The 67783-nt window shown below is 42.5% G+C and overlaps 4 protein-coding genes across 4 annotated transcripts; all 4 read left to right on the top strand.

Annotated features, from left to right (window-relative positions):
- Positions 1 to 2573: 2573 nt before the first annotated feature.
- gab3 (GRB2 associated binding protein 3) lies at positions 2574 to 13493 on the top strand. Its single transcript, XM_080509543.1, has 10 exons — positions 2574 to 2687; positions 6172 to 6472; positions 9480 to 9636; positions 9744 to 10189; positions 10337 to 10386; positions 11287 to 11533; positions 11714 to 11804; positions 12171 to 12255; positions 12876 to 12995; positions 13192 to 13493. Exons 1-10 carry the CDS (start codon positions 2616 to 2618, stop codon positions 13309 to 13311), a joined length of 1689 nt encoding a protein of 562 aa, XP_080365669.1. The 5' UTR covers positions 2574 to 2615; the 3' UTR covers positions 13312 to 13493.
- Positions 13494 to 14887: 1394 nt separating this feature from the next.
- Positions 14888 to 19533, top strand: LOC308139063 (APC membrane recruitment protein 1-like). Its single transcript, XM_080508389.1, has 2 exons — positions 14888 to 15194; positions 16282 to 19533. The coding sequence occupies exon 2, from the start codon at positions 16392 to 16394 to the stop codon at positions 19443 to 19445; it is 3054 nt and encodes a 1017-aa protein (XP_080364515.1). The 5' UTR covers positions 14888 to 15194; positions 16282 to 16391; the 3' UTR covers positions 19446 to 19533.
- A 6425-nt stretch (positions 19534 to 25958) lies between these two features.
- zc3h12b (zinc finger CCCH-type containing 12B) lies at positions 25959 to 35453 on the top strand. Its single transcript, XM_080508270.1, has 5 exons — positions 25959 to 26724; positions 26831 to 26970; positions 27075 to 27309; positions 27577 to 27683; positions 27797 to 35453. Exons 1-5 carry the CDS (start codon positions 26096 to 26098, stop codon positions 29218 to 29220), a joined length of 2535 nt encoding a protein of 844 aa, XP_080364396.1. The 5' UTR covers positions 25959 to 26095; the 3' UTR covers positions 29221 to 35453.
- A 3604-nt stretch (positions 35454 to 39057) lies between these two features.
- msna (moesin a) lies at positions 39058 to 54322 on the top strand. Its single transcript, XM_080509347.1, has 13 exons — positions 39058 to 39311; positions 46778 to 46861; positions 46977 to 47072; positions 47183 to 47457; positions 47557 to 47640; positions 48034 to 48180; positions 48262 to 48358; positions 48454 to 48617; positions 48801 to 48931; positions 49021 to 49181; positions 49262 to 49354; positions 51007 to 51237; positions 51771 to 54322. Exons 1-13 carry the CDS (start codon positions 39300 to 39302, stop codon positions 51933 to 51935), a joined length of 1740 nt encoding a protein of 579 aa, XP_080365473.1. The 5' UTR covers positions 39058 to 39299; the 3' UTR covers positions 51936 to 54322.
- Positions 54323 to 67783: the final 13461 nt, after the last annotated feature.

The following is a 67783-nucleotide window of genomic DNA, read 5'->3' as shown; positions in this document are numbered from 1 at the left end:
GCTCAGTTAGCTTTGGAACAGCTTCATGAAGGTCGGAACAGTTTAAGTAAGTTGCTGCAGCCAGACTATATCCCGTCATGTTTTAACGACTTAGTAGAGTACTACCGGGTGAAACGAGCAACGTGTGTTTGGACCGCGGCCAGCAGTTACTGTTACCAGCCTCTTACCTGGTCTTCTCACATTGTACCGGCACACTGTGGAGGAGTTTCTAGCAAGAGGCGCAAGCTTCTTCCACACTGTCCTACATTTCAGCATTGTGGCTCAGCTCCGCGTCCAACGGCTCCCAGGTTTACAGGCCGACCCGTCGGGCAGAAACACCAGCGAGTTACCGTGAACGAAGAGCTACAACCGGCGGGCAGCGACAACCAGCAGCACAGCGGTACACGCCAAGGCCAGAGACAGGTCACACGTTGCAGGGGGATTGTGGGTAAACTGCCCGAGACTCTTTCAACGGCGAAGAGTGACCGAGGAAAGCAAGATGGCGTCTCGCTTTGGTCCAGTTACGGCAGCAAAAGAGACACACTTTTTTTTATTTTAAGTTTCATTTATTGAATAAAACAGCTGCACATAACGTATTCATAATGTAGTAGTAAGGTTTTCACCACCGGCCCTGCTGTGATTTAAAGCGTTAATCCCAGTGGTATCTGTTAATGCATCTTTTCTTGTGGCTCTTTGGCAGCTGTCGCTCTTGTTCTTGATATCTCTTTGTGAATTACACAAGTCAGGGCGCGCTGCTGCCCCCACTGGTTCTTTTATATGACATGTTTAAAAAAAAAATAAAAAAGGTTTTCCGGGATGTTTAATGAGGGAATATCAGAAGGCAACAGCGCACGTGGACAACAGCGAGGTATCGTTCATATTGTGGGGGTCACATGCATACAAAAAACAAATACAAATACAACAAAATGGCTTCAAATGGAAATCTATTTACGTAAATAGATTATATTTTACATTAAGTCATCATGTCATTAATATATCACACAATAGAAGTGTGCAGATGTTGACTTTTGTTGGCGTTATGAACTGCTGATTATTGACATTATTTCTAGAAATGTTTTCAAGATTTTTACTGAGTCATGATATGTTATTATGAAATCTTTTCCAGTGGAGAGCTACAAATAATAAAGTTATGTCGTCCCCTAGTGGTTTTCTTTTAAAACAACAGTGACTGCAATCAACAGCAAAGTCCTGATGTTGTAAGTACACAGTAAACATGTCCACAAAGCTGTCTTTAAAAACCTTGCATCGTGGAGCTAATGGATAGTCACATAGTTTGAGTTACTAAGTCAGACCCCTGTCTGGTGTTGCTGTTTCACTGAGCCGCCTTTTAAGAGTCTGTTTGGTTATTAAATCCACATTAAATGAGAGCCTCGGCTTTCTATACAAAATCTGAAGTCGCAGTTACACCTCATCTTCAGAGGCCTGATTGTATGCAGACGTTTCTTGTGACTAACCAGTTACACAGTAGCTTACTTGTGAAAAATGGAATGCATAAAACTATTTGCAGCATCAGATGGCAGAGAGACTCCACAGAGCTTAAAGATATATGACAGCTGCAACCTTTCCTTCCATGCTGCCAAGTATACACACAGCTTTTTATATAGATATCAGATAGTACACCTTTACACCTTTAACATCTGTATACAGATACGTGGATTTGAGAAGCATTGGGAGTGGAGAAGTAGAGACATGTGCAGTGACGGCTTCCTCCTTGTTAAAGTGACTTGGGATTGCTGTGCAGGTTGTTAATATTCAGTGTTTGCATGTTTGAGCAGTTCAGCAGTCTGGCTGCATCATTTGTGCTTTTTATTCTCAGCGCTTGGGAGTCAGATGAGATAAATGAATAACAACATAAAAGAAAACCGATTAAAAAACAAAACAATTGTGCAGCATGCCCAGTGTAAACCCGTATTTCCTTGGGTTGGGGGGGGGGGGGGGGGGGGGTGGTGGGCAATCAGAGATCAGAATTTAAATTTGCACATGTCAAGAACATAATAGACCTTGAAAACTGTCTATTGCTTTTATTTCTATTGAGGTCTCCTGCTTTTGTATGTGGGTGAGAGTGGGGGTGTGCACAAGTGTTTTGATGACTCACAGACTGAAGAGGGGGTCTGCAGCCCCTCTTCAAGGCAATCTGGTCGACTCCGGGTAGAAAAAATAAATAAATAAATAAAAAAGGTTGGGAACTCCTTTGCATGTGTAGTATTTCTCTCTTGGTTTACTCCCCCACACACCAACAGCTCCATCCAGTCAACACATAATTCTCTCTCTCTCTCTCTCTCTCTCTCTCTCTCTCTCTCTCTCTCTCTCTCTCTCTCTCTCTCTCTCTCTCTCTCTCTCTCTCTCTCTCTCTCTCTCTCTCTCTCTCTCTCTCTCTCTCTCTCTCTCTCTCTCTCTCTCTCACTCCCTCTCCCTCTCTGTCAGTGTGATCAATTTCTTGACTTCCTCCTTTTGGAGTGGCTGAGCTGAATACCAGAACACAGGATATGCCTCACAGTGCTCTCAGTTTCACAGCAGCAGCAGCAGAAGAGGCGGAGGTAGTAGTAGTGGTGGAGGAGGCGGCGGCAGCAGCAGCAGCAGCAGCAGCTGTGAGGACGACACACTCTGCAGTCAAGATGAGTGCCGGGGATGAGGTCTGCACCGGCTGGCTCATTAAATCCCCACCGGAGAAAAAACTGAAGAGATTTGTGAGTAGGAGTACACATCGGACACTTGTCTGTGTCCTCTGCCAGGAGGAGGAGGAGGAGGAGGAGGAGGATGGAGGAGTGCCGGGTTGTGCTGCTGAGCTCTGTGCTTATGTGTGTGTGAGTGTGTTCTGGTTCTGGTTCTGGTGTGCAGTGAGGATGTCAGATCAGCATGCTGATTTGTGTGTGCGCTTACAGTTGCGTGCCACATTTTCACATCTGGCGAGTCACTGTGTTTGACGCCTCGCCTCTGCGTGGCTGGCTGATGAAGTCGCCTGTCAGTGTGTCTTTAAGCGCAGGTTCACTTGAGACAGACGTGTGTACGACTTCGTGCAGCGACTGCTTACGCGAAGCGGCATCAAGCCGTCACTATTTCTGCAGTCGCTGGGGGGTCATGTGATGATGTTATTCTGGCCCCTCGCCGTGCTCTTGTTTGCGTGTTGTGAAACATGGGAAGTTGTGTCAGCAGCCCTCAGACGCTTCAGCGACAAGCAGAAATAGTCCAGCTCTGTGATGGCTGTTTGCACTTCCTCAGTACAAATGAAGGAGGGCTCATTTGTCAACAGCAGTGTGAGGAAAGGGCAGTGTGTGTTTCTGTGTGTTGTTGTTGTTGGGGGGGGGGGGGGGGGTGGGGGTGGGGGGGGGGGGGGGTCGAGGTGTGGGGGCTCAGAGCGGGAAATAGAAACTTCTGCATGCATGCAAATCCTGTTAATGGGTGCTTTTTTTTTTTTTTTTTATAAAGACTGGTGGAGCATCATTTACCACAATCAAAACATCTGCTGCGTGTTGGTACGACAAAGTAATGATGTTCTTTTTTTGCTGCTTTAGTGGTTGTGAAACCACTCCTGTCAACGTTTAATTTTCACTTTCTGCCACATTAAATGTGGACGCAACGGTTGCCGTGCAGTGTCCACTGCAGCGAGCAACGAGGGAGACCTCCACTCAGCAGAGAATACTATTCTGTTTATTGAAGTGCACGCGACGACAACTATTATTTGTTTAATAATTGACATGATGCGGGGAAGAGAACCTCAGGTCCTGTTATGTTTCTGTTGGTTATGCTTCATATTGCTGACATCTATAGGTAAAGGAAAAGACACATGTTGAACACAGATATTGTATTGTTTTCTATAATATTATTACCCAGCGTCTTTTGTACATTGCTTGGTTTAACTTGGGTGAAAGCCAGCGCACATCCTGGACAGGTTAGCAGCTCATTGAAGGGCCATATTATTCTAAATACTTTTTATTCTTTGTGATTATTAAAGCTATTATTTGTGGTACACCTTTTGTAAAAAAAATAAATAAAAAAAGACAATTATTAACAAAGACTGTCAAACGAAGCCAACAAACTATTTGTTAAATATATATATATATATATATATATATATATATATATATATATATATATATATATATATTATTGCATATTATATTGCAATCTGAATTAATTAAATATATAATGACATTTCCAAAAGAATACAATAACTTTGGAGAATATAAAAGAATATAATATGTAATCAAGTATTAACCATACAATTACTTTTTTAATGTTTGTTTTAATTTCACATATATATAGAAAAAGTTGAAAACAACAATGAGAACCCATGGGTTTAGAAATGAGTAAATATAGAGTAAAATAAACAATGTAAAACGACATGACGCCTTATCTAAAAGTATTCCTGTGCTTAGTTTTAACACGTGCATAAATCACCTCCTTGTATCTTTACAGCAGATTTTGTGACCTGCCACTGTCTATAAGTCCATAAGAATAATAGTAGTCGAATAAATAACACCACAAATCTGGATTTTCCTTGTTTTCTTTGGTGGGAGTATAAAATGGTGTAAGAACAAACTTCGGCTTGATATTCATTGGATCATACAAGCATATAAATAACACCATTAAAAATAGCTGAATTCCTTTTAACCACTTCAGCTTTCTCGGCCCTGGCTCACTGGGACACGATAGTGCTGTAAATATAAACCACGCAATTTGATTTGAGATCCATTTTGACCAATCCCCATCCGGGCCCATTAATAATACAGGTTAGAAATGGCTGCATTCCATATAGCTGCTTGGCTTTTCCAGGTCCTGATTTATGGGCCAGTGAAATGTTGTGAGTGTAAAACCCAGCTGGTGGTTTGTACTGTGATTTTAAAAAAAAAGAAAAGAAAAATTTTTACTGGCTTTTGGTTTGTTTTCTCCGGATTTTGTTTTAGTTGTCGCCACCGCTGACCACCTATCATGTGACCTGAGTTTCATACCAGGTCACATGATGGCAGATAAGGAAACTACATTTCATGCCAAAGACTTTGAGATGTAGTTTAAAGCTCGAGAGAAACATAATTTTCTCTTAATCTGGTGAAACTCTGCTCTGTATTTATTTAAAATGAAGGGTTCCCCCCCCCCCCCCCCCCATAAAACTAATATAACACAAACTGTTCTACATCTCATCTGCTTCCGTATCTTAAATATATAAGAAGATGTACATACATATTTTTTCATATTCAGAGCATCTATAGGATCAACTTGCCATCTGGCTAGTTAGGGTTTCCTCTTAAACTCTTAAACAGTGTTATTGGCTGTGAGTGTGGCGTGTTTTTCACGGTTTCCTGGTATGAACACACAAATCATCTCCTGACATCACCCACATGCACAGGAAAATAAACCCCCAAAAAACCCAGTCCTCACACACGAGAACCTCAATAGACGCTGCACCCCACCAACACACGCCGAGCCACAAAACCAAGTGTGAAACGATAACATCACACCCACCTCTATTCTCCACATTCCTCTCTCTCTTTTTATCAGGTTTATTTTTATTCACCGTGTCGACACCCTCACAAACAAGATGACGTTTCTATTCAGGTGTGACCTCTACTGAGTCGACGTCGGAGCTATAAATGCCAGTCTGTAGGGTTTCAACGGTGAAGTTTTCAGTAAAGAGATAATACCTCTTTCTTTGTGTTCGGCTCTTTTCAGTTAAATACAGTGAACTTCCTCTTCTCTGCACTTCTGGGAAATTGGAGTCGAGGTTCCGCTTACTGACCATAACAATGTCAACAAAAAAAAAAAAAACACCAACTGCGTATAAAGTTGCAAAGTTAGCTGTTGCGAGCAGGAGATGTGAGGAGACTCATGACTCGATGGTCATCATGACTAATAAGAGGGAGGTTGGGGGGGGGGGGGGGGGAGGTGATGCATGCTCGATTATAAAACACTGTCATTAAATATGATGTTAAAGTAATGCAACTGTAGTAGGGCTGCATGGTGCGGGGGATTGAATCTGAGTCGTGTGTAGGTGGGTCTGTACTTTAAATATGAATACAATCTGATCTTGAGTGCAGGTGAGCACTCCCATGTTTTGGGGAAATTCCCCATGCAGAGTTTGCATGTTCCCACTTGAGATGAATTTATGTCCCCGTTCGTGTCTGAAGGACAGTGTGTGAGCTGCAATGCCCTAAACGTCGCTCTTCTCTCCGGCAGGCGTGGCGGAAACGCTGGTTTGTGCTCCGAAGGGGCCGCATGTGCGGCAACCCCGACGTGCTGGAATACTACCAAAGCAAGAACTCCAAAAAACCAATCCGCACCATCGACTTGAAGGAGTGCGAGGTGGAAATGTTGAACGGGCAACTCCGGATCAAGCGCGACTTCCACGGGAAACACCTCTTCGTGGTGAAGACCTCGTCGCGCGTATTTTACCTGGTGGCCAAAACAGAGGAGGAGATGAACAGCTGGATCAGCAGCATCAGTCAGATCTGCCAGTTCGGGAACCTAGAAGATACCGGTAATTACACACACACATACACACATCTGGGAAAGTTGCATCACAACAAGTGTACATTTGTTCACTCAACCGGTCCAAAAGAAAGTGTCGCTGTTTGTCCCAAACACAGGATGTGGTGAAAACAAACTCGATGAGGTCAGAACAAACTGCTGTTTAAAGTGTTTTCTGGGTAGCAGCTTTAACAGAAATGTATAAAAGAAGTGATGTCAAGAAAGAGAAGAACGCCAGGTTAAATTGCCGTTTTCACAGGAAGGAGTTGCAAGATGTTTCAGCCGTATGTAAAATGAAGTAAAAAAAAAAAAAAAAAAGAGGAATCTGAAAGTCAAAGTTAGGGCTCAGAACAATAATACAAAGTGGAAGCACAGAATGTAGAGATACAGGTCACCTAAACACCTGCTGAGCGTTCAGCTGCTTTTCAAATGAGAAGAGTTCTCGCTTTATGTGCTCCGGCCTCCGAGGCTGAAACTGATTTCAGTTATCAGACCCAGCAGAAGACGAGCGTCAGCACTGAAAATGCACTGCAAAAGGGTTTTCGTTCACAAACGGCTGAGGAAGAGTGAGCCTAAAAACTCTTGGAGCGAACAACTCTCATTTCAGAGAGTTCAACCGCCAGCTGTTGAAAAACCTTCGAAGAAAAATCTCAAAATATACGTCGACTTAACATTTTCCTCATTGCCGCCACACGAGATAGCCACTGCAAGTATCTGCAGATCATGTATGTGGTCGAGCGCGACGATATCTCCAGCTTGTTATTGTATTAACTGGAAATGTGACAAAACTCAACTGAAGTGGAGGGAAATAAGTGACGTACAAAGAATTGCAGTCATATTGAAAACACACGCATTTGCGGACGGCGGCAACTAAACCGTGAAACACCCGTGATCTCGAAACTATTAGATATGTCTTTGTCTTAGAAAGAAAATGAATGTGTCAAGGAAGAAGTGGATTACAGATTTCACCAGTCTATCTTGAGTAGTTTTCAAAGTGTTTTTTGTTTTTTTTTAGTTGCTGTTGTTTTTTTTTTTACCTTGTTGCAGTGAATAATGAAGAAACCTAGTTGGCTGCGTGCAACAGGTTGAAAAAGACGCAGGGCTGTGGTCGTCTCATCTCAGGCACACAGACAGACACTTCTCTCTCTGAAGCCAGCCACATGCAGCGCCACACAATCAGCCTGCGGTTCAAAGCTATTACACACAAACTTTTGCTCGGTCCTCTTTCCACAGAAGCAAAGGCAAAGTAAGAATGCCAACATTAAACATATACGGATGTTTTGGCTACTTCAAGCAACTGGAATGGAGATAAAGACGGACACATTTTCATTATATGAGGTTGTTTTTTTTGTGGGGGGGGGTTTGGTTTTATTTTTTTTTGGTTTGTTTTTCTTTTTTGGTGGAAGACGAGATGTGACCTTCCAGCGTTCGACTATCAAATGTCAGGCAGTCGGACGTTGTTGCAGTATCAGCAGCAGATCAACAGAGAGACATGGCGATAACTTCACATCCAGATCAGCACAGAAATAACGACATATCTGTGTCATGTGTCTGATGTTGTCTTCCCCTTGAGTTATTTTTTTTGTTGTTGTCAATTCCTGCTCTCTGTGTTGAGTTTCGTATATTCACACTGAATTTTGTGCGACAAACTGAAATGGTTTGACTTGATGACAAAGGTCATTCGTAGCCGGTCGTGGTTCTTGGCTTTTGCTTTAATTTCATTATTGTTTAAATCGGGTGGCATGAAGTCAGACGTCACTCATTTATAGTGGAATTGAGGTAATCAGTCTCATATTTTTTAACAGCACTGAGTTCAATGCAGGATCCTGCTATATTCTTCACAAAATTGAAATCAAATGACAAAGAGAAGAACAAAAAAAATAAAAAACTACAACTGTTTTCATGCACTGCAAAAGTAACAAACTCTCTGAAACTTGCTTGGTATTTTCATAACCGCAATCAGTTACCAGCACGTCACTGCAAAAAGTCGTAGCTTTACACTTAATGTGGTATTTTATTCCCACCCACTGTTCACAGATTCCCTCCGGCGCTCGGCAGATTACTGTTACAGATTACTTGACGCTGCTCCCAATTTTGTTTCACAGTTGCTTTCGCTGAACGTGCAATGGGGGACGTTTTTGTGGAGACTTGACTGTTACGACGGTGTCATCTGCACCAGGGAGATAGAGCAACGGGCTCACGGTTACTGATATGCTGCCCAACGTGTTTTCTGCAAATCTCACACACACTCCGAAACACACACCAGCTGTCGGTAACAACGTGGATTCCTATTTAACACCAATAGACCGACGTTTGTCACTGCTTGTTTTCTCACACTTCAGGGTTTGCTTGTTTGGTTTGTTTCGGGGGGGGGGCTGTGTAGAAACCTCAGGTTTTAAGGTTTAAAAAAAGGAATATAAAGGTTTTTCTCTGTGCCCACATGATGAAAACGTAGATGTCTGTTTGGATTAGAAAATGTTTCGTGAGAACTCACAAAAACGCCAGTATTCTTTAAAAAAAAAATAATAAATTTCCGGCTCCGCTCACAACTCAGCGTGGACGGCCTTGACAAGGACGGCCCTGAGTCGAATGGAATGAGACGAATTTCTGAGCGAGCGCCAAGCTGACAAGAGGAGAGACGGAGAATGTCTAAACAAAAGAGGGAAACATGGCTCGCACGTGTCCTCTTTTCATATCACACCTGATCTGTTTACGATCCATGCAAAGTGAGCGCGGGTCAGGAGGAAGCAACATGCTAACACACATTTGTGATTGTTGCCGGCCGCATGGCTTCAACGTATCGTCACCCCCCCCCCCCCCCCCCCCCCCCCCCCCCAGTGAGGAGCTCGCTGCTGCTGATTCCCAACCTGAATGTGTTTGGGAGTAAAAGTTTTAGAGTCATGAGGATCACAAGACTGACTGTGGCGACCACGGATGGGAGTAGCCAAAACAAAACTCTGTCTTTTTCAGTGTTTTGGAAGCATTTAAAATATATTCTCTCCGCTTGTTCTCAGCAGAGAGCTCAGAGGACGGCTTCCCCCACACTCCCATCTCCCTCCAGCTGTCGCCCGACAGCTCCGACCGAGCGTCCGTAGCAAGTCAACCCGATTCGAGCCACCCACTGGACTACCTCTTCCTCTCACAGTGTGAGACGGGGAGTGTGAGCGCCATCAGGTGTGTACGGTCCCAAAACCCACAGACAGACATTGGAAGTAACCGCGGCGGCCCCCCGTTTAACACGTTGCGATGTTTTCATTCCCCCCCCCCCCCCTTCTCTGTAGACACGACAGCTTTTCGAACTCGGAGATCTCTCTGGAGCAGAGGTCATCAGACGACGCAGCCAAGGACATCTGCGTTGATCCCTCCTCGTCCTCCGTCTCCCACGCCAGCGTCAGTCCCTCACAGTTCTCCCATGGGAGGTTGGCGCACCCTCCCTTCAGCGCGCCGTGCATCTCCATGACCTTGCCGTCATCCTCCTCCTCGCCCCTCGGTCACTGCGCCACAAGTGTCTTCCAGTTCGATCAGCTGTATTCCTCCACGTCGTTCGAGGTGACGGGCGACGGACAGACTCCTCCCCCACTGCCACCCAAGCCGAATCACCTGTCGGAGCCGCTGAGCGACGAAGGGGCTCACAGATTCGTGGCGATGTCCGCGAGACATTTGGCCGGCAACGGCGCACCATTTCCACGGAGGACTTCTCTGTCGAGCCTGGATCATCGCAGGATAGGTAAAATCCTCAGTGTCAAAGCATTGTCCCGGCACGCACAGAGCAGGGGCTGACAAAGCTTCAACCACAAGATGAATACACCTCCACATATAAGGCTGCGTACAACAAAACTAATATTATTCTTTCATGATCTCATCTTTTTTTTAGGGGATGCCAGTAACAGATTGGAAAGGAACAGGAGGCAAAGTGTTAATCTGGTAAGACAACAACAAAAAATAAAAAATAAATAACACGACAAAAGCATTTTTACTGATTAGTTATTTTGCCGTGTAAAAAGTTTAACGAGAAGCTGTTAAGAAGTGCCTCGATGAATGGCAGACATTTATTTGAAAGATATAACTGTGGCGCCCTCAAGTGGTGGCATATTTTACTTTGAAAGGCTCTTTGTCATATAGGGCTGCAAACGATCCCTACTCCTAATGTAGATAATGCAGGAAAATAAATACTACTAAGAACAATAATAACGATCACAATAATAATAATAATAATAATAATGATAATATTCAAATGCGTTACACTTTAGAAGTATAAAAGCACACACACAGATGCATTAAAAGCGCTTTCAAGTATAAGAGGGGTTTGTTTTGGGGCTTTTTTTTGTGGATTTAAAGAAGTCAAGTATTTAAATGGTCTTGTTGCATTGGGAAGAGAGTCCCAGACTGCAGTGATGGAGAAAGCTCTATTCCACCAGGGTTTGAAGTTCATGGAATTGAGAGGGAAACATCCTGCAGGAGTCGTCAGTCCATCACAGAGCTAACACATAGCTTTACAGCGCTAATTCACCCAGAACATATTTGTTTTTATTATGGAAGGGTAATAGTGTGCTTGAACAAAATGAACACGCAAAGATTTTATGCAAAGTCCACACAGAAGGCCCAAAATGGCCAGAATCGAACTGGGGACCTTCTCTTCGAGGCGAGAATGCTCACCACCCATCACTGTACGGAACCTGAACAAAAACCTGAGATCAAAATAATACGCGAGATGCCACACAAGCAAGCAACAAGTCTTAACACAGCGGCAGCGTTAACTCACGTTCGAACTGCTCGACAAAGAGACACACTTGTCTGATCTCATTATCCTTTGTCGTTTGGCAGCCCTGTTTAAATACCACGCAAGTTAAAAGCTACCAAGATGACTCATACATCCCCATGGCTTCCCCTTCGCCCGCTGTTACAACTGCTGAATGTGACGGTTACATCCCCATGAACCCCGGGAAATTCAGCTTCCTCAGTGCGACGTCCTCCGTGGAGTCCCCCTCACCTCTCGGCTCGCTGATGTGTCCATCTGGAGAAGTCGAACCGCCGCCGATTCACCGGCACCTCAAGCCATGCTTGAGGAGAGGTGAGAGTCACACCGCAGGGATTATAGGCCCACAATCAAGGTTTGATGTCGTTTTGGAGCTGACTTCAGATTTCCTCTTTTTCTTCTTCTGTTTCTTTAAATGTGATCGCTGATATGGCCTCTCTGCCCAAAAAGTACTAAGTACAAGCTTGGTGAATTTGTCCTTTTTCTGCTTCACAGCTCGACCTCCACCTCTTGACCTCCGGGGCCTTTCCACCATCACAGAGTGTCCCATCCATCTTCCTTTGAGCAGAGCATTGACCGAATCATGGTGAGAAGAAGCAAAATCTCCTTAACTAGTCCATTTTTTTCACCTCAGATTTTTTTTTTTCCCCCAATGGTCAGTATTTGTATTTACATACAATGACTGTTGCCTGCGTGGGGGACTGATACATGACTGCCCTTTTCTGGGAAATCATATATACAGAAATGAAGGAAGGAAATTTGAATGCAGGAAGGCGACCTGTGGTAAAAAAATAGGCAAAGATACAGTGAGATTCACCAGGAAAGACTTACAATACAGATATAATCACTACATATTGGAATTTTTTATATTTACAGAAAGTCAAATAAGATATATGGTGATCTGACTGCAACTTCCTTTTCTTTTCTTTTTTTCTTTTGTGTGTACTGGCAGCTTTTCAGTGAACCGTTCACCTCTGGAGAGAAAACTTGAGAATGGGGACAGTACAAGAGATGACGCTACAAACTGCTCTGCAATGGTAATACTTCACTGCAGAAATACAATTTTCAAACAATACACACACTGTTCATTCAGACCTACAGCACATAGATCAGGAGGCCTTAAGGATATTTAGCAAAACGAAGGGATACAAGATAGAAACTTCCTCAATAATTACAGTTTCATATTGTGCTCTATGTGTTGTCCACTATTTATACAACTACTCACAAGGTCCCTGCGGGATACCTCTGTCTTCTACCTTTAGTTGTAATAGTGGGATGAATGGGATCATTTGTGGGAAGAATGTAGTGCTGAAATTTCTCAAAAAAATTAACAAGTAATGGAACCTTTATGACAGTGTAATATGTTGTATCCTCAGAAATTGTGCAGATCTTCTTTATTTCCCCTGACAGACTTTTGCAAAAATCCATTAGCCATATATTGTGTTTGAAGATACAGATTCCTGTTTGTACTAAAAGACTGTGCAAAGAAGCAGATGCCAAATCTTCTGTGCTCAATAGAAATCGAATGTGATACCACTGAATTGGACTTTCAGCTCACGCGTACAGGTTTTACGGTTGTGTCTTTAGAATTGTAATTATTTCAAGCCCGGTTCAAATGCAAACAGTAGCCATTTAACCAATCATTTTTCATTTGCAGGAATCAAGGCAACAGCTTGGTCTCACCTTAGATGGAGTTGTGCAGCCGTGGATGAAGAGCTCAAACCTTGACTATTTGTCCCTAGATTTCAATTCTGCTTCTCCTTCACCTGTGCAGAAGGTATAGTATAAAAACATGATTATCATCCTGTTATACACTTTTCCCAATGAGAAATATACAATGTAAAAACTGACTCCTGTCACAATGCATCAAAGGACATCACGAGTTAAAGTCCAGCATGGCTGTGTGCAGACTCCCATGATTTCGGAGACTTTTATTCATAAAACATCCCTGATTATTCTCTCTTTACGTCCAGCAGAAGCCTTTTCTGTCCGATGAGCACAAAGTGGATTATGTTAAGGTGGATGAGAAGAAGACTCAGGCACTTCAAAACACCAGGATGGAGTGGACAGATGTCCGGCAGTCAAAAACATAAATGCAAAGCACATGATTTTTAAAAGATAATATCAGGAGTACCTGGTTGTGAGAAGACCAACAATAAAAAAACAAAACAGCACAGAGGACCCATATGAAGAGGACCAAAAGAAGCACTTTGAGAAGCAGGACTGAAATAAACTTGCAAGAATATTGAGGTAATTTTATGCTTGTTGCATTGAGAAAAACACAAAATTGCACTGGTAATACTAAGTTAAATCTCTGCGGAGCTCAACTGTAAATACTGCCTTGATCATACACTGTTCACTGTGGTTTTTCTGTAGCATTTTTTTCCTGAATTTTGAAAAAGCCATCGCATTGTTCCATTGTATAAAAGATGCTGTAAATGTGTGTACCATACAAATAAAGGTTCTAATAAAAAATGTTTTTAATTAATACTCCCTCATTGTTGATTGTGTTTCATAAATAAGCCGGATAGCATACTTTAGATCAGATATGAGTGTCCTGCTCTCATTCTTACAGATTGGTTCCATTGGTCTAGGGGAGCAAAGTAATTTGAACCTCATTAAAACCAATATCAAGCATTAAATTATAATGTTTGGCATATCGTTAATACTTTTTAAAGAAAAACCTAACCTCAAGTTCAACACTTACTGTATGTAGCATGTTAACATCGCTTTAGTTGCCTCAAAGCCCTTTAGGATTTTGGTCATATTCACCCATTTATACACATTCACTCACAATAGCAAAGTTCTCAACATGCAAGCTCATCAATCTCCACTGCGAGTGAATTGGGGTTCAGTGTCTTTCCCAGGGACACTTTCACAAATTGACAGAGTAAGATAGGGGATCAGACATTCAATCAAAATTCTGAATTCAAGCAGACTTGCCATAGTCTATGTTAAGTTTGTTTTTGTGAAATCAGTAGTAATGATTCCAACCTCAGGTGCATAGCATCTTGTTGATTGATCCCAGAAAAAAAAATGGTATACCTTTTATCATGTGTCATTTGACAGAGCATTAAACTTGACATTTCTTTCAAAGGTCGTCATGGTGTAATAAGCTTACATCGCTTACATCGTTGTCTATATAATAGATCACTGCCTAAATAGCTTTGTATGTCGACTAATCTATGAAAAAAAATTGTTAATTTTTTTTTAAATTAATAAATTAATAATAAAAAATAAAAATAAATAAAATAATAAAATAATAAAAATAATAAAATAAAAATAAATAAATATATATATATATTTATATATATATTTATATATATAAAAAACTAAAAAATTCAAAACATTTTTTCCCTGTGTGTGTGTGTGTATATATATATATATATATATATATATATATATATACACACACACACACAGGGAAAAAATTTTCCCTGTGTGTGTGTGTGTATATATATATATATATATATATATATACACACACACACACAGGGAAAAAATGTTTTGAATTTTTTAGTTTTTTAATTGCGACGCTGCGTGTCTCACGTGTGACGTCACTAACATGCGCCCAGGAACCAGAAAAGGAAAATTACCTGAGAAGTGGAGACACAGAGGAAGTCATCATCCAGCCTTTAAATGTCTCTTTTCTGTGCGGATGGCCATGTGGGGTTGAACCGGACTCGGTAACCTCCCGGGTCGGCTGCTCTGCGTGCTGCTGTGATGCATTTTCGCTGCGGTTTGCTTTAAAACGAGTTGCGCCGCTCGCCGCCTGTCAGAGTCTCTTTGCGCTCGGACCCTCGTCATCGTCAGCCAGCTAACGGGGGGCAGATGAAACCGTGTGTGAGTAAACCTGCTCCGGGGCCCGGATCCAGCACAAGCCAGCTGCTGCCAGCCCGGTGTTAAAGCCGAGCTGGGGTCACCAGGAGCCATGCATTGAGCGCAAACGTCGAGATCACCAGCGGCTCTATTGTCGGTAGGTTTGTTTACTTCGTGGATCTGTTTGCTCTGTCGTGCTGCTCTGCTCAAGTTTCCTTTTTGCATTAGGAAGTATTTTCGCTTTTATTATATATACGTTTTGCTGTGGCTCTGAAACATTTCACTGAACCGTTCACTGACGCAAAGCGACCACACAGCTGCAACATTGTCTAATGTTAATCCTAGTGAATAATCCTCTCTTTTTATCCATCAAGGGAAACAAGTGTACGAGTTTAAAGCTTTATTTCAATAACAACCAGTCTATCATATGTATAAATAACTGCATGAAATATGAAGAGCACTATAGTAGTGCAATAACAGTATAATAGTGAACTTGAAATAATGCACACCCGCCCCTTTTTTCCCCCCATGGTTGTGTATTTTATTTGTGGTGTGAGTTTTTGCTTTTTTATACCACAAATATTAATGCAGCATCAAAAGTGCACAACAGCAGCTTCTTGTTCGATGGAAGCATCCATGATGGAGTGGGAAATTTAAAATTTGCCATATAAGAAGCCACAAAATACTAGATAAAATACACAACCCTGATCAAAAAATGCCACATGGGAAAAAAGATTTCTGGATCTTCAAATGACAAACATCAAATTTAAATTTAAATTCCAAATATTACAAGTGACATGCTTCATTTTAGATTATTTTGTTCAGCTTTATCAAATATCATTGTTGGACAGATTATTACTCAGACATGTCAACAAATCTAAAAGATTAAGTTTGAATCTGCAATATGCATAAAAACAAACTGTTCACACTAATTTATGCATGAAATTCAAAGCATTTAGATCGATCTTCTATCCAACGTAGAGATACAAATGCGAGGATCAATCCAAGTTTACGTCTGTTAAAAACAGGACCTCTCAGGAATTGAACTTGCACACGCACACACAAATTTGACTCGATTCCAATTAACCTCAAATGCTCAGAACAGCACTAAACTAAACACAGCTATATAAAGATGATTGTGAATCATTGGTTTTGACACTAAAAACACTCACAGTTTAAGACATTGTGTTTTTACCAGTGTATTACAAAAATGGTTAATTTTGGCTTCTACTTTCCCAACACAGGGCTCTTATCAGATGGAGGAGACGTTTACTGCAGTCCACCCTACGAGCTGATTTCAAACTTCAGCTGTTATGCCGTCTGTCTGACTCAGGCACTTCTAAATGTGGTAGCAATGGCTTTTCGCAAGGTAGATGAGCTACCAAGTGAGCACAACGATTCTCCTTCAGTCACCAAATGCCGGTGTGGCCCGGATGACATCGTGGAGGAGCTCCATCCGGACACGATGAACGCAGCGGTGAAATCTCAAAAGCCTGGAAAGTTCAGGAGGACTGCTCTGACATTTTTTGGTGTTCGTAAAAGCATCTGCATTTTACCAAGTTTCTTCAGTGGGAGGAGTAAGAATCAGAGCAAGTGGTCGGCCAAGAGGGGAATCCTCAAAAGCCGAACACACGACGGGCTGAGCAAGGTTAGTCACGATGACAATCTGAGAGGCGGCTATTCTCTAGCTGGAGACTTTGAGTACCGTAACCAGAAGGATGCTGCTGGAGAGCTCCACAGTGGCTGTCACAATGAATGTAGTCACTCCTCCGCGGACCAGAAATCACTGACTCTGGGTCGGCAGAGACGAGGTTTCATGAGTCTTTTTCAGAGTTTTAAGCATCACAGAAACCATAGAAATGCTGGATTGGATAAACCGGAAATGATTGCGATGTCCTCCCCTCCCTGCAAGAAAGAGGTGCCTGTTGTCCAGGACAACGCCAAGCAGTATGTCACAGAGTGCCTGGGATCTGAACCGGATGTGCCTGATTTTGCAGATGTTATATGTGATATTTCCATTGGCCCTGAATGTAGTGATGCCGATGCTATGGGATTAGAAAGGCGTGCGGAGAAAGAAAGTCCAAAGTCTGTGCATGACGATCAAGAAGTTGGCCCTCAACTGGAGGAGATTAATTTGATGGCTGTGGCTTCCCCTGAGTTCAAGGAGAATTTTAGAGGACACAGTGAGCCTTGTCTGAACCTTCAGGCGATGTCTGAGCCCGTGTTGAAGTCCGGAACGCCTGCTGGCTCTTCGGATCAGCTCAACCTGATTTTCGGAGACGTCGCATCATTAAAGAGCTTTGATTCCCTCACTGGTTGTGGCGATATCATCGCAGATCAGGAAGACGACAGCATCACGGAGAGCACGGTGTCGGGAGAAAGGAGCAGGAATGGAGGAAAGCGGGCCTCTTGTTATCTGACTTATCAGGGCGGTGGTGAAGAGATGGCGTCGCCTGAAGACTTGGATGAAACGTGTATTCAGGACTTTTGGGAAACGAATGCATCGGAAGAAATGTGCTGCACTTGCAACCAGGACCACACCGAAACGACGGCCGAGCTGACCAGTTCTCACAACATGGACTTGCTGAACAGCAGCAGTGCACAGCAGGCCAGTGCTATGGACACATCCTCCATTGCGGACGTCTTAACTCCTCAAAGTGAGCATCAGGAGTCGGTTCCAAATAGTGACGAGGGCTACTACGATTCGACGACCCCCGGGCCAGAGGAGGGACAGGAAAAAAACGAGCGACTGGATGCGACCAGAATACCCAGAGACAGCTACAGCGGTGACGCCCTTTATGAACTTTTTGCACCTGACGAGAGTCTCATCAGCCCTCACTATGAAAACAAGGTCAAACTCCCTCCTTCAAACCAGAGTAACTATTTAAGTGAGGAGGTCGATGTGACAGATTCTGCCTTTGTTCCGGAAATGAACAGGTTACAAATAAGTGCCGACTTGTATGAAGTTCACGAGTTCCTAGAAATGCCAAACACGTGCAGTAACTCCCCAGAGCAAGCGCAGAACACGGTGGCTCAGCAGGGAATCGGTATGAATAAAAACCCCAATTTTAATTCCAAACATCAAGCATCAGGCAACATGAAAGATATGAAAGTGGAGATATTTGAGGAAAAAGGAAATAAGCTTGGTCATGCTGAAAAAAGGACAAACTCCCTGAATGCCGACTGTGAGAAACGGCACAGCAGCTTATCATTCGGCAGCACATCCGACCCGGACTTCGAAACATTTTGTGAACCCAAAGAGGAGCACCTTGAGGAAAACAAGCCAGTGGCTTTACCGTACAGAAACATTAACGCTCAATCGGAAGATTGTAACAATGACTTGGATGACGGGCACACAGTGTGTTTCTCGCAAGCACTTGTGGACTACACCAAACACACCGAGATGATGAGCAACTTGCACAACGATGACGACGACGACGACGACGACTTGGAGACAAGCTCTGCCATCACGCCGAACATGGAGGCCTTACCTGCTATCGTTACATTTGATGTGGTGGATCTGCATAACGAGGGCGAATACGATGAGCAGCTTCACATGGAACTAGAGGAGGACATCACGTCGCCCTATCAGGAGTTTGAGGAGAGCTACCTTCAAAAGGATGCATTTGCCGAGTGCGACTATCAAATGTTAGATCTGTATGAACAGAATCTGGTCAGTAATACCTGGGCAGTTGCGAGTCTCCCACGGCACCTGGGCCTTACAAGAGTCAGTCAGTCCATGCCCAATCCATTGTCTTTAGACAGGAGAACCAGGTCTCTGGACACAGAAAGCCTTGACTTGATGCCTGACACATACAAAGAGAGCAGAGCAGCTATCGTTTCTTGTCCTCAGAATGAAAAAGACTCTGAGAGAGATTCCTCGCCGTATTATAGAAAGAATGTAGTGGCGTCGACATCAGTGGTCAAAGATGGCAACAGCGTTGCGGCCTTGTCTTGGCAAACAAGGTCAGAGATGGCTTTAGGCCTCCCACTGGCTGATGGAGACGTTACCGGAAAGGTGCAAAGTCTCGCTCAGACGCAAGCAAAACGCCACGTGTTTCCGGGCGGTAATTCTCAACGTCATGGCTCTAACTTGTCGGACCGGGAGAACACAGAGCTGAACAACAGACGGTGTCACTCTCCCTCGCAGTCAGATTCTTCTTCTTCACCTCACAGCACCTTTGTTTATCCCGGAGCGATAGAGAGCATATCAGACGACATCGACGATGACATTTTTTGTAAAGCTGCTACTAATCTGCCGTCTTACAATCACCCTGGCAGACCAGGGTGTAGTCGGGAAGCTCTATCCGATACAGGAAGTCCTCTGAACTCTTGTGTGTTCAAAGAGGAAATCAGACCTGCCAGGGATGTGTCCTGCAACAATCTCCCCGAGGCAACCTTTAATTGAGTCGGTCTCCATCACACAGTAGAGGCAGGTGTGTTCATACAAAGAGAGTCATTGTTGCTTTACTTTCTTTTTTCTTGCACAACTGATTCATTTGAAAGCTTTTTTTGTTTTTTAACTCTGTGTTAAGTGATTTTGAAGTTATGCTAAAACGTAGCGTCAAATACAGCGTTTGGGAGTTTGGATTTCTGCATTTGCACATTTACCATCACCTACTTCACACAAGCTACAACATATTAGTTCTTTTGTAGGTATTTAAGGGAGTGATTGTTACATTATCATTGGAGGTGCTCACATATTCATCTCATAAAGCTAGAGAGTTTGAGTAGAATGTTGATACCAACGTGTAGCCTCAGTAGACGGGTCTCAACGATAATGCCGTGCTTTGTTCGGTTGGTATTCATCTGCCTGCTTTCCATTGTACAGCCACACAGGGCTGACTGAGTTCTGCTTACTTTGCCAATTGCCTCTTTACATGAATTGCAATGCTTTAAATACTGGCTTATGTTTGTGCTTTGCAGCTTATTTTATCTCCAGCGAAGTTCATGTTTCTGTGACATGAGGCTAAAATGTTGCGTTTTTGAAATATTTTGATTTATTTCAAGCCAGATTGGGTTAAAATAAATAAATAAATATACACTAGAGGAGAATTTTTTTACAAGAATATTTCAAACTATCATTAGAAACACATGTAACCTTTTGATTAAGTATTTTTTGAAAAGGTTTTGACTGTTACTATAACTGCTAATTCTCCTCATTCATCCATTCAAAATGTTTATTGACTTCAGCTTCCATGTCATCTATATATGGTCTCCATTAATAATTGATGCAACGCATTTGTCATGTAAGATGTCAAAGAAATGGATAAAATTGGGTGAAATAAAAAAAAAAAAACAACCTTTGTAATACAAAATGGTTACCATGTTTACTTTTGACTTGTTGAGCTTCAACTCTTTTTAAATGATTTTTGTCACATTTGTTTACAACTTGCTCAGTTGTGAACTCGCAGTAAAACAGGAATAATTGTCAACTTGTACATTGAACAACCAACTTGATTTGGGGATTTTTCTTCGGTTTGGTTTTGGGATGAAATGTCAAAGCAGTGGTGTTTTCTCTTCATATCATTTTCTTGTGAATACAATGTGTCTTTAATTCAGTCGTCAGATGATGTAGTTGGTTTTTTTTTAAATAGCCTAATATTGAACAAATGTCAAATGAATTTGTATTTATATTCTTCAGCTGTTTGTACACTGTAATATGTATTCTGAATGGTTTCAACATGTCTTTACTGTTTTTTGAGTTTTATTTTTTTTTTACTTTTGAATTTTAGGAAAAAAAAAACGTAGTTTGAGTTACATCCATGCTACAGAAATCCTCTGAGAAATCTTGCTGTTTTGCCTGAATTAAACACTGCCTTACACACACAAAAAATAAATAAACTTGGCAAGACATCACATTTGTGTGTTTTCATTTCTCAGTTTCACCCCGAAACCCAAACAGATGTTGGATCTGTAGCAGGGGAGGGCAATTAGTTTTACTCGGGGAAGGAACGGTTTCTAATATAAGTACATCCCTTGAAAAAAGCAAATTGTTCAATACAGGAATTTACACCGACGTCCTAAGAATTTAAAGCTTCACATGCATTTGGTGATTAGGAGAATGCGCTTCATCTTTCTGGCTCAGATCTCAGTATGTTTTCTATTCGTGCAAATTTATGAGTTTGCAAGAGTTACTAATACTCTTGTAATAAAATTGTAGTAGTTAGTTGAGATTGCACATTCTCCATATGCGTACATGGATTTTCCTACGTAAATGATGGATTGATGACTTGTGTGTACTCTGCCTTGGCTCTAGAGTACCACGATCTTAAATTAGATGAAGCAGCAAAGAAGTTGTAAAATTCTTATTTTTTTAATAGAGGTTTACAGAAGTTTACAATTAGTTTGACTCCAAAACAGTAGTTAGCTCCCTTGTTTGTTTGCATGTTCTCGCTGTGGATGCATAGGTTTTCGGGTGCAACAAGAACAGGTTTAGTTAGAAATGACTCTAAGAAGTTGAAAACTATTTCAATCATAGTTTGGGCACACGATTGTTGTTTTAAGGCAAGGGGAATGAATGTATATAGCACCATTCATAGATAAGACAATTTGAAATGTTTTACAAAAGGGACAGACATTAAAACAATGCAATAATATGAATAGTGATTAAGAACATGAAATGTATCAACAGAGTGATTAAGAAAGGTATAATATATATGTAAAGAAAAATAGTAAGGTAATGAAATAAGTAAAATGTATTGTTTATGGGAAAGCCTGTGTTTTAAGGCCTTATTTATAAGAAATGCTTGTCAGCAGGAAGTTTATGTTATACATATCTTTAATATTCTACTACTAAATCTAAGAGATATTTAGGCCTCATACTATTCAAAGCTTTATAGAAAATATGTACGACATAGATGCCAGTCCTTTAATTCAAAACAATGTAAATTGTTTGTCCTGAGCAAAGCATACGCAGTTGTAGAAAATCCCTGTAATATTTAGAAATGTAGTATTTAGGAGCCAATATATGAATATTTATCTATCTACAGAAAAGACTTGGGGAAACGTGTTCGAGACAGGCAGACGTGAAGCTTGCGCGTGAGGTTACTTGCTTCCTTCCCGTTATCTGGCAACCCGGAGCAAACTGCGACAGCGCCAATGGCAGCCAAAGAGAAGAGCACCAGGGAGGAGGATGACAGCAACAAGGTGAGAGCAGCACCGCTTCAACTCACTGATGGCAGCCACCTACGTGCCCAGTACGGGGACGATCGTGAGGCGCTACTCCTATCTCGGCTACGTCTGTGACCATTAATAACTTTTATCTCAAGTTAATGTAGTATTCCGGGGGTGAGATGTTAGCGCACGCTCAGCAGCGGAGGCTAACAGCGTTAGCATCCAGAGTTAGCCTCAGAGTTCTCCGAGCCCGAGTACCGTTAACCGGGGAGAGCCCGGGGCGGGCTGACAGGCTCGGTGCTTGATGCTGAGCCCGGAGTGAATATCACCCAGCGGCCCTGTAGGCATTAGAAAGGTAACAAGAGGCGGGTGGTTAGTTAGTGGAGCTGGAATGTTGACTGTTATGCTGGCTGAGTAACGTAAGACTAGCCTGCTAGCCGATGCTAAGCGCAGCTCGGGGCCTAATTCTGCCACAACGTTCATCTTTTATTTAAAAAAAAAAAAAATCACACTTAAAGGAGACGTCGTGCTCAGTGGTTATGTTTATAACGGCAGTGGATAAAGTGCACTGTAAGTACGAGATGTCCTGTGCTGTCATGTTGTTCGGTCTTCCTTCATTTCACCCCTTTAAGTCATGATTCTACATCTAAATACATCCGTTTTCTTATTGTATTGACTTGTCGACTTGTTGGGTGAATGGATGCAACATCACAGGGCAAAGAAAGTGTTTCTATTCAAGGTTAGATCGTTTGCAGTTTTTTTTTTCAGTGTGACAAAACATAATAAAAGCGAAGTGCACATTTTGCCTGATGCCAGTATCGTCCTGGGAAAGGAGTGTTTTTAATCATGGACAACTTTAAAATCCTTCTGCCGTCATGTGTGTTGTCAATCTATCACATACACGATTTGGGGAAACTTTGTGACACATCAAACATCTGGATGGTTTAAGAGTCTGCAGTGACATTGTAATGCGGTTCTAATAGCTCAAAACAGTGAGAAAGTCTCAGCTAATAGAGTAAGATGAAGCTATATTTTCTGTTATAGTTTTGTTTTAACAGTAAACTACATTGTTTGTAGGAGTGGAAAAAGGAAAGGAGCATCTATGAATTATCTGTATGTCTGTGGGATATTCTCAAAAAAGAGTAATGACGTGAAAATGATATCTTTCGTCCTGCATGGATGATACTTAAATTACTTAAAAGTGTGAATGATTGGGGACTGCCAACTTAAAGATGTTAAAATTCTATTTGAAATAAATGTATTAGAGGGGGTATAATAAAATAAAACAAACATCAATATGGTAAAAGCTTAAAGTGTCATTTTAATGGTAAAACGTTCTTTTACACTGTTATAAGGTCATGTCAAACTTCAATGAACAATGTCAGTGTATTTTTGTGTGAGATGAAAGTGAGCAAATCCTCCAAAAAACATTTAAACATATCGAGATGAACATGAGCCAGTGTTGGGTCTTCCTGTTGCTGCATCAGAGGTATCACTGGTGTGATGAGTCAGCTGATGGGAGCAGAGTGCCATCATCTGATCAATGTCAAGGCAGAATTAAGATCATTATGTTTCTTTCTTGTTGTTTGCTTTTTTTTTTCGTGGTGCAATTTCCTGATTTGTTTACAAAAATGTTGACGCTTTTCTTTTGTCTCTGTGGTTCAGAACTCGCGTATTGAGCCACTGTCGTAGAGCATCCTGTGATTCCTCCTCGGCTTTCAAATGATTGAGTTTCCTCAAAGTGGTACTGAAGTACGTCAGAGCAGCCTTTATGCAGAGCGCCGGCACTGTTAATGCTGATTGTGATTTCACACTTTGTGCTCGGGAAGCAAAACAGTGAAATAAAGAGGTAACGAACCTCCCCAAAAATGGTTGTATTGGACAGACCGGAGCAACAGTTAGAAATTGTTACGTTATCTGCTTGGTTCTTTGTGATATTTCTGTTATGATGTGAAAAAATAACTACTGAAGTGATGGATGTGACAATAACTGACCATGTTGCAGTGTATTCCTGCTCCATGCTGGATATTACGTAGGGTCATATGAGAGATTGTTGCACGGGCCTGCTTCACTTGTTGCTATGAAACAGATCTACACGAGCCTGTGCGTGTGCCGAGATGGTCCAGGGGCCTTGCTGAGACGAAGCCTGTGAATCTGGAGGTGGAAGGGAGAGGACTGAAAGAACTGTGCTTCCTTCAAACGTGCGTCGATGCGGTCCTAAAATGTCTTAAATGGCAGTTGGGTTGTGGGAGCCTTTGTACTGTGGCCATCGGTAATCTTGAAAGCAGCACAGCCGTGCCTGGACATCCCTCCACGGTTCAACTGTTAGAAGTACACAAATCAGAGTTGGCGTTCTCTTCCGAGTTTGGATCGCTGACGCTGTGAGCCTACGCAGAACGGTGGCGTTGAAAACGTGTCGTCGAGCCGCCGGGAAACTGAACCTTAAAATACCCATCGACCTGTCTCAACAGTGTTTCCAGCGGCACTGCGTTGTTATGAGTCGATGCTGAAAGTCAACAAACGATCTGATCAACACTTCCAATGTAAATATCCCCTTGCACAGTAAATTCCAGATTGGCTTCTTTCATGCTCAAAGGTCAGTTAATGACGTAAAAACGTATTTACCAAAAGCTAAAGCTGCCACCTGAGGAGTTTCGGTGTGGAGTTGTAGCGCGGCTGTAAGTGTTCTGCATTTACGGGCTGCATGAGGAGAGATGATGAGCTGTGTTTGTGTTAGTCGTGACTGGTAAAAAGGAGTTAGCTGATGACAAGGCTGTGTTGCTAGGCAACGCACATCATGGGCTGTGCCTCTGCGAGCTCGGAAGCAGGCTGTATCCTACCCTCTGCAAGACTGGCTCAAAGTGTAGCGTGTCTGTTCATTAATGCAGCTGATATGAGCATTATTTAGATTGTGTGCGTGTCCACACGGTGGACATTTGGAGCGTTGCGAGAGTGCTGCAGTGTTTCTCCCGCAAGGCTCCCCCCGAAGCCGTCGCACGGCTTCACCATAAAACAGCTTCTTTCCCTATGGATTTCTGTCCAATCCAGATTGTCTGTCAGAGGGCTGGAGGCACAGGGATACACTCTTCAGCCCACACTTTGTCTCAGCTTATGTTAAACTCGTGTACTCACCCCGTGTGCGCGTGTGTGTGTGTCTGGCTCGGATGTTGCTTTTGCGCTCGTTGTGACGAGGGTTGTTCTGCAGCACTTGAGCACATTCTGTGCCGGAAGATTGTTTAATTTTAAAACCAGTAAGAAAGCGAACGTGTTTAAAGCTTTATTGTCTTTTAAACATCTGTATCGGTCCTCACAGTGCTCACATTTTTTGCTCTGATTGCGAACATGTTGTTATATTCACATGCTGACAGATTGTGAGCTCAACCAACAAGTCTCCCAATTGAAAGCAAAACAAACAAATCACTAGGCTTCATTCAGTTTTTGCAATTTTGAGAACCACAAATACAAAAAATGCATCAGATAGTGTGACTGACGGTTTCTATTTTCCTGAATTGTTTTGGTCACTCGCCCCAGAGAGCAGCGTTTTGCAGAAATGGTGAACTTAACGGTTTACCACAAGTGCAGAATTTAGATGTGAGAGAGTTGAAGTCTGATTACAAGTACTTGAACATGGCCGCTATGATTGTTTGAGACTCTTCTGTTGTTACAATTTCACCTGCTTTTTAAAGGCACTAATATTGAAAAATAAGTGAAATTTTCAACAGATTGCTGAAAGGTTAATGCTTGTGTTTTGTGTTATTTTTTTTAAATCTTTTACAGGATCACATAATTAGATTTTAGCCTACTCACAGAAACGAGGACGCGTCACTTTGGCCCTACACAAAGAGCCTGTAGTGCTGAAGTTTGAACTCGGAGTATGATTCCCTGGTTGTGGTGGAGGTGAGGAAGCATGGGGCGGAAATCGGAAGTGTCGAGACAAACGTGATGACAGCATGGTCCATGGTGGAGAAGCTCAAAATGGAAAAACGCCCATGCAGGGATGAGAACATTGACTCAAGCGAGGCCCAGCATGCCACTGACGAGTCCGAGGACGGAAGCAGCTCCGAGAGCGAGTCGGAGGAACAGCAGCACCAGGGGGTTCAGGTGAACAGCGGCTGTAAGAAGAAGGAGCCCCTGGGTGTCACAAAGCCCCACCGGCAGCTCTGTCGCTCGCCGTGCCTGGACCGGCCCAGCTTCTCCCAGAGTAGCACCGCGCAGGAGTTCCGCGAGGATGAGAGCGGCGCGGCACACGGGACCAAGCCCGCCAGCGAGCGCGAGTATCAGACGAAGATGGAGTTCGCTCTGAAGCTGGGCTATTCGGGAGAGCAGGTGGAGACCGTGCTCAACAAGCTGGGGGCGGCGGCGCTCATCAACGACGTCCTCGCCGAGCTAGTGCGACTCGGCAACAAAGCGGAACCCGAAAGTCAGTCCTGCAGCAGTACGGCCGCGCCAATATCTCGCCCCCCCTGTGTTAAAGAGACCGTTAGTCCGGAAGCCTCAGTCGAAGAAGAATCCGTCGATACCTACGATAACCTGAGGCCCATTGTCATTGACGGCTCCAATGTGGCAATGAGGTAAGAGACTTGCGCGCCTGGAAATGTTGAGGCTTTGGCCCGCCATACGAAACGTTTAGCGTAAGTGGATGTCACTTCCTTGAAATTTAAGATTTGTGTTTTCCAGCCACGGAAACAAAGAGGTATTCTCTTGCCGCGGCATCCAGCTCGCAGTCGAATGGTTTCTGGAGAAAGGACACAAAGACATCACTGTATTTGTACCAGCCTGGAGAAAAGAGCAGTCAAGACCTGATTCCCTCATCACAGGTACTGAAGCATTGCTTATGTCTTCGGGGTTCTCTGGTTTCAAATGTAATTATGATGAACGTTTTGATCACCGTCGCAAGTTAATGTCCTCTTTTGCCCTTCAGATCAAGAAATATTACGCAAACTGGAGAAGGAGAAGATCCTGGTTTTCACCCCATCTCGAAGAGTCCAAGGCCGGAGAGTGGTGTGCTATGATGATCGCTTCATAGTGAAGCTGGCTTATGATTCTGATGGAATTATTGTGTCAAACGACAACTACAGGGACTTGCAAAATGAAAAGCCAGAGTGGAAGAAGTTCATAGAGGAGCGTCTCCTAATGTATTCATTTGTCAATGACAAGTAAGAGACTCGCACTGCATTTTCAACCTTTGTTCTTTTGTGTTGCCAAAGATTTGACAAATAATATATAAGCATATTCACTGTGTAAATTAGAAAAAAAATGTTTTATTACCATTTATTTCTCCCATAATTAATAATATAATAAAAAAAAATGTACTGGTCATTGGAAAATAGTGAGACCAGTTACAATTAAGCTTGTGAAAGATGCTCTTTGTGCCAGCTATGGTTAGATTTGCATTAAACGATTCATGAATTTGTTTTTGCTAGGTTTATGCCACCTGATGATCCGTTGGGAAGACACGGGCCAAGCTTAGAAAACTTTCTTCGTAAGCGGCCTGTTGTTCCAGAGCACAAAAAACAACCATGCCCCTATGGTGAGTTCCCTTTGCAAAACCCTATCTGGGAAAAAAAGAAAACCGTTACACCTCTGTCATAATCGGTTGAATGTATTGTCTTGTTGACTTGATCTACTTTCTCTCTAAACAAGGGAAAAAGTGCACATACGGACACAAGTGCAAGTACTACCACCCGGAGCGTGTCAACCAGCCACTGAGGTCCGTGGCTGACGAACTACGGGCCTTTGCCAAATTGTCTGCGGTGAAAACGATGAGCGAGGGGGCTTTGGTCAAATGCGGGATTGGTCCGGCAACCGTAAAGGGGGACGGCAACTCCGAGGTCAAACGTGTGGCGCCCAAGCGTCAGTCCGACCCCAGCATTCGCTCAGTGGCCTGCGAGCCTCTGGAGACCCTGTCCGTTGCTCGGAAGTCTGAGACAAATTCAGTGCCTTCCCTCGTGTCCGCTCTCAGCGTGCCCACCATGCAGCCTGCCAAGAGCCACGCAGCTGGGGCCTTGAACACACGATCAGCCAGCAGCCCGGTCCCGGGTTCTTTGCAGTTTGCCCACAGCTCCCTGGAGCACATGTCCAGTGTACAGTACCCTCCCATTTTAGTTACCAATAGCCATGGCGCCTCCGTGACGTACGGCGAACAGTTCCCAAAGTATGACTCGGTGAGCGACCATGGCTACTATTCACTGCACAGTGATTTTTCAACCATGAGCATGAGCAGCATGCATAATGTCGACAGTTTCTGTAGCATGGAGCACGAGCATGTGTATCAGAGGAATCCCAGCCACTGCCCCGAGTCCTGCCTCAGCCATTCAAACAGTGACTCGTTCTCCTCCTACGGGGAGCTGTACCCCAGCTCGGTGGACGGTAGCTTGGAGGAGAGCATGAAGGGGCAGCAGCAGTCTCCCGCGCAGGCCAGGATGCAAGCGTTCTCCCACGGGTTTCGCCACGAAGCGCTCACCAGGGTGCAGAGCTACGGACCGGAGGAGCCCAAGCAAGGCCCCCGCAAGCAGCCGGGAGCTCACCTGGCGCCGCACATCCAGCACGTGGCGGTGGGAGCCCGGTCCAGCTGCCCCGGAGACTATCCCCTCGCTCAGAACGTCCTCCCGCCCCTGTCCTCCCAGCCCACGCGCTCCCTCGGCATGACTCGCATGGACAGCATATCGGACTCGCGGCTATACGACAGCAACCCGATGCGGCAGAGGCGGCCGCCCCTGTGCCGAGAGCAGCACGCGAGCTGGGACCCGCTGCCCTGCGGCAACGAGTCCTACGGCTATCACTCGTACCCGCTGAGCAACAGCCTGATGCCGTGCTGCGAGCGGGTGATGGTGCGCAGCATGCCGGACAAAATGGAGCAAATCTGGAGCTCGCCGTGGGAGACCCCGTCGGCCGCCGAACACCAGGAGCGGTACGTCATCCCGGACCACCAGTACCAAACCTACAGAAACCTTTGTAACATATTCCCTGCTTACATAGTCCACTCTGTGATGGAGAAGAACCCTCATTTAACAGACCCGCAACAACTTGCTGCTGTCATTGTTACAAAGCTGAGATCAGGCCACTAAGCTGTTGCTCGAGTTTAAAATCCCCAGAAGACAAGCGGGTATGGGAATATTGGTTATGATCGCAAAGAAAGGCACACGGTTAAAAAAAAACAAAAAAAACAGTTGCTGCAGAGCAACATCTGCCCTCAGGAGACATTAATTTGTAAATGTGTTGTGTTGGCAAATCTGATGATCAGATTTTACATCACTGTGCTGATGTAGAAGTAATCAACATAGAAGGTTCGGTTCGGAGTGGGATGGAGCCGGTGTGACGCCTTCATGCGAATCTGACTTGTAATACATTGACAGTGCCTGAGCAGGAGCGACACGGCAGCCAGTCACCATTGTGACGGTTCTGCAACAAGACTTTTAGGTTATTTAGAAACATTTCTGCTGTTTTTAAATGATGAAAATTGGTCTGTAAATATATACGCGTGAAATGGGTTTGAAAAAAAAACGATCGGGAATGCTTTCCCCAGTTCCGCTATTTATTTATTATTGACATTTAATGTCGTTATGATCAAACGTATCGGTCAAAACGAAAATATGTCAAGTATCCCTTAATGGAAATCAAAAGCATGACGTTACAGAAACGAATCCGAGTTTAGTTTTAGTTTCATTTATTTCACAAGGTTATCTGGCTCATTCATGTATTTCTCAGTCATTTAACATGATCACAACAATCTAGAACCAGTTGCGTAGCAAGACGGTCCACGCGAGGACAGATCGGTCCAAATCATGGAAGACGTGCATCTTACGAGAGTCGACACGAGATCACGGAACGCCATGTAGCTTTTTCCGAGGCTCTTGTTCAGGCCCCGTGAATGTGTTATGAAAGGCATCTGAAGTGCTCCTGGTGCAGTGGAACTATAAATAATCTTGCTTAGGTCTGGCCCTGCTGTAAATATACTTGTGATTTATTTTTGTGTGTGTGTGTGTGTGTGTGTGTGTGTGTGTGTGTGTGTGTGTGTGTGTGTGTGTGTGTGTGTGCGTGTGCGTGTGCGTGTGCATTTATTTTAGAAGCAGGAGATGGGAGGTAGGTACATACCTCACAGCATGAACTACAACATTTTAAGGCCTTATATCTGAATGACCTCACGCTTTCGTCATTGTCAGATTTGGTTTTCAGTGGACGTCTTTTGTCATTGAAGCCTCCTCCTTTCAAATGTAAAGCACTATCTCAGTATCTAAAGAGATATATTTTTCTCAGCCTCACTTAACAAAAGCTACTATTTTGGTAGAATTTGACAGTGCACGACACAAGCCAAACGAGATACGACTTGTATGCGCGCGTGCACATATTTATGTACATACAATCACACAGAAGCCATTATTTCAAAGTCATTTATAAGCTGCTAAGTAATGCCAAAAAAAAAAGACCGAATTTATATAGTGTCAGTATACATAACTTTGACCTTTTAGTTCAAGAGATCATTTGCATTATAGTACAAAGTAATAATAACAGTGTTGGGAGGATTTTTTGATATGTTGTATAGTTACCGATCAGATTTTACTGGAGACTACATCCAGAGCGATCCTGTTTCTACTGGTCAGATCTGTCGTGCGAATCCTTTTCCAGTGGTCGGACTCCCAAGTAATCTTTGTTGTGTAGCTCTAATGGACTCCCTCAAAGTTTTTGTGTCCTGGCGCAGGTTAAATTGTGCTTCAGGCTACGTCTCCACGCACTTCAGCGGGCTGACGAATACCAGCTTTTGCCAATAACCTGACTCCTCGACCCAGAGATGAGTTTTCCTTTTTTTTTTTTTTTTTTAATCAGTTTTCGTCATCAAGCGCGAACGTGTATGACAATGAACCGAAGACAGGGAAGGTGCCATCACTGTGGTAGCGATCCCAAGCAGTAAGGCAACGTGGGTACATCTCGAGTCGCTCGTTGATTTGTTGAACTGCACACAGAAAAAAAAAAAAAAAAAAGATTAAATATACGAGTCCCACGTTCACACTCCCAACTTTCTTTTGACCATATTAGACACGCTTAAACTATGGCAAGCGATTCAAACCCGCGGCGAGAGGAGCGGCGCTCCGGCCCGCTGCGGCTTTGAACACCAGACAATGTTGCAGCGCATCCAAACGACTCATCCGATCTCATGCCTTAACCCGACCTCTCACCAGATTTTCTCCCGTGCATGTAAAATGTTGGCGAAACCTTTTGAGGATGCGTTTCCCACGGGACGTGACGCGAACGTGACGTCCCTGAGGACAAGTGGTAGAAATGCTCCGGTTAGAGCCGGGGGGCTCGTGTTCACCGTCACCGTTAAATGTTTGCACAATGAATTCTGCATCAGACTTGATGCTTCGGCTGATGGTACGTCGGCCAGACGACTATAAGAATCTGGTACGAACAGCTAGGCCTGGTAGTGGAGTCAATATTGTGATATCTTGTAGAGTATTAGATTTCAATAACTACAGTGAAAATAATAATTTAAAGTTCAAGCAAACGCTAGAAAGCATGTTGGAGTTCCCTGTATGGCTTTTATTGGGAGGACAAGCTGCTGAAATATAGATGTACATTACACACGTGCAGCCTTTGTCTCCGCGGGTCATGGAAGGGTTCAAGCTGTGCCTTGCAGCACATTGCTCTCAGGATGCTTTCACTTTTTCTAATCTTACTTTTTTTTTCCTTCCTGCCAAAAAAAAACAAAACAAAAAAAAAAACCCAGTGGTTTACTGGCACGAGTGTACTCTGATCTAGTATTATACTTTTGTGAGAATCCTACATGTAACATGTAGTACCTTAAAGTCGATTATGTACAGTTGAAACATGAAGATGGCATTGCAAACCTTTGTACTTTTTAAGTGTATATTCTCTTTTATGCACCTTGAGATGTGGAAGCGCGAGCTCAAGTGTTGTTGTTTTTTTTTGTACGTGGCGCCGCCTGGAGCCAGATAGTAGTCTGCCTGTATATTAGGTGATACTTTTAAACCCGATCGCGGGGTCGGCATTGAACGAACAGAGTCCACAAAATTCTATTATTCGCGAAACTAATCACTCAAAGGGAACAGAACTTCCAAAACAACATTGTTTATGTCGATGACGTCTTCAGCCTCAGGATAAAGTGCCACAGTCACATCCAGGCCGCGCCGCGTTAAAAACCTTCAGGGCTCAAATGATTTGAGTGCATTTGAAGGGAGATGCCACTTATATACAGACTTGGGGAATGGTTTACACTAATGGCCTGCAATTAAATTGCATGACTTGAGCAATTACATGTATCAGAAGAGTTTTGGCCTTCAAGTTTGTTTTGTTTTTATTATTTTAATCCGGTTTTTGAAGATATCCTAACTGGGCCGAAAAAACAAGAAAATAATTGAAGGCCGCTTTAGTGTTAAAGCATGTGATTATATTATTAAATATTTAAAAAAAATTAAAATAAAAAAGGGAGTGTTGAGCTCAATGCAAAGTCCTAGAGTTCCCATTCGTAATGGAAAAGCATCAGGCTATGCTCTGATCACAAATCTGTATTTATTTGTCTTTTAATGAAGGAGAAAAAAAAAGAAGTTTGAGGATTTCTAGACTGAGTGGTATTACTCTTTAATGGTATGCCAGCCTGACTTTGTCTCAGTGGTGGTGCTTTGAAAATATATATTTCTTTATAATGTTTAGGTACAACCGTGGTATATGAACAGACATAAAGAAGAAAAAAAAACAAACAAAAAAAAAACTTGTTGAATGTGTTCTGCCCAAAATGAGCTTTGGGCTTTGCTGACTTTGTTTTTTCATGAAAAAAGACGAGGCCACTTTCGGCTGGCCGTCTGTTCATGAGAAGGTGAAACAAACTGCCTAAATGTTTCTTCATGTGAAACAATCAGATTGCAAGGCTGCTGTCAAGGTTGTTTCTGGCATTTGGCTAAAAGTTTGCGTGCCGTCCTCTTTTTTTTTTTCTTTTCTTTCCTTGAGGTGGATGAATTGTTACACATTTCAAAAAGCACTGTCAGTGCAACAAAAATTTAAGTTTTCATTGATTTAAAGAAAAAAGAAAAATCATGTTCACAGATTATGTGATCTGTGAATATATAATCCATCTGGTTTGGGCTTCAAAATACACGTTTCCTGATTGTAATACTCCTAAATATGAGTCCTGGAATAGTCTGTTGCCCTTTAATATTTTTTTATTTTTAAATTTTTTCGACAACGGTGAAGTGCAAAATAAATTTTTGTACATTCATAAATACTCAGTTGTGATTGACTGTGAGATTAATTCATTCAGACTTGGATTCATTTTGTTGGATTATCTATGAAATATTCTAAAAGAATTTGAATAAAATGAAAAGTAAATTTTTGTTGTTGTTAATATTTTACATTTGTTGCTGCAAAAATTTTAGATTTGAGACTTTTTTTTGTTTGTTTTGTAATATAAGTTTATACACCATAAAAATACCTCAAATATTTGAATATTTCATTGTTTGATTTCCCCCCCAATCTTTCTGGTTATAATTCTAACATAAAATAAAGAGAATGGTAGCACCATGGTAGTTTTTATGTTTCTTTGCTTTTCAAGCGCCCAGTCGAGTGAACAACAGATGATTTTATTTTAAGAACTCAGTTAAAAAGTTAGAATAGAGCTGTTTTCACTGGGCAATGCACTACTTCCAGGACAGACAAAAGCCCTCACTGTCACGATAAAAAAAAAAAAACAGTTTAAATGTGCCAGAGAAGATTAAACTACGAGCCCGAACGGTTGTTTAAAGTCCCCTCCTTCCCTCTCTCAGTGCCGCAAACAACTAAGCCACAAATGTCTAGAATTGACTTTTGCTTGTTGATACAAATTGTATCTATACCTTGAATGTAACTAAATATGAAATGTATTATATGAAAATAGTTTTATTTAAATAAGGGAAGGGGGGTTAAAAAAGAAAAAAAATCAATGCCATAATGTTTGTGACACTGTGTGTCACTGGGAGTAGCCCATTGGTATGTACTAATTCTTACTGGGTACAGTAGTTAATTAACAGGGACAATTACGTGCTACCTAGATGTGCACAGATACCCTGTGTACAGCAGTAAGCATCATGTCCTCTCTGTACATAGTCACACATGTGTGTGCATATATATATATATATATATATATATATATATATATATAGCATCTGTAAATGTACCGGTTAGTTAAGTTGTTCTAATCCTTCAGATGATTTCTGTGTTGTAAGCTGTGCACCTTGGTAAAGTGCATCTATTTCCTCTGAAACTGACACGTCTGCTTTATGCTCTTTTCATGGGAATCTCAGTATTTTGGATCTATTTTTGCCTAATAAAACATGCCAAAGTTATTGTTGGTTGGCTTCTTGTCGACAATGATTTCTTGTGACTCAGCACACGGGTTGTCATGTGATGACTATGGGATGTTCCCTTAAGGCCGGAGGATTCCCACACCCTGTAGGCTTGAGGGGATTTCAGACAAAACGGGGACACAAATCGGAGCCGAACCTGGTGTTTAGGAACCGACGAGGACGAGTCCCGGTTCATCTCATGATCCACAGGGGAGGATTCATACAATCACCACCAGTGTTTGTTTTTTTTAACTCTGATTCGTGTTCTTGTTTGTCATCCTCTCAACATACAGATTTTTTTTTCTTTAAAAAAAAAAAAAAAAAAAGTGGGATTCAATGGATTGTTTGGCAGTTGATTTTATGACTAACCCTCCACAAGGATGAAGAAGAGGTGTGTTGAATTGTGATTTGTTTTAACTGCTGGTTAATTCACCAATCCAATTATAATTGAATTATTTTGCCATCTGAGGCCAGGCGACTTTGGACTGGCGCCGTTTTCCAGATGTTAAGGCTGAGATTGTCATTACAAAATTTAGGCTCCGAGATAATTCTTTTCACTTTGATCTCAAGACCAACGGGATTTTTTTTTTTGGATTGCGCGCACGCCGCGTCGCCGTCACGATTGGTTCAAACTGTTGTGGACTCTTTGACGTCTGGCAGTTTGTGCCACCACACGAAGTTACTGGTGTGCGGACGCCACAACGTATTTGAACATGGCTGTACATAAACAGTACACGGTGTAATACTCAGGTTAAGTCACGCAAATATTTTAAATCACAGGCTTGGTTGTTTTCTAATGTTGAGAAATGCAGTGGTCACCTTTTCCAAGTAAGTCTCGATCTCCTGTTTGAAAAAAACAAACATTGTATCTGCAATGTAAAAAGGGAAATATAAAAAGTTTTTGTGTGTGTGTGTGTTGTGATGATTTGCAGTATTGTAATTCTCACTGACTGGAAAGCATTGCTTTTATAGACCAAAATATACAAAAATAGACTATTTGAGTCTGTGGACTCAAACAAAATGTAAGTCTTAATGACAAACTGTGTTTCTCTCTATAAATAAAGAAAAAACAATCTGTTCAAACTGTGTTTTCCATTTGTTCTTAATGAGGAGACATTTTTTTTTTTTTTTTTTTTGTCATCACAATCACTGTCATACATGAAGGCAATCAGAAAGTGCCATCAGACCACGTTGTTCATCGTCGGGTGAAGTTTCTGGGATTCCAGCCGTAACTAACTGGACTAAAAGTCGGCAGATTTTCACTTTAGAACTCAGTCACACTATAATAATAACTTAATGTATTCTCCATGACAGCTGAATAGGTGGCTTGAAATAACTTCATTGAAAATAGTCTCCATTGTTTGTCAGAGGAAGGTGAAGCCAATAACCCAGCAGAAGAATGTCACGCATTATTTTGGGTCTCTTGGAGGCAAAGTCATGCAGAATCAAAACCTATTCTCAAAGAACAAAAGCCCTTTATACAATTACCTTGATGACGCCTTTATCCACTTTTAAAGCATTTTTTTTTTTTTTTTGGTAAATTCAGAGCTTGTTGTCAGTGTCAACTTTAGATTTCTGGATTAAGATGTTTTTTTGTGTGTGTTTTTTTTTTTCAAGAAATAGACCGTGACCTTGCTTTTGCATTGTTTCTAATGTCCTTTGCAGTGATGCAACAAGTCACACGGTGCTTGTGCCCCCTCTGCTGGTTGGATGTTGTAACAGCTGAAGTCGTGTCGCTGAAGGTCAAGAAATGACGTGCTCGTCATTGTGCATAAAGTCACTTCACCGAATTCACGTGGGAGTGGTTAAACGTCTTCCTCTGAAATATATAAATAAATAAATGAATAAAACGAAGCTAAACAGTAGATGCAACACAAGATTTGCTCATAAATTTATGACGGATGAGTAATGACCTGAGATATTGTCAAGATGACCGCTAACGCTGCAAAATTGTAAGTCTCAGAGGTAAATAACTTAATGTAACATTTGCAAATACTGTATTTCTACATGGGCAACGTTTGCCTTTAATAGTTGTTACAAAGTTTCAACTTAAAAAAAAAAAAATTACATTGTTGTGAGCACAAGATCGTCAAAGTTAAGAGTAGAGTTGATTGGTCATGACCAGTTTCCACAGGCTGAATTTGAATGAGGGTGAGTTATGCACCGTGGGAGGCCGTCTTTCCCCGGCCGTATAGGGACGACTCGACAAACAAACGCAGTGACGTCAACAGGGCTGCGTTTTTTTTCTCTGGGAACACCACGACACCAGCCTCTCTCCTGGGACTCCCTCAGGCGGTCACTGTTTCACTTCAAATCCCTTCAACTTGTCTTCCTGAACTATGAAGTGGATGAACCTGCGGTTTATAACTTTGCTTTCAGGAAGAATGAATGGATTTGTTGGGAAGAAACAAAGCTCTAACTGTGTTCATTTACAAATAATCAGCATAGGACAGAAACGGAGGCTAATTATACAGCACTTTTTCCCTTTTTCTTTTTTTTTAAGAGAGAGTACTTCAAGGTTGAAGTGGGAGAAATCCTGCTCTGCTGATCAGTGAGAAAGTATCGAGCAGAGTGATTCATGTGTGATCAGTTTGATCGCACCCAAAGCAAAGAGGCCCAAGGCGTGACAAGGCAGGCCGGAGTCTGTCGTGGTGATGAAACATTCGGCGCTACATTTTAAGCTGACTGACAGATTCCGGTAAACGACAAAGCTTTCCTGGATGACGCGGCCATGCCCTTTGCACAAGTGTTTCTATTCTGGAGGCAACGGAGTTCCCTGGCAAGCATTTATCACCCTGTATTATTGTTAGTTAGCACAGAGCAAGTGTGATAATTGTCATTATAACATCCTTATCGGCACTATCCCACGGACATGACACCAGAGCAAAGCTTCTCGGTTTAAAGGTTTTATTTTAATTTAAACTATTCCAGCCTAACTGATGTTATGTTATTTCTTTCTTTTTTGTAATGTGCAGAAAAAAAAAATGTTTTTATGTTTTACAAAGTGCTTCTCTTTTTGAGTGTGTGTGTGTTATTCGTATAAACTAAATACCAGCTGGATTCCAATCTTTTATCATGAAGAAAACAGAATGTTTAGCATTTAGCTGAAAATAAAATAGTCCACAGTCAGATAATAAAAGTCACCTTGAAGGATTCCCATTTGGTAAAGCGTGAATGTTGGAGGACCGGTCATGATCATACAAGCTCAAATGTGAATTATGTTCGAGACAAATTAAAAGCATTACATTTTAACATAAAACAAGCTCAGTCATGCTTCAGTGTTCGATACCACTTTATCCAAATTAGAGTGCGGTCAACAGTCATCAGGTCAACCGTCCATCAAACACAGGAAAACGGCTGCACACACTCTATTTTACACCAACAATTTGAAGTCACCACCTCAAACACGTTTTTGGACTCTGTGAGGGAAATGGACTACCCAAAGAAAACTCGTGCTCAAGGAGAACATTGAAACTCCAGGTTCTCTTGCTGTGAGGCAACAGTGTCAACCGCTCCCCCACCACGTTGCACTTCAATTTAGAAAGTAACATTTAATTTTTTTCTGGTAAAGAAGGAGAGACCACAGAGAGGTAAGCATCCCCATATCCGGGATAAACAACAAGTTGAGCACTTCATAGCTTTTGGATTAAATGTAGCCAACATTTCAAGTGTCCTTCCAGGTCAGAGGTCTGCAACCTGCAGCTGTGGAGTCATATAGCTGTGGCGGCCCTTTTGTAATGGCTCCCTGAGGCTTTCAGAAAACTATTGCCGAATAAACATTTGATCCTGTTTCTATTTTATTTACACACTGTGTAAGTTCTTTTCAAAATTATGTTTATCACTTGCATAAATAAAGGCTTTAAATCAATAGGCACAATAACTAAAATGACAAGTATCCCTAAAAGGGCAAATAGATTAAAAACAAAAAAGATCAAGCTGAACTGCCTTTGAAGGTATAAAATAGTTAAAAATGACTAAAATGTCCTTCCTGTGGCCACGAGGCTGTGTAACTCCTCCCTGTGAATAGTGTTTGCTGTGTTTTACTTAATTTCCTCCTTTCTGCGCTTATCTATGTCACAATAGAACTTGTGTCTTTTAATATCCAACATTCTATTATTTAATGTCTCCTGTCTTGATTGAGATCTGACTTTCTATCTCTTCTGTGTGGAACAATACTGAAAGGAATTCCTTTATGGATCCCTCTGGGATTAATAAACTATTTATATTCTATTCTATTCTATTCCTACTATTCTATTCTATTCTATTCTATGTCAAAATTGTCTGGAAAACGCTGGAAAAGACAATTGAAAGTTCATAAATGTGACGTAATACGTGTGTGCGCGCGCGCGCGTGTGCGTGTGTGTGATCGGGGCGGGAGCTCGAGCGCAGCTGCAGCCATGATGATGCGCTCGTCTGCGGGCGGAGTCTCGTGCTGCTGCTTCAACCCTCTCTCTCTCTCTCTCTCTCGCTCTCTCTCTCTCTCTTTCACCCTGCCTGGCTTGCTGTCCTGTCATCGGCCTGGGTGTGGTTTTGATTTTTTTTTCTTTTTCTTTTTCTTTTTTTCTGTTTCTGTTCCTGCCGTCAGGGGTACCGTTAGCAGGAAATCAAGCCCCAGTCCATTTTTCGACTTTAAGGCGAAACAAAGAGAAAAAGGCGCACGGCCGCGGAAAGCTGCTCGCAGGCGGACACAAGGAGACGGGAAGGCGTTGTTCTGATGGGAAAAAGTTTTCTGCTGGTTCCGCTAACCGCTCGTCTGATTTAAGAACTTTTTTTTTATATATATAAACCAGAACCGGACATTAAAGAAGGGAAAGATGCCGAAAACGGTAAGCGTGAACGCGACTTTGACGCGTATTATCTTATCTTTTTTTTTATTTTTCACATTTATCCAATAAAAAAAAAAAAAAACATTTTCACATCTCGCCTATCTAAACACTGCTGCTTACAAAGTCGCCACATTTTATGCCGTTTAAAAAAAAAATCTGTTCCATCCTTTAAACTCCTGTTACTTTCCGTTAGGAGCGTGCGCGCGCGCGCTCGCGCCTCTCTCTTGTGCGTCTGACCCAAATTTGCGCCTTTCCTTCAAACCATTCAATTTTGGGCCTCCCGGGTTTGAACTTCTCTCCAAACATTGAAAAGACCTACTTTTTTTGTGTGTCTGTTTGTTTTGTTTTTCTCCTTTTCTTTTCTGAAACTCGGGTGTCGAGCGGAAGTGTGGCCTCGCCAGTTGCGGTAGCCACCGAGCTAGCCCTCCATGAAAGGGCCTCCCTTTTTTTCCTCCCAACTGTCACCCAGGACCAGACCAGCTGTCTGCCCAAACCTCGGGCAAATGGAGGCCGACGCGTAAAACGGCGAGAGGAGCGGGGATTTACTGTGCCACACTGCTGAGATAACAAGAGAGGGTGAAATAATTGAGCATGGAAGCAGTGATTTCTCAAATGAAGAAGCCCCCCCCCTTCCTTCCTCCTCCTCCTCCTCCTCCTCAGGGTTGATAGATGGGAGCTGGTACCTTGCAGCTCTGCACAAAGGAGAGAGGAGAGGAGAGCAGACCACACAAAGACCAGTCCTTTATCCAAACAGCCTGAGTAAAAGCACAGCCCAGACATTCTGCTCATGCCTTCAGCGGTGGACAGACTGGAAACTCATTCAAACCCCCATCCTTTTTTTTCTTCTTCTTCCTCGTCTCCTTATTGTAGTGTTGGATGCACTGGTTGCATAGTTGAGGGAAATATTTATTATAGCATGGAAACTCTGGAATCAGTGTGCAGGCATGGCCTTAGAATCGCTTGTACAAAAAAAAAAGAGAAAAAGAACAGGATGCTTTTCTAATAAGGTTTTCCCCAAGTACATTTAAGATTGTCTTTCAAGATTTGGGATATATTATGATTTGTTAACTCAGGAACCCTCGAGGTCGTTTGCATTTGCCCACATGCCTATACTCCACTTTTCATTAAAAATGGCTGGGGCGTTTTTGTGAGGTGCAAACAGAATTACAATACGAATGGCTCCGGGTCTACCTGCTCTCTTCCCGTCGTATTGTTTCAGCTACTACTTCCTCCATATTTTTTCCAGCTGTCAACCCGGGGAAAGGATTGTCACGCATCCTGCCTGGCATTTAAAACGTGGACCTTTAAGAGCCGTCACTAAGCCTTCCCTCTCAAAAGGAATCCCCCCCCCCTTTATTTTACGACCATTTTGAAACTGAAGGATTTAGGTTGTTGTTTTTTGTGAGCCGGTTGTTATGTGACAAAAATGGGCATTTTATTCAGGGGGGAATTTGATTTTGAAATAAAAATTACCAGTCATAATCAAGAAAGCCATTAATTTTTAATGCACCGGTCTTGGCGCCAAATGTCTGCAGACTGCATCCGGGAGCTGCTAACCTCAACATCAGCAGAGCGGTGGCCCCACAGTCTGCTGTCGCCTTCGCAGTCGCGTCCAAAGCAGCTCTTCTCGCAGTCATAACCTGCTCGCGTGTACAGTGGAAAGAGCAGCCGTGTTGTAGAGACTGTCGCCTGGATACAATATAAAAAAGAAAAAAAAGGGGGAAACTCAAGTGAGCGGGTGTCATAGTTAGTGGGAAGTAGCCAGGTGTTCTTAGAATAAACAAATACTTGTCAGATCAGCAACGCCAAAATCTAATGCGTTATCTTTAGACACATTTTGCGAACAGGATTTGAAAGGTTCGTCTTTAAACGTGTGAAAACATCAGGCGATCAGCCAAACTGTACACAGTGAGGCGAGACAAGGCCTGGAGGGGCGGTTCAACCTCCACCCCTTTTGGTTGAGGCAGACTTTAAAAGCAACACTCTGGAGGGTTTTTTTTTTCCTTTTGTTTGACTTGATTCAGCCGGCGAGACGTTCGAAAAGGAAGAAGCCGTTTACACTGATTCAGCAAATGCCGTGAAACTCGCTCCGCGACGGGCGAAAGTTGTTGCTTGCGGATTAGCAGTAAACATCCTGAATGGGCTCGGTGGGTAAAAGACACCGTACGTGTTTGGTGTCCTGGTTTTTTCTAATCCAGGGGAGTTTAAGTTCTATTTGAAAAGGGCTAACGTTTCACCAAAAGCAGTCATTATTGAGAAACTTTGGCCTTTGCCGCACTCCCCCTGGCTGTGCTCGAGTTTCCCAAGGAAGTCATGTTATGACTCAAGGTTTCTGCACTTACATCAGTTCCTTTCTGGTAATTTCCTCGCCCGCAGCCTTATATGGACTTTCACATCACAGTCCGCCTGTTCTCCTCCCTGCTCCTGCCCGGCGTGGTCCTCGCATGCCATGTTCCACTGCAGATTTGCAGTCGGAGCTAAAAGTTTACTCTCTTTGCCTTTGCCTTTTGTTTTCACAACCTGCATTTTATGGCATCTCAAGTGTTTACTCAGCGCGTTTACATCTAATGAGGAATTTTAACCTCTTTATATGACGGAAGTGCCCTGTTTACATAGATTTCCATTTTAAAGTGCGCCATTATTGTGAATCCGTTAACAAAGACTTGTTTAATGTTTAGATTACAGCTCAAATTTGCCACAAAAAAAAAACACATCTTTTTTTTTTTCCCCAGCCAACTAAACCTGTCTCCTTGCAGTTACAGCAGTCTGTTGAAATCCCCGTGTGCGTTAACTCCCAGCACAGCATTTTTTTTTATCCCCAAAAAAGCCATTTAGTATCACATGAAACTGAAGTTATAACTCACCGTTCAGCCCGGCATGTAGAAACCATTACAGATGCAGTTTTTCCCCCTGTGAGGAGGACCAAGCCTTTAACAAGTGTGGCTATGGAGACGTGGTAAATGGAAAGAGCTGGAGGTATGCAAGCAGGGGATTAAATGGGTCTGTGGAGCACATAGCGGAGCAGATTAACAGTCCGAAGAGGTGGAGGTGCTGGATGAACGACTGTAAAAAACCGAAGGTGTTTTAGTACTTTTTCTTTTAGTTTGAAAGCTGTGAGACTATCACATTTCTGAGAGTGAGTACATTGTTTATTACTTTGTTTGGCCATGTGATCTCCATTGCTGCTCTTGTTGAGAGTGTGAGTAAATTATTTTCGTAGTTATTAATAGTTTCAGGTGCTTTAATGGCACAAGATGTGCATTCGTCTTTTAACGCCGTTGACCCTTGTTGGACTCATAGTGTAATCGGTAAGCTCATTTTAAAAGAATAATATTAACGTTGCAGTGAGATTTAGCTTTCGTCAGCGCACAAAACAAACCGGAGAACCAGTGGTTTAAATCACGACAACTCTTCTGTTATTGAAATCAGCAATCCAGTCTGGTGTCGTCTATGCTAAACTTTAACAGGTAATAACTGCATTTAAATAACAGTGACTTCAAGTTAGTGCCTAATCTTTTTTTTTTTTTTATATATCTACATGTTTATATATGTGTACAACGCAAGGTTTAAAACAGGTTTGACACAATAACCTACTCAGGGTACTATAGGTAGTTTATAATCAGGTAATAGGGAGCTTCACTGGCCAATATGTCAATTCTGTATTCATTTAGTGATATGACACATTAAATCTGACATTGTTAGACATTGTCGACAATATTGGATGTGATTCTTGATTTCTTGCACTTCATCAGGTCCCATATTATTTAAAAAAAGAAAAGTAATTTCCTCTTTTATAATAAAGTCAATCTCAATGCATTATGATCACAGTTGCTTAAATATTTTCTTCACATTGACGTGAACTTGATGTCGCAATATCATCGTCAAAGCTTCTGGTCAGTCAAACCTTTTCTTTTTTTTTTATAATTGCCATCAGGTAATGAGATACTTGAAAGAAAAATGACAGATGTCGCATCCAATAGAAGGAGGTGTGGCATCATAACAGCAACTGCTACAAGATGTTTGATTTTGATTTATTTCATTGCGATAACTTAAAAGACTTGACAAACGTATTCTCGTGGGTTTGACTCTTTCTCGGTTTTCACTCTGAGCTGCCGTGTTTCTCAGCCGCATCGCCTCCTAACTGCAGCCTGAGCAGCACAGAGGAAATGATGGAACTGCTGTTGAGACTGCTGTTGTGTGTGGATATCTGTGACCTGTCCGGGGTGTATCCCGCGTTCAAGCTGCATCTGGGACTGGCTTCAGTCCCCCACAGCGGAGAGCTGGTTGACACCAAATAGACGCCGGACAAACGACAAACCGTCACCCAGCCGGTTTTATATGAGATGAAACTCCCTTCTTGTCTTGCTGTCGAGACGCTTGCACGTGATTTTTGACTTCCAGCGAGAACATAACGGGGCTGCTGTGGCCATGCCGATCGCATGACGGCGTGAAAACAGCCACGTTTTCACACTGACTTATCGATATGATCCTGAACGGTCAAATCGCCTGAGCTCACGTGTTCATGTAATTGTTACCCCCCCCTTTACTGGACTCGCTCTTCACGGCGAGGAGTGTAGTCGTGTCTGAATCACGGAGGACGGGTGACAGTCGCTGTTTTCCAGGAGGACCCAGTTGTTCCTCGCGGTTGTTGACCTTGTATTGTAATATAATAGATGGGGTTTCTGACGTAAGATTTATCAGACGATCCGCACAGTCACTTAAAGTGCACATGAAATGCTTCTTCTGAGATTAAACCAAGGTTTATGGAGAAGCGACGGAGATAGCGCTCCATCCCCCTTAGGAACAGCCGTCAGTCGCATATACGTGTGGCCGCAGCCGGTCGACCGCGCGACTCCCCATTGTTTCCAAACTGACTCGGCGTTATCTCCTTTGTTGTGTTGGCTCGGCTTGAAAGGATCTCGGTCATGAATAGCACACCGAGATAACGCCGCTGTGGGGGGGGAAAAAAACGAGGGCGGTGACTCCGACCCGCCGGGATGTCAGAGGCTTCCAGTGACGTTTTATCTCCATGTCAAGTGGTTTCTGTAACATGTCCGAGACTCGGTGTTTCAGATAAAGTGTGCCGGAGCGTCCTATCACCGTGTTGTTCTCCCCCGTGGCGCTGCCTGCGTGCGTGGCGTCGGTTTCGTTTGTCTCAATAGTTCGTTGTCGCTTTTCTCCTGTGCTCGGCGTCCTTCCCATTAATGCAACGTCACAACAATGCCCACAATTAATGCAACAATGATAATAAAGTGGAGATTTTCACGTTAATTTGATCACAAGTAAACGTGGCTGTTCAAACTTATCTTCACCGATGCATTTTTGGCTTTGTAACTCAGTCGACCGTCATACGTTAGTGGATGCAGTTAATGAAATTAACATTTAGTGGCAGGAATGCAAAAAACCAATGTGCATGTAAACCACAGCCACGGGAAAATGACGGGAACAAAAAGGCTTTGGTTGACAATGAGGAAAGCACAGCTTGTTTCATTCAGCTGCCTCCTTCAGATAAAAACTGTTGGAAGAGTTATGCAAGGAATAAATAAGTAGGCAACAGTTTAAGCATTTTGATGCCAGTGATATTCAGATTGTGTGAAGATCTCTCTCACAGATCGCCTTTGTTTTAATCTGGTTTTCTACTTGATTGAATGGATTCGTCGGGGATGTTGTACGACAATAGACGCAAATCGGTGAATTCGTTTCTAACATTTCAAGCATATATCATCAATCATTGCTTGAATTGTCTTGGTATTGGGTTCCGTCTGCCTCAATATTACTGCAATAACATTAACACAACCGTAATGTTAAACATCTGAAAATGAGCATATTGACACTGGTAGCGCCAATTACAGGCTCAATAGCCTCTCTCCATCTGCTCAGTACGGTTAGTAGCACACATCAGTAGAAGTGAGGACAGAGCACATGGAAAAATATATATATTAAAAAAAAAAAAACTCATTTGAGGCAGCCAGTGACGTGCAGGATCCTCCAAGAAAAACCTCACTTGACGTGGGTCCTCCAACAGGCCAATAATTATCAAATACAGCAGCGTCACACGATTGCTTCATCTCCTCATGTAAAGTCTGCTCTGCGTTAGCAAAACGTTATATTTCTGGAGTATTGTTGTAATGGAAAGACAGTTCATGCGGGTCTGAGGCGGGTGTTTTTCGAGCGTGTGCTAATAATAGTGTGTTAAGTGTTGTTGAATTCTGGCCATGCGGGGACACACCCTAACCAGGCAGAACTTTTAAAGCGAAGTTCCTTTTTTTTTTTTTTTTCATGTGAGATTAACTGCTCTGACTCAGGAAACGAAACTGCTCACACGCACACACACACACACACACACACACACACACCAGTGAACTGAAGTTAAATCGTGCTCATCAAAGTTCATAACGGTCAGTTTAAAGACCGCCGGGTCCAAGATAGCAGGGTTGAGGTTTTACCGTAGGACCAGACAAGGAGGTTTCACTCTTACTCTTGACTGCTGGGGATGACAGGAAGTGACAGAGGGGCAAGTGTCCCTGAGCAGCAAATGGGGTCCTGCTGACATGGATGGGAAAGAACGCAACTCTAATCAGCCCCGCAACTGGGAAATAATGCATACCATTGTTGTTCAGGGTAGGCGTGGGCCTCTGCCTGCACAGTTATTTCCCCCCCCCCCCACACACACACACACATGCATGCTGCTGTTTTCCCTCTAAAAGGACAGAGAAAATGAGATTCCTGCTCGCTCACTTCATGGCGTAGCATTTTGTCCCTTGGCAAACTGTGAAGCGGACCTGAAGGTTAAATAAATGTACCTAACTTTTGACACACGACTCTGCGGAGAACAAACATTTAACTACAAGGACGAGACGGGGGGGGGGGGGGGGGGGGGGGATTCCAAAAGGAAATCGAGCCACTCGAGATTTCACTTGGTTCTTATTCGTTTGCGCTCCGACAGATAGTTCAGCGGGCTGACGCGCTGCTTAAATACATTACAGGATGTAGATGACTCTCATGAGAACGCGGCGTTCGCCTCTCGTGGAGTAGCCGCCAGAGGATGTGGTTACTTCCTGTAGATAAGTTCTGTACCGAGGCGCAGCGATGGCCTCGTCTATAGGCCGCATTGTGAGGCCGTGAGATGAGGTCTTTCATGAGCTCTGCTCATGTGAACATATGGCAAATAACATGGTGATGTGATAGTTGTTTGACTTGTTTGTTGAGGGGAGTTACTCTACAACAGGGCTCTTTGAGGGCTGTGGACACACAGTGGAAAGTCAAAAGGCCCGATATAGATTATACGTCTTAATATATGTATTAATCAGCTGATGTACCAAGCATTTTTATATGTTTCATTTATTTAGTGTGAAATATATGTCCTTCAAATTCTGTGTTTTCCCCAAGAAATATAATGTAATTTAAGATCTACAAACACTGTTATCATCGATTGAATTAAAAAAATTTTTGTCCTCCGTCTCCAGATTAGTGTACGGGTCACCACAATGGACGCTGAACTGGAGTTTGCCATTCAGCCCAATACAACAGGAAAGCAGCTCTTCGATCAGGTAGGAGAAACGTCTGCTTCTGACAAAATATGATTGTTTTTTTAAACACATCTATGTGCCGAATGAACACATTGATAGAGCAAACACATGATGCACTTTCTTCATGTTTTCGAAGGTGGTGAAGACCATCGGGCTGAGAGAGGTGTGGTACTTTGGACTCCAGTACCAGGACACAAAGGGCTTCTCCACTTGGCTGAAGCTCAATAAGAAGGTGAGCTCACAGGAGTCTGCCTCTCTTTGACCTTTCTTTGTCTAGACTGACCGACGTCGTTTTACACATCACTAACCTTTGCCCTCGCCCTGTGTCACCGGTATATTTAGGTGACAGCCCAGGATGTGAGGAAGGAAAGCCCGCTGCTGTTCAAGTTCCGTGCCAAGTTTTACCCCGAGGATGTTTCGGAGGAGTTAATCCAGGATGCCACGCAGCGCCTGTTCTTCCTGCAGGTGAAAGAGGGAATCTTAAACGACGACATCTACTGCCCTCCGGAGACCGCCGTCCTCCTGGCTTCCTACGCCGTGCAGGCCAAGTACGCCGACTACAACAAGGAAGTGCACACGCCGGGCTACCTGAACAGTGAGCACCTGCTCCCCCAGAGGTAACGCCGCCTTAACGGCGCCTCGACGGCTCCGGCAGCTCGTGGCGCTTTTGGCCCGAGGGGAGTCTCGCTCACCTCCGACGCGCTCGTGTTTTGCAGAGTTCTGGATCAGCACAAACTCAACAAGGAGCAGTGGGAGGAGAGGATTCAAGTGTGGCATGAGGAACACAAGGGTATGATGAGGTAAGCACTTCCGTGAACCTGCAAAAAAAAAAAAAACAGACAGTTTGAAGAGAGAGAGCTTGACTTCATGCTTTCTCAAACGCTTCCCCAAAATACTCGGGGAATCGTATGTATTTGCACTGTTGTTTCACGCAATTCCAGTGGGAATTTGGGAATATATTGTAGCAAAAATGAACAGTCAGTGGATTCCTGAACCAAAAACATTAAGAACAAATTAAATAAAAGCCATAACCTTCATGCATCCTTCATTTCTAAAGAGGTCTAGCTTGGCTGTGAGTTAATGTTGTTCTGTGGCGCTCAGTGTAAAGATGATGCTGCTCTATAAACCAGCAGAGACTAATTTCGCTCCACGGTAAGTCACTCTGAGGTTTTAATTAACTGGTCGGTCCACAGAGAAGAGTCGATGATGGAGTATCTGAAAATCGCTCAAGACCTGGAGATGTACGGCGTCAACTACTTCAACATCAAGAATAAGAAAGGGACGGAGCTGTTCCTGGGAGTCGACGCTTTGGGACTGAACATCTACGAACAGAACGACAAGTGAGCGACTCCACAGACGTGTGTTTCAGTCCGGCGTTTGGTTTGCGGCAGCTAAAGTTTCTCCGCTCCTCCCGTCCACAGGATGACGCCCAAAATTGGATTTCCTTGGAGCGAGATACGAAATATTTCCTTCAACGACAAGAAGTTCGTCATCAAGCCAATTGACAAGAAGGCACCAGTATGTGAACTCCTGACAACAGGTTGTTAAGTGTTTTGTTTTTTTATGTGTAATACCACTGACAAAAATGGGTTTTGGGTTGGTTTGTTTTGCAGGACTTTGTATTCTATGCTCCGAGGCTGCGCATCAACAAGCGCATCCTGGCTCTGTGCATGGGAAACCACGAGCTGTACATGCGCCGCCGCAAACCTGACACCATTGAAGTCCAGCAGATGAAGGCTCAGGCCCGAGAGGAGAAGAATCACAAAAAGATGGAGCGGTGAGACGCACACGTAGACTTGTGGATTTTGTGTGGTTCAGGGCAACAGTTGTTGTATTTTTTGTATGTATTTATTTATTTATTCAGTCCCATGAGTAAAACTTCAGGATCATCTTCTGTATAATAATAACAACAACGGACTCATAATAATCAAATAATAACAAACTGCTTCCCCTCGATCAGAGCCCTGCTGGAGAATGAAAAGAGGAAAAGAGAAGCTGCGGAGAAGGAGAAGGAGAAGATCGAGAGGGAAAAGGAGGAATTAATGGACCGGTTAAAGCAGATCGAGGAGCAGACGAGAAAAGCTCAACAAGGTGGGGAACCCGCCATGACCTCGAGGGGACACCTGTCGCCTCGCTGCGACCAACTCTTGACGACGTCTCGCCGCTGTGCTGGTTTACAGAGCTGGAGGAGCAAACGCACAAAGCCCTGGAGTTGGAGCAGGAGAGGAAGCGCGCTCAGGTGGAGGCCGAGCGTCTGGAGAGCGACCTGAGGAGCGCCGAGGACTCCAAGATGGCGCTGCTGCAGCAGTCGGAGAACCAGATGAAGAACCAAGAGCACCTGGTCAGTGAGCGCCAGGCACTTCATCTGGATTATACGCGGACACGGGCGTCAAATTTAAATAAGTGAAATGATCCTTTCAGGCTACGGAGTTGGCTGAGCTCACCTCGAAGATTTCCCTGCTGGAGGACGCCAAGAAGAAGAAGGAAGACGAGGCGGTGGAGTGGCAACAGAAGGTGCATTCGTCTTTTACAGTTGATGTGTCTTATTCTGTGATAAAAGAGGAGCGTTTGCTTAAAAAAAACAACAAAGAAAAGTGGGAAGTTCCATGTACACAGCAACATTTCTTTTCCTTCCTCATCCTTCTTTCATTTGGTCAAAAGGAAACTTGCTGTTTTACAGCCTCCATGTGGCGAGAAGTGACGCAGCCATCAGGTTACTCTCACATCAAATCTCCGCTAAATCAGTTATTGGTGTTTTTACACCAAATATTTGTACCTGCAATTATTTAGTTTCAGCTCTGAGGATTTGTATTTCTTTGAGGAAGCGCAATTTTATTCTTTTTTTTGTTTGTTTGTTTGTTTGTTTAATTAGATTCTTTTGGTGGGTGGACAATATATAGTTCAACCGTTGTCAAAGAAAACAGATCAGCAAATACTGTCCCTAATCTAAACCTAGTTGTTGCTCTCACTGTGTCTCCCCAGTTAAAGGACCAGGGTTTACTTCTTTTTCAGTAAGATGTGTGGCTCCTCTGGTCGCTTTCGCTTCATCCCACAACCTGCAGATTCTTGTTGGTTTTTTCGGGTGATACTTGAGTGAACGAGCGAATGTGTTCCTCTTGAGGAACTGGTGGTCTCTGCAGGGTGGAGCCCGCCCCTCCCCCGATCTCAGCTGGGGTTACAAAACCAGTTCCCCTTCCAACTCTTCGGCCCTCAACTTTCAGATCCAGAAGCTCCAGAAGAGGACTGAACCTGAATTGGCTCTATTAAACATTGATCTATCGTCTATTGTTGGGACTGCGGGGCACTTGAGCCAATCCCAGGCCACTATGAGCAAAGGGACCCTGGCCCTTGTCGCGACTACTCTTAAACTTAAAAAAAGGAGTTAAGACTACCTGCAAGACGCCAGCAGCTCGACCGACGTGCAGAACAAATGTAAACTGGGCATGGCTGATAAAAGTTCTCCACTCAACTGCTGTCGCTTCCGTCGCCTCTGCCTGGTGACGCCGTGAGGACAGGCATTCCTCTTATTGTGTGGATCTGAGGGGAGAGGGGGTTGGAATCCCCCCCTTTGCCTGCCACATGTCTTTTTTTGGTTAAAGTGTGTGTGTGTGTGTGTGTGTGTGTGTGTGTGTGTGTGTGTGTGTGTGTGTGTGTGTGTGTGTGTGTGTGTGTGTGTGTGTGTGTGTGTGTGTGTGTGTGTGTGTGTGTGTGTGTGTGTGTGTGTGTGTGTCAGGCCAGCCCCCAGTGTGACTCATGCTGTTTGTGGCGGCGACTCCAGTCTGTGTGCAGAGGAAATCCTGTTTAACTCTTTGGAGCCATTATGATGCTAACTGGTGCTTTCCATGTTGTGCTTTTCTTTTTTTCTTTCTTTTTTTGGCAAACACTCAGGCGACATTCCAGCCTCACTCGTAACTGGATTTTTTTTTTTTTTTTTTCTAATTCCAGAAGCGTTCATAGAAGTATAATTCAAATGTTTCTCCGATTTCCTCGCTGTGTTTCCTTTGATAAGTGGGTGAGAGGTATAAGTGAGGAAATGAAGCAGGGAAAACAAGTCTTTTTTTTAAAGAGGAGCATTCACACTATGAAGCTTTAAGCCCAAATCAGCCACGCAAATGCCGATGGCGTTGACTTAACGCGCGGTCGTTCCCCCCCCCCCCCCCTTGCAGGCCACCACGGTGCAGGAGGACCTGGAGAAGACCAAAGAGGAGCTGAAAAACAAAGTGATGGCGGCTCACATCCAGGAGCCCCTCAACGCCGAGAACGAGCACGACGAGAACGACGAGAGCAGCGCCGAGGCGAGCGCCGAGTTCACCGCCGCCGCCACGTACAAGGACCGCAGCGAAGAGGAGAGGATGACCGAGGCCGAGAAGAACGAACGCTTGCAGAAACATCTACTTGTAAGTGTCGGCGATCCCGGCGAGAATTTTTTTTTTTTACCAGCGATACGTTGACGTTATTCAGAGTCTATTCACTCTCTTTATTATTCACCGTCAAGCGTCATCTCACAATTCCTCAGGTGGTGACTTACTATCACGATTAGTATGTGGTGTTACGTAACGATATCTTAAAAATTGCTAACATAATACGATGTTTTTTGGGTTTTTTTTAAACTGCAATGAAATTGATAGCTGAAGCTGACGACTCCATTCGTTTCAGTTCTGTTCAACCTTAATTGATCTGGAATGGGCAATTCACAAGTACAAGTCCTCTTATATGCAATCTGCACAAACATGCATGTAGTTAAAATGCCAAGAAGCATTAAGACAATAATTAGAGCGCTGTAAGGCAGTGTATAATCCGATAATAACAAGTTATTTTGCACTAAAAATGAGCTTGCAAATGATCTGTAACACTCTACAAGCTAAAGTTGGTGAACGAGAGTTCGTGTGGTTTGAACCGTGCGGCGATCATCTCCCCCCCCCCCCCCCAGGCTTTAAGCTCGGAGCTGGCCAACGCCCGGGACGAGACCAAGAAGACGGTGAACGACGTCATCCACGCAGAGAATATTCGCCAGGGACGAGACAAGTACAAGACCCTGAGACAGATCCGGTCAGGAAACACCAAACAGCGCATCGATGAGTTTGAATGCATGTGACCCGTGCATTCGGCAATGCAAAAAAGAAAAAAAGAAAAAGAAAAAAAAAAAACAGGCCCACCACGCGGGGCCTCTCTGCCTGGACTGCAGTCCTGCCTCACTCCAGCCGTTTCTCTCTGTATCCAAATAAATCAGGTCCACGACCATGACGCGTCTGCACAGGCACAGCACAATGTACAAATATGGATCTGGAAAATTCCATTTGTTATCATTCCTAACTTTTGAATTTAGGCAAGTCACTGGTTGAAAAAGGGACATACTGTATTTTATTAGTGCATTCCTCACAAGGGGGTGGGGGTGGGGGGGGTTTTATGTAGCATTTTAGCGATGGGCTCACGCCTCGTGTCCGGACAATGCGCAAGCAATTTTCAGCTCGTTCTATTTAACACAATTGTGCCACGATTTCGGAGTAAAAGGCTCAGAGCCCAGTTAAAATACAACTCAAAACATATCTCTGCTGTACACACGGTCGTCTATTCTTCCCATGATGCATTTCTGTAGTTTTAAACCCGACCGCACTGCAATCTACACAAGAAAATACATTCAAGGTTGACTGACGTGTGTGTGAAGGGCTCATAGAACAGTATTATTATTATTATTATTATTGTTATTGTTACGATTTGAAATTTTACTATTTTCTGTTACAAATCATCCAGTATTTACACCCCCACACACAATGTGATATTAAAAACCTTTTGTCTTTAGATTATTTTTTTTTTTTGGGGGGGGGGCTCTGGTTCTGCATTTTTCTTTCAGTCAGATTAAAACTAAAAATCCTTGACGTCAAATCTGCTGCTGCAGCGCAAATGAATATATTTGTTGAACGTTCTGCACTATAGACAATTAAAAAGTCCACATTGAAAGTAAAACAACAAACATCAAGGTTTGTTTTGGGCTATTTTCAATGTGGCTTGGTCCTCCTCTGGGGGGCGCCAGAGAGCTTCAGCAAAATCAGCATGCTTTTTTTTTCTTCCTTTTTTTAATGATTGAGAATAAGTTATGGAAAAAGAAAACATAATCAAGGAATAAAACTCTTAATTATTTAATAAGAGTATTGATTGGGTATTTTTATTTCATAAAAAAAAAAGTATTTGTGGAAAAGTGACTTTTAATTGCTTCTGGATCCCAACACTGAGGTGCAGAGATGTCTTCCTGCCACACTTTAGGGAATTCCTCGGTTTAACAATCTAAAAAAAGAAATGTCTTTTCTTGGGAAGAAGATCGCTTTCAATCACATAACATCCGCTGTGTGCAAAGGGACAGTTTTTTCTTTAACATAAATTATAAACACTGAAGACGGTTAAAATTCCAAAACTGTTCAAGATGTTTGTTTTTGAAAACTGCCGGTGCAGAAAAAGGAATTACATTGTGGGGTTTGTTTGTTTTTTTTGGCGATTACAATAAAGTCATCTGTAAAGATGAAAATAGTTTAATTAATAATTGTTTTTTGTTGTTGTTTTTAGTTCCCCTTTAAACAGTAAAGTGCATAAAATGAGCTGATTTCATTAAACATGCTCTCGGAAAACAATCTAAATTTGCAATACGTGCATTTTTCATATACTGCATTTATTTAATTACATTTAGTGCGTTTTGTAATTCGGATTTTTCAGATGTGAAGCCATGTGAGGTTTGACAACAAACACATTTGGGGATATTTTTGTAAAATCAAAGTTCGTTGGGTTTTTGTTTTTTTTTCTTTCTGTTAACGAGAAACAACATTTTGAAGATGATGCTTGGATCTAATTGAATAATTCACTATTGTGAGCTGATGAAACGAGCATCTCTGTCATAGGACCAGTAGGAAAGTCACGTGTGGCTGGTCGTCATTTACATGTTATGATAAAAGAAAGATGTAAACCAGAAAACAAAACAAAAAAAGAAAGAAAGAAAAGTGCTTCCTTGTGCCATCGTTCCGTTTTATCGTATCAGTGAGACTTACAGAGGATTTTGCTTGTTCATAGACGTTGTTTCTAGAAATGTGTGTAAATTAGGGTTTGAAAGATTTATTTACACTATTTTACAAGTTGAAATTGTATTTTAGTGATAAGTATTTTTTTGAATGAACATTTGTACTGCGATGCATTTTCATATACAGTATTTGCCCCCTGCTGTGTATACTTCCTTTCCATGACTCGGAGCGGGACATTGACAATGCTGCACAGTGTGGGTTTTTTTTTTTTTTTTTTTTCCTGTAGCATCATGTTTCTCAGCCTAATTTCCAATTGAAGATATTGTGTGTGGCGAATTTATGAAAAACATTCAGCTGAGTGGATCATAATTGATGCTGTAAAAAAAACAATGACAAACAGTGCCTTTTCCCCGTTTATTCATCAGATCTTGCTGCTTACAGTCTTCCTTTTACCAATAAACAAAAAGTTAGATTCAAACGCTTCTCTCTTTTTTCTCTCTTTCTTTCACAGCAGTTCCTGTAAAAGGTTCATTTCTCAAAAGCGGCCACCAGATGGCGCACTGCAGGCTGATCGTTCACTTCATTCTCAGATTACTGAGGATTTGTACTAAAACTGCTGTTTCACTGTTAGATTGAACTTAAAACGCGGAACAGTTTATACATTTGACAATAATAATTGTACAAATTACAAACACTATTAGTTACTTTTGAGACAAAGCACATTTTATGAGATGTTAAAAAAGAAAGACTGGTTACTTTCTTGTAAGCAAATGTAGGTGGAAAATATGAATTATAATTTTATGACAACAAAAAAGTACATCTGAAGGTTGAATATAATAATGAATTGTGAACATGCACTTAATTACAACTATGCATTTTTAATTTGACATATCTCTAGATGTTAATTCCAGGTGAGTATGTACTTATACGTTTGACTTTGGTATTCATTGTGCTTTTTAAAACAGCACAGAATCTCATTCATAGATAGACGTTCTCATATAGAGGACACACAAAACCAGCCACCCTGCACTAAAATTCTATTTTTCAGCATACAGTATGTGCGGGGAAAAACTCCCACACCTGCTGTGCTATTGCTTCAGAGAGCGACTCAAATGTCACACAGTCACATTCACTTTTGAAATTCCTGCGGGAGCGTCGAGGTTTCAAGAGTCTTACTTAAATATCCAGCGACCCCCGGTGACTGACAGGAGGGGAAACAATAAACTTTGATTTGCAGTTTAAGCCCCTGAATGTGGGTGCAGAGTGTCGACTTCGCCTCCATCTCCAGTTGAACAGGGAGAGAGAGAGGGAGAGAAAACACATTTCCTGAGCAACAAGCCTTCTCTCTGAGACACACGGACAACATTTCCTTTCGTATAGGAGGGGGAATGTACATTTACCAGATAAACTGAAGGCTGTTCAGACCTGATCTATAAGGGAGATGTTTATCGTCTCCGACTTCCCCTTGCACTTGTGGCGTCGGTGGCCTGAGAGGAGTGTTGAAATGGTTCACACTTCAAACTGCCCATGAGAGATAAGCCGCAATGAGTCTTCCTGTATGAACACAGCTCACGGAAGACGCTCGGCGTTTCACACAGAATGAGTCAGGATTACTGTCGGCTCGTCTGGAGGAAACTCTGAGCGCCACACCACGCTCCCGGAGTCTCTGTAAAGTCCATCCATCCATTCACTTCAGGGGTGGGGGGGGACAGACAGACTCATATTCACACCTCAGAGTCAGTAATTAACCTCAAAAACACTTTTTTTCCTTTTTTTGGCCTGCAAGCGGAGAGAAGAGTATCTCGAGAAATAACCCTCATAAGAGTTTTCTTGCTTGTTCAGACGCATTGTGTGCAGATTATTTGAAGGTTTCAGAGTTGAGGAACATCCAGTTTAATGACGAAGTGTGACAAAGATCTGGACTAAATGATCACTGTGATCGAACATCATGGCAGCTGGATAAAGAAGGAAGAGGAGGAATGAATAAAGAAAGGAGGCTTCCCCACTGAAAAGCAGCCGTTCGCTTTGAAAATCAGCAACAGAATGGCCATCGGCCCCGATGGAAAAGTATGTGCACACAAAGTAGGGCGGTAAAACACGATGGCAAACCGATTACACTGCGACAAACGACTACGACTGGCAGGTTGTTTCCTTCAGGTATCCGTGCTTTACTTTTCTGTTGATCTAACAACTTTTACTCACCTATAATCATAGTCCAGGGATGTTGAGAGGTTAAGGGTGAGTTTATAACCGGAATTCCCTGCTTACATGGAGTTTTCATGTTCTTTCTCTGCATTGTGTCTCTCTGGGTTTATATTGATGGACCCATAGGTTACCATTATATTGGGCGATTACATGAATCACAAAACTTGTAAGGCATCAAAAGTGATTTTGTGCTGAATGCACAATCGAAATGCAAGCGAAAGACAGAAATACTAACCCCTCTGCATGTGACGCCTGCGGTCAGTGTCACAAGGAGCGAGCGTCCATATGGCTGAAGCGATGGAGCCTCAACACATTTCTAACACATGACCCTTTGTTGGAGGACCATCAGAAACGGCCCTGAACAGAAGTTTCAGGCTACTCATTGTTTGTACCCTTTCTTTCATTGCACATTTCAATTGGTACTTCTTTTTTTTTTTTTTTTTTACAAGGATCAGTATTTCTGCTCGAGTGATGCATGTGAGCACTTTTTGCCCCATTTGACCCGCAGTGGGTCGTCCCAGGGCATGGAGCAAGTTCACATCAGGCCTTATCAGGCCTTTTTTTTTTTTTTTTACCCTCAAGTTGTTTGAGCTCAGCACAACCAGGCTATTCTTGTTCTCCCACCCTGTCATTCTGCATTTGCAGCTACATTAACCCAAGCAGGCATCCCCCGAGAAAACAACAGTGTCCTCTGTTTTGGCACTCTGGACGGTTTGTATTACTGTGGATTCAGTGTTTAGTCACTTGGTCTCTTACATGCAGTACAGTTGTGGCAGTGGAGGGAAGTCTGGTGGGTGATTCACAGAGCGTTGGTCCAGAGTAGCATGAGGAAGTTACACAGCGATGTGCAGCACACTGACAGTTGCAAAAAAAAAAAAAGAAAGAAAATGGGGGGGGGGGGGGGGGGGGGGGGGGGAATGTGCAACATTTCTTTGCGTGGCTCTATCTTTGCTCAGGATAGATCATCAATACTGGATTATAATCAGGGTTAAAATCATGACCAGTGGAGGCTGGAAAACAGGGTTGAGTGGAGCTGAAGAGGTCAGAGGTTGCCGTCTGGATGGGTCATCAGTCCAAGGAAGGACTGACGGAGACACAACGATCAAACAAACAAACACAATCTAAAGTACCTCCAAAAGCATACACGATTGTTTTATTTATTTTGGGACACACCAACACCAAATGGAGCACATACTGAGCTACATTGAGGGTAAAAGCAACAACATCATTCCAGACGGCAGAAATCCCTTGATTTTTTTTCTCAACTCTTACCAAAACTTTCCCCTCAAACGGTGGTGACAAGCAATGAAGACGAGTGAAACTGTTAAACATGTCTCTGCAAGCCATCCCCCCCCCCCCCCAAAAAAAAACAACTAAAACTGCGAGCCACGAAAAGCTTCAACGGCATTTCACAACCATGACATGTTGACACTTTATTTCCACATATTTCCTGAGCGCTAGCTTTCGCAGTTATCTTCCTTGTTTTGACTTCCTCTTTGCTGCGCCGAAGCCCGGTGGTCAAACGGACCGTCTTGCTGACAGTGTCATCACTGTGAACTCCTGCCAGAAGAAAGTGGAGCTGCTCCGCGACTCATCCGCTCTCGTGCCGCTGGCAGGTATCAGTTTAGAATTTTCTTTCAAAACGCATCTCTTTGATGATCTACATTTGCAGTGGTATCTTGTGTATCAGTTCCACAGATGCAGCTTGGCTGGATGAGCGATCAGGCCCCCCACTTAGTGTATTTGACAAGCTGAGTCGGACACTATCAGTATCAGTGAGTGTCAGTTTGTCAAATACCCCAAGTGAGGTGTCACTTGTCTACAGACTGAGGTCGAACACCCCGCAGAGCGCCCAGCAAACAGCACAGGTTGGTGTTTCGGAGACGCAAAGCAGAAACCAGAAAGGTAATACGCCTGCGAGCACTTTCCTCCTGCAGCCTTTAAGGACAATGACGAGGAAAGAAGTTCATGTGCCGATGGCGAGGGCGGGGAAAAAAGTGCATAGTTATCACACGCGATGCACCGATAAGATGTCCTGTGGAAGTTATTGCATTTTTATAAAGTTTTCGTCGAAGTGTTTCCATCAAAGTGTCGCGTTTGAATAGTTTCAGATGTAGCCAACAATCTGTGTGCAGCTTCTCAATTCAAGTCCAATAAAATGTCCTTTGAATATTTGTGTCGTAGAAATCGTCTGAATAAAGTCATGAAATCACCATTATGAGTGTTGCATTGACCGTGTGGGACCGGTGAAAGTGCCACCCGAGGTCCAACAAACTGAGTTTTCTGAAAAGAGGCACTTATCGGACGGCCCGTGTTTCCTGTTCCTGGGGCAGCTCGCCGCATCGCCGCGACCGGCTGACCAGAGGATTCATCTCAGCCTGTGGATGGAATAAAAGTGTCTGAGTGAATTCGACTTGGGGATATCGCAGCTCTGGTGAGAGAGGTGGACACCGAGGCCGGAACAATAGTGATGGAGCGATGAAGGAAAACTGTTTTATTGGAAGGAATTATGTTGTTGGTTTTATTTTAGAACAAAAAAATCATTCATGAAGAAATTTGGCTGCCTTAGAAACGAAAAGGCATTTTTCCAAAATGGCCCAGAGAGAAACACTGTGACAGATAGGATTTCAAATGGGTTTCTTTTTTTTTAAGAACATTTTGAATGAAAGTCATTCAATTGTTGCATTTAGAAGTGAACTTTTTTTTTTTAAAGAAAGCATGAGTAAGTGTGGATTTTTTTTTTATCTTAAGAATGGGTTTGCACTTATTCATACTATTAAAAAGAAAAACATGTGAGGGGGTTGTTACTTCTAGGTTGTTATGCAAATGTTTTCCTGATCCGGTCAACTCAAGATGAAACTGGAACGAAGGTGACCTGATGAAATGGTGTTTTGATATTACGACTATTACTACTACTAACAATAAAAATAATAATACACCAAATGAACCCCTCACATGTTTGGGTATCCTATTCATTTAAGGGAGAGCATGCACAGTGGCCCATGCTGTTATTCACAGTACAAAATAAAGTACCATGCTGAGAAAGTCACATGAACTCTGCAGAAAGAAAAGTTGCTTGTGTGCATGTTGTGGTTGTTACGCGCATGCTCGAATTTGACCAGTGGTATGCCAAAAATGCACAGTTTTGTTTTAATGTGCACACGTGGGTTCCCTCGCACAGTACAAATGTCCTTAATTCCACTCAAATAAAACTCTTATTTCACTTTGTCAAGCATCGCAGCCAAAAACTGTCGCGCTCACTGATTTCCAGAACAGTTTTTTTGACGGTTGTCCAAACGTCAGCCTGCTCAGTACACTGAAACCACGTCTTGTTGAGCTTTTCAAGGCCGCTGGGAATGTTCTCAGATGAACATTTGTCTGGAGCACAACTTGAGTGCACGTTTAAAAGCCATCTCAATGTCTTGGTAATATACAAAACAATCATAAAAAGATCAGCTTCCCATTCAATACAGCAACAGTTGTGTGAAGACATCCAGACGACACACAAAGTGATCCCAACCGAGTGCAATGAACACGAAACGCTAAATCTGTAATAGGAATGCCAAATCGGCCATTAAAACAGCGATTTGTGCAACTCTGTGCCCCCCTTTTCCATATATATACGGTGTCAAATTCACCCTCTGTAACACTGCCTGAAAAGTGTCTCTTTCTCCTCTGAGGGACATAAACTCCACGTGACACTCCCCTCAACTTCTGTTTGAATAAAACACCTTAAGTGGAACCGGGGAAACACTGTTTGAATACATATAATACTGGATAGGTTTCAAAAATGCATCTGGTGAGGTGAAAATGACAACTTTATTTCTTGACTTGCATGTCAACTTTGTTCTTATCTGCTGCTGTAATTGTGTTTGTCCAGCAGCCGGTGGTAGAGGGCTTTTCATTGATTTGTTCTGCCCATGGTTTCATTTCTCAACACAATACACTATTAATAGTTTCCCCGCTTTGATTTTTATCAAGACGTTTATTTATTTGATCTTTTTGCATTTCTGCAAATCAAATTAAACGGCTCCATGTTTAAGTAATATCACACTGAGCTTCCTGCCTTGGCTGGGACGAGGTAAAACCGAGGTGTCAAACGTACGGTCTGCAGGCCAAAACCGCCCGCCTGAGGGTCCGGTCTGGCCCGAGCCAGAGTAAAATTACAAATACAACATTAACTTGATTTCTAAAAAGTATGAATAACGGGTTTTTTATTTTTTCAGGTTTTAAAAAGACAAATAGTAACAGAACACTGACAGCCAAGGCGAGACGTCACAAAAGTCAACGATAAACTGGAAGACAATATTTTTTTAATCAGTGGACGTCAGTAAAAGCACCATGATGTGGACACTTGGGCTGTTATATCTTGTTGAGGTTTTTGAAAAGATACGTAATCAAATGTAGACGTAATACTCATCAGTGCTGAAACGAAGGAAAGTTATTCAAAGTTGTCTTGAAGTCATTTTATTAGTCCCGCCCACTCAAGATGAATTTGCACTGCATGTGGCCCTTCAAGAGTGTGACACCCGGGTCTGACAACATAAGTACATCTGTGCTAATACCCAGTGCAATAGCAGGAACACCAATCAGGCTTTCATGCAACTGTAATATTCATTAATTAGCAGCATTGAAAATACAGACTGGTTTTCATTTTCAGTCATTCGTTTTGTTTTTTCTTTCCTGCACATCTCAACAAAGCTGCTATCGCTACATCTCGAAAGGGTTTCCTATATTTTACCGATTTGTATGATTTGACTTCTTTTTGCAAAAAATGAAGGACCGAGAAACAGTGGTGAGGTGGGAGTGATCCAGGGCCGACATCTCTCGTCCAATCAGGTTCTCCCCTCACAACCAGCTGTAGTATAAAACCCAAGGATGCAGACTCACAAGTCGTCTTTATTTTTCAGGAATTCAACACACGATTGATCTCCCCTCGGCAGCTCTTTGCTCTTTTTAATTTCTCAATGCTAAATTTTTAATTCACTCAACCCTAATATAAAGTAGTTTGCAGATATTTAAAAGAGATTAATGCGTCTGCAGGTACAGACTGTGCATTTGTTAAAGCATGATGTGCATGTTAATTGCAGCTGCTGCACTGTTCTGGGGTCTGCGGTTTGTTGTCCATCAGCCTGATCAAATATTATTGTATCTTAAGATTTTTTGTTTACGTATAGTCTGAAACTGCCAGCAGTTCTTTTCTTTTATGTCACTACTAGAAGTTTAATTAAAACATTGAAAGAATCACAACAGCGGCAGCACCTCAGGTCACAACTGTTCCTACCTATTTCTGCAAACTTTAATAGCTAATGAAGAAATATTTCGAAGATGCTGTGCACGACGTGAGCATCTTAACAATATTGGGCTTTTTTTTATTTATTCCAGAGATAATAAATACTGTATGCAGGCAAGCATATGACATCAAGAATAGATATAAAGAAATGAAAAGTCAGTTTCTGGTTTTGTCTTCTGTGCAAATGTTTAAGGCCGACTGAGATTATAGTGGAAAGCAGAGATTGTAGTGCAGAGCACATCAAATATGGATTGCATTTCATTTTTGCTCATTCACCATGCATTTTATTACTTAATTAATAATGAGTTTTGTTTTCAAGGCATTCTCACTTGGCAGTATTCCTCAGATGCCTGAACTATTACAAAGCATTGCATAACTAACGCTGGATGAGAAAGGTGCGTGTGAGTCACCACATGCAACTTTGAGGTTTGTGATATCCTTGTATCTGCGTGTAATAACATATTTAATCTTCTTTTTGGCGTCCGTGTGCAATAGGACTTAGACTGAGGAATGTCTGTATTGTGGAGTGTACATTTCCTTCTCTTTATTATCATTCATTCTTCTTTTTTTTACTTTTTGAAATTTGGACCAACTTTTTGCGAAGTTGTTCCTCTTAAAGTGCACAAAAATGTCAATTTACTGTACCTTCTTCGCAAATTCTCCCCTGCAAAGCGATGCATCTTTCAACAGTCATACATCACTTGAGCTTGAATGAAAGCAACAAAAGAGCTCGGATAAACTAACATGCAAACGCAGACGCAAACAGCTCTTAATAAAGAGCAAGCCGATGTTTATTTAGGGAAACACAGTGGAGGCAGGTTGAATCCGATGTGCTCAGAGAGCAGGACAAAGAGAGACAGCAGCTCCGCCACTCTTCTCATCCAAAGCAAGCACGATCAAGCACATGGACTCTTCAGTGATTGTAACTATGTTATCAGTTCCTTAATCACTTAATAATGCATTACTTCCCAAAGCACATTCAGACTTTTTTTTTTATCAGGTTATTTTCAATACTGTTTGTGCCAGAAATTAACAGAAAAATTCTGAGGCGGTGAATCACACTCTTATTGCAGTCAAATAAAGCTTTGCACCAATAAAAAGAAAAAAATGAAATTGTTCCATCCATAAAAAAAAAAATGAAATAAAAAAAAGTCCATAGACGATAAGATGAGGCTGCAGTGGATCCGTTATTGATGGAGTTGCTCTCAGATAGTCGTTAAGATTCAATTAGCTCAGACAAATAAATAAACACAATGCAAGAATATCTTCATGTTCCAACCTGATCACGAAATATTCATACAATGCTGGACATACATTTTGTAGATTTCTTCCCTCAGGCTGCAAAGGCCTTTGCAGACCGAACGCACCATGTGCGCCTTGTGAAATGTACTTTCGCCTCACGACGACATAAAGGGTGAAACCTTTGGGTGAAATGTCATTCTGATGGAGTCCTCTGGATGGATGCGAGTCTTGGAAGGTGGGCTCTTTCTCTCAGTGATTCACTCTCGCAGCTGTGCTTTGCTATGTCGCAGGAATCCAAACGAAACAAAAACGACTGACCAAATGACATCATTAATAAATGTCATGATATTTGAGAAACGCACGTAAAATTGATGGCTTTCCCGTGCATGGGGATTTTTCTACCGCGAGCAGTTTCTCCAGAAACTGCTGAAGCACTGATGCCCAAACGACTTTCGTTGGCATCACGGCATTTAAATTCGCACAGTGAAAAAACATCCAGTCACTATAACAACAGACTGAAGTCTATTCTATGTTTATTATGTCGGCCTATTCTCCTAAAACAGTGATTGATCCTGCTCGTTTAAAAAAATTTATAAATAAAAGAGAGAGAAAGACTCAGACGTTTGATTGTTGTCCTGTTTTTGTGCAATTTTATTTCTTAGAGGTAAACAATAAGTCTCAGTTCTAAATTCACTAGGTGAGAAAATAATAAACCCAGACAATATACGTGAGAAAAGCTTTTTTTTTTTTTTTGTTACTCTTCCAGGGGCTTTACTCAATGCTTCGTACAACAAAAAAGATAAGGTCTGGGTATTACTTTGTATCTGTCACTGTTAAAACCAGTGACAGATGAAGTGAGTCAATAATGTTGATTATTGTGTTATTGTTGTTTTAGGTATTAGGTGGTTTGTGAGTTACCTTCTGAAAGGCGTCTACTGAAGAACCACGAGTGAACCTTGGTCTACGCGATCCAATGTAACAGAAAAACAGGCCGTTTAAAACCTTAATGTTTAACATTGACTGCAATCACAACAATCCTCCACTGAAGGTAGCCACATGCAAACATCAGCTAAGAACATAGGTCACCGATTAGTCTCGATTTCTCTGATATTATACTGGAAGGTGCAGGAGTTGCTTGGAAAGCGCGGCAAAGACGTCAGGGCAGAGCCAAGCCGGTGGAGGCAAAATGAAAAACTGTGCACCCTGCTGCTGGTGTTGATGTTATTGTGACACGCACCAGCTTTCTGCAGACTAAGCACAACTGTTCATGGCAGCAGTATTTTCTTTCACAAGAATAATATGTCCCACCGTGCAACAGAAAAAAACATCCAGGAATGGTTTAAGGAGACAACAGGAAGCTCGGCGTGGCGACTGTGATTTCAATTTCATCAGACGTCAGTCCAATCTCAGCATCTGTGGGATGTGCTGGACAAACACATCGGATTCCGGCAACTAATTAATTAACTAACTAACTAACCCTAACCCTAGAATCTTGGTGCCACATGGATTTCATGTGACTCAGTGAGTCATAGCAGTCTTGACAGTAGAAATGAGACCAATGCATTACTAACTGGATGATACGGATGTCCTTTTGTTTATGATCATGTTACCAAACTTGATTTCTTTCCTGGTGGAAGAACGAGGAAACACTCATGCCGCTTGGCACACATTTTTTTTGCTTGCTGTTTGTCACATCCCACATGGAAAGAACCTATACGAGGATATATGCGCATATATGAAACCTATAAGCAGTTTATATGCACATATATGCTGCATATATGCGTGTATATACCACATATAGGCAAAATTGAGGTGCATATATGTGAATATACAGGCCATATAGGTCTCCTGTACTGCTTCTTTATTTCCACATATATATAGCCCATATCTCACTTTGGCAACTGTCATACATTATCAAGGCAATAACTAAGAACTAACTAAAAAACAATTATGCAAGAAGAACATATATGTGCATATATGCACACATAATACTGTATATGCACCTGTATAGGTACCTGTATGCACGTATATGTGTACATATATGTGCATTTATGTACATATAATATAGGAAAACAGCCAACTTTAAAACATATATGTTTATATAGGTTCTTTCCATGTGGGATGTCACAGGTTGGCATGTTTATTCCAAAAAATACATACCTTTTTGCTGATTTTATATTAGACTGTAATGAATGGCAAGACGTAAGGGAATCAGTACCTCTGCATCGCTGTTGCGGGCAGTGCTGAGCTCAACAAGGTGTTTTTAAATATTTATAAAATGCCAAAAACATGTCTCCATAGTCCATCCACCCTGAGCTAATTTGCCTTGGCATGGGAATAACACTTTCAAATGTGCTCTTATTGTTTCAGTTCTCCTCCAGGAACTGTCAAGTTTGGATCCTTGCATTTGCTCGTATTGTTACCCGGCTGCTCTGTGCACAGCGCCGATATCAACAGTTTGACGTTTTGGAAGAAGCATCTTATCAGAAAATAGAGAATCTTGCTTGTAGGGTGAGTTGGATTCAAGGAACGACACACTGACTACTGGGATGAAGTGGAGCAGATCATCTGTGCATTCGTAGCTCCGTGTATCTCCCTCCATCAAATCGACCACACTGATCTCAAACAGGTGTCCTTTAATCGTTGCCGTCTTCCTTACGTGTGGATTTCTCCATCATGTAATGTCTCACAGCATACTGTGTCCTCCGTAGCTTCAGCCTCGTATAAATCCATTTTAGACCGGGCCGGCCACGGGCTCTGAGAATGGGAACAACATTGAGTCAGTCTGCTCCTTTGGTCCAGGCTGAAATATCTCAACAAGTGATGGATAGATTGTCAGGGAAATTTTCAGGGACATTCAGGATTTATGCGTGCATTTCTCTGGAAACACTACTGAAATATAGTGTGTGTTTATAATTTAAATAGTTTAAAATTCTGTGTGTGCGTGTGTGTGATAAATCTCTCAGCAACTGTTAGTTGTATCACCAATAACATTCACACCTAATTAACTTTGAAGAACCTTGGGCTTTACATCTGAAGCGTCTTTGGACTTTTGATTAGTCCAATACTTTGGTTTAGGGTTAAATCTCAGCAAAGCTGAACACACTATCACTTGACTCCGCTCTGCTTTGTGTGTAATTCAAGCACAATAAACCGTGTATTTGTTTGACATCAACATTTGATTTTTGCATTTAGTTGTTGCCCAATTATAGCCTACCACAAGGATCAGCTGGCATTGCTGAAGACTCTGTGTCGTTCAGTAATTTTCCAAACCACTGGTCTTTATAGTCTGGATGAATGAATTATAAGTAAATATTCAACTATCACTTTCAAACACGAGCTGCTTTTCAAAGTGTTTGGGGACGTTAAAGTCAAGGTCAGGAAAACTTTATTATCCCCATCGGGGCAGTTTGTGGTACAGACAGCAGTAAGGCATACTGTACATAAAAGAAAACAGCATTAATAGAATACACACAATGACACGCCTATTTACAGTTGCTGAGGAGACCAGAGGCGGTTGGATCACAAGGGTTGTGTTTGTTGGATCTGCATGAAGGTAAACTGAACCGACGACCACATATTTGTAGAAGAGCACTCAATGGATTCAAACACTGTATTCATTCTATCTGTATAAATGACACATGGACATATTAAATATCGGAGTTTGAGGCTTTTTATTCAGATTTTACATCATTTCAATACATAAAAGAACCAGAAATCCAAGTTTTCAACACACACAAGCATTTATTATAAGGAAAAATCATTCAAATGAGAATTAGTAGTTTCCAAATGAGAAATTTGTATGGTTGTGATAATTGGAAAAAGGCCTTGATAGTGTATGTGTGGCTTGTAGCAGCAATAGTTTAGTTGGTAAAGCAGGTTCCATCTTTCAGTACCAAGGCTGGAGGTTTGATCCCAGGTTGCCACTTGCATGAATGGGTGAAGGTTATGGCTCATATAATGTGTGTTAGGACTGATAAAATGAGCTATACAAATAAAATAAACCATTTAAGTAAAGTCCATTTATCATTGTCGTTCCAGTGTCCGCTCTTCTCTTTGCCGTCACCAAGCCATTATATTAGAGAACGCTCTAGAACTTAAAGAAATTGACATCATTTTGTCTGAGTCTGACAAAAAATGTAAAATAAACCATTTTGCTGGAAAGAAAACTACAGTATGTGCCAATGGTGTAGATTTTCCAACTTGTCCAGGGAGGCTGCTCCAGCAGATTCAGTCCAAGACTTGATCTGTTGCATAAACAAGCCTGCAAAAATCACGAAACGGTATAACAGGATATGCAGGTAGCTCATAAGTGCCGGTGTCAAAGTGTATATGCGCTGACAATCAAAATGAGATTGCACAAGTTTGACCTGCATGACAGGCGTGCCAGGAAAAAGGTATTTGCTTTCCAGAAAGAACATCAGAGCCAAACAAGTCCATGCCAATAAATATACAGGCAAAGACCAGGCCTTCTGAAATAATTGCTCTGGACAGATGAGCAAAAATAGAGTTGTTTGGTCACAGTAACAGTAGACATGTTTGGCACAGGCCAAACCCAGATTTACAGGAGGAGAACCTCATATCAACTGTGAAAGCAGTGGAAAAGAAATGTTATGGTTTGGGGTTGTTTCGCAGCCTCAGCAACTGGGCAGCTGGCAACATCTGATTTTACAGGATAATGATCGTGTGCAAATGGGCAAATCCAGAAAGGACAGCTCAGAAAAAAAACAAAAAAACATGTAATAGAGGGTTTATGCATTGGCCTCATCAAGGAAACCCAATTTAAATTAGTTTGGGGATTTTAAACAGGCAATACATGTAAGGAATTTTGCATGAGACATTGGTCAAATGTATTAGCAAGTCAATGCAAAAGACTGGTTGGGCAATATAGCCTCCTGAAGGTTGTTTTCTGGAGACCGTTACCTCCATTTTTATTTTTCAATGAGAGAAAATGATAAAAGAACAACCCCCTCAAAAAAAAAAAATGGAATATTGAATGTCACTGGTATCAGCAGACAATCGCCCAATGACATTTTTTATGCGTTTGTTTTTCAAAGCACTAAAACTATTTTATTGGCATGCCTTCAGTTTTTTTATATGACTGCAGCAAGCTTTGCTTGCACGGAAAATATTTTCGAAAACATCCATCCAGACAAGGGGCTATTATAATTCTACCGCAGTGTTGTGCAATTTACGGAA

Source organism: Blennius ocellaris (assembly GCF_963422515.1).
Source record: "Blennius ocellaris genome assembly, chromosome: 14".
Lineage (NCBI taxonomy): Eukaryota > Metazoa > Chordata > Actinopteri > Blenniiformes > Blenniidae > Blennius > Blennius ocellaris.
Note: the sequence above shows the minus strand (reverse complement) of the source record. Positions and strands in the feature narration are given on the sequence as shown.

Excerpts from the sequence above, each read along its gene's own strand:
- gab3 (XM_080509543.1), top strand. The coding sequence starts at position 2,616 with ATGAGTGCCGGGGATGAGGTCTGCACCGGCTGGCTCATTAAATCCCCA. Across the intron at positions 6,473-9,479 it reads CGGGAACCTAGAAGATACCG|AGAGCTCAGAGGACGGCTTC; the intron begins GTAATTACACAC and ends TGTTCTCAGCAG. Across the intron at positions 12,996-13,191 it reads CTCCTTCACCTGTGCAGAAG|CAGAAGCCTTTTCTGTCCGA; the intron begins GTATAGTATAAA and ends CTTTACGTCCAG.
- LOC308139063 (XM_080508389.1), top strand. The coding sequence starts at position 16,392 with ATGGCTTTTCGCAAGGTAGATGAGCTACCAAGTGAGCACAACGATTCT.
- zc3h12b (XM_080508270.1), top strand. The coding sequence starts at position 26,096 with ATGACAGCATGGTCCATGGTGGAGAAGCTCAAAATGGAAAAACGCCCA. Across the intron at positions 26,725-26,830 it reads GGCTCCAATGTGGCAATGAG|CCACGGAAACAAAGAGGTAT; the intron begins GTAAGAGACTTG and ends TGTGTTTTCCAG. Across the intron at positions 26,971-27,074 it reads ACCTGATTCCCTCATCACAG|ATCAAGAAATATTACGCAAA; the intron begins GTACTGAAGCAT and ends TTTGCCCTTCAG.
- msna (XM_080509347.1), top strand. Across the intron at positions 46,862-46,976 it reads GAAAGCAGCTCTTCGATCAG|GTGGTGAAGACCATCGGGCT; the intron begins GTAGGAGAAACG and ends ATGTTTTCGAAG. Across the intron at positions 49,355-51,006 it reads CGGTGGAGTGGCAACAGAAG|GCCACCACGGTGCAGGAGGA; the intron begins GTGCATTCGTCT and ends CCCCCCTTGCAG.